General features: G+C 35.0%; 1 pseudogene; it reads right to left on the reverse strand.

Moving 5' to 3' along the window:
• Positions 1-30,571: 30,571 nt before the first annotated feature.
• Positions 30,572-55,414, reverse strand: LOC114699822 (annotated as a pseudogene).
• Positions 55,415-72,089: the final 16,675 nt, after the last annotated feature.

Raw genomic sequence — 72,089 nt, forward strand, 5'->3', positions numbered from 1 at the left:
ATTGGGCTTCTGTGCAAACGTTAAATTTGAGGAGATTCAAGGAAGCTATAGAGTCATATGGTATGTGACACACACTCCATATGTGAAGCAATGTTAAAGTTGTGGTCAACTTGTAATAGAATTATCCTTCAAGACTGGCAAGATTTGGTTATAGCTGTCCTAGAATCTGGTTCATAGTTACAGTGGAGGACCTGATGGAAAGATGATGCTGAGACAATTGAACAACAATGTAGGGCTGGAGCTATGGAAATTTCCCAAGATCAACTTCTTGGAGAAGGCAGTTATACTGATATACAAAGACAATCTTTTTATGATGACCACACCCTAATTTTATGCCAAATGACAGCCTTGAATGTTTGGGACAGAATTGAAGAAGTAGGAAAGAAAACTGAGTCATTTACAAAAGTTATACAGGGCCCAAAAGAAACTTTCACAGATTTCTTACAAAGGCTGTCTTCAGCAGTAAATACAATAATACCAAATTCATAAGCTACCCATATAATAATTGAATCTCTTGCTTTTGAAAATGTTAAAACACAGTGCAAAAGGATAATACCATTAAAGACAAGATCAGCACCCTTGAAGGAATGGATCCAAGATACAATTAATATTGAATCTCATGACCATGATAATACTTGGATAGGAAAGGTGATTCCCAGAAGTTTGAAGAAAAATAGTAATGTCAGATATTTCAAATGTGGCAAACAAAGTCACCTAAAGAGGGACTGTATACAGGACATTCCTAGAAAAATATTTTCTCAAGGAATAATCCCAACAGACCACCCCTCCTTTCTGAAATATGTAGAAGGTGTGGGGAAGGGAAACATTGGACTAATGAATGTAGAACAACAAGGGACAGACAAGGGAATCCTTTGCCTTTGTTGTCAGGAAACTCTCTGAAGGGAGTTTTCAGACACTTCCTGCCATTTTGGAGAAAACACCTTTCCAGAGCAATTAAAGAACTCAATGCCTATTGTTAAAAAAAATCATACTGCTCTGGATGATAGAACAGCTTTAACAATAAATCAAAATTGATAAAGATGAGATCTAGAACCTCTCCAAATTTAGGGTTAGGGAAGGGTTTTGTTTTCGTCTTTCAGGAAAATTAAAACAACCACTTTGAGAAATTTAAAGACCTGTGGACAAATAAATATCCAAAGAAAAAGGAAGAACTACCCAGAAAAAAAACTATCAAGAGAAGTAATAATCTGACCCAATGCTGTGGGGTCTTGCCCCACCGGGAACTTAGGTCATCTCTGAAGAGGTGGCCTGGAACCAAGGACAGGTAAGTGCACCTCCTCTTTCCTGAAGACAATCAGAAGCAGTGGGAAGTCAAGTCAAGCAAAAACTCATTTATTGTTAGGCAGTAAACCTTTTTTATAACAAACACCTCAGAACCCTAGAAGGGGGTAAAGGAACCAACCAATCATTTTAAAGGTCACCCTATACTCATTTTCTTGTTTACAAGTTGTTTATGCACTGACATCATCTCCTTATCTTTGTATTTTATCTCAGTGTAAACAGCTTGAGCTAACTTCCTTCAGCACCATTTGTATCTCATCTCTGTATAAACAACTTAAGCTAACTTCCTCTCAGCACCATCTTTGTATCTATTCTCAGCAAATGGCATCATTTGTGTCTAATCTCTGCATAAACAACTTGAGCTAACTTCCTCTTTGTACCTCATGTATGACCCACAGGATGCTTTCTTTGAAGTTTCCAAAAGATGATGTGACCCCACAAGGATGACTCCATCAGGATGATGATAATACCACTAAACTGATAAACACCACCCAAAGATTGGCTTTGGACTATAAACTGCTCAGGACAATTTTGAGATAGCCAGCTGAGATGATCCAGCCTCACAGATTACTCAAGCAAAGACTTGAGACAAGCCCTGAACTTTTGCATTATGCAGAGACTGGACAACAAATGATGCAGCTACTTCTCCAAGGACTTGACAATTAACCCTTTTTTTTTTTTATTTTTATTTTCAGGATCCCCTAAAGATGCCGTTGCCCACAGACAGCAGTAGGTAATTTTAGGAACATGACACCCACATTCCCAAAAGGTGGGATGTATAGTTTTTGGTTATTCAGTGGGGTATGAATAATTGTCATTGTTTGGGATGGTTGGATACAAGTTGTTGATTTTTAATATCAAGAAAAAAGCTAAATGAAGGAGATTAGATTCAGGGTTCTTGTTTGAAAATAAAAGGAAAGAAAAGAAGATATAGATATGATAACATAAAAGGTAGATTGTTGAATATATTCTAAAAATCATATTGAAATGATGGATAAAGGGTAGATTATTGAATCTACTATGAAAAAAAATGAGGATATAAATATGATAAAAAGATAGATTATTGTATCTATTTTTAGAAAGCAGCTACTAGTTTTAAATAATTTACATTGGATTGGATTTTTGTATATTTTATATACAAATTATGTATATTGATACAATTTGAGATTGATTTTGTTAAAACATACTATACATATATTTCTAATCTTGTCCAAGGCATTGTATCTATACAGCTCACTTAACAATATAATGTAAATTGATAGTCCTTGAAAGTTATTGTTACCAACTATTTAAGATAATAAGGAAATGCAGGTTAGTAGTTAGTCATTACAATTAAACTTGTAGTGATGTAAGGTATGTTTTCAAGGTCAACCAGAGATATATTTTAGATACACAGATCATCTTCAGACACTTTAGTGATCTAAAGAATATGGCATTTAAGATGTTTTAATACATAGATGTCTTTCTTTTTTAAGACAATGAGACATGTTTGCTCCTGGCAGCACCATTCTTCTTCAGAGAAGATGATGGGCACTGAAAAAACTCTTAATAGAGTTTACTTTCTTTGTGGCAAAAGTTAGCCACTGGGCAATAAAATGCTTTTGGATCAACTACTGACAGAATGCTATCCAAAATGGACAAGCAGGACACAAAAGAAAGGAATGCTGATCCTTGCCAAGACAAGGTAGGAAGGGCCTATAAAAAATCCTGATTCACAGATGAATCTGTCAGATATGCTAAGTCTGTAGGCAGCAGATGGATGCCCCAATGTTGCAGAAGAGCCTTTGAGTGACTGTCCAGGCAGCCAGCTGTTTCTGTCATTTCTCACATTTTTGGAAGTCACTTGTTTGCACTTCCTGTTTACTTAGTTAATATTATTTCCTTCTCAGGTGTCTGAGGGAGTTGAAAATTAGATGGTTATAATTTTACTTGTTAAGAAATTCAGAAAAGAAACTCACTAAAAAGGTGTAAAGTATATACATTTGAAAGACATCAAAGCATAGTTTTTGGTTGGTAATGCAAATTAAGATAGAAGGCGAACTAGAGACAATCCTTTGGATTCACATAGATAGGATAGATAAATAATGGAGTATTTTCTCTGAATTTGTCAAATGCAAATGGACTAGAAATTGTTGGTGTATTTATTGCCTGTTTATATCGTATATAGTTATTGTAAAAATTGTATATTTTTTTCTTATATTAGTTACAACCTATTTTTTTATGTTAGACAAAATAGGGGAAAATGTGGTGACATTTTATTTATGCTTTAACAAATAAAGCTTGTTTGAAAATAAGAAGAGCTAGCCACTAGTTAACCATAGAGGTCTGTACAGACAGATAGGAAGTGGTAGAGCTGGGCAGAGACAGGAAGTGATAAGGTGGAGAGAGGAGATCACTCTCTCTTGAGACTGAGGATTTTAAAGTTATGAGCATGGCTGGCTTTTTCTGTTTCTCTGATCTTTCAGCTTTCACCTCAATATCTGGCTCTGGGATTTTTCTTAATAAGATCATTTAGCAATTCATGTTATAACCTATTCTCCATCTGAGTAGAAATAATGTTAAAGAGAGTTATCTGAGGGCATTTCACAGATTATAGCAGCTGGAATTTGATTTTATAATTTTTGTTGTATAATTAGAAAACAAGTTTATGGTTTCATAATATTCATAAATTAATATCATTAATATCTGAATAGTGTACCATTCTTTATCTTAAAACTTTATAAAATTCTAGAAAATTTATAATATTGTTTTTTGTGATTTATAAAGCACTAAGAATAATTCTAAGGATATTCTAGAAATGCCAATGAGCATTATACACAATGTCTGGGGTTTCTTAAACTGATTACTGAATTTGAATTGAGGAAATATAACTTGATTTTTTAAATTTATTTTCTTTATTTATCTTTCCTTTTTCACACTTTCTTGAGGAAGATAAATAAAAATTAAATATATATGTTTTATCTCCTGCTAATGAAGTATAATCATAATATATATATATTATGCTAAATTAAAAATGTATATTGAATAGTTTCTTGTCAACTAACACCATGAAAGAGAAAACAAAATTTATCGTTATTATTACCATGTCTTTGACTAAGCTTAAATATTTTGTTCAAATTGGGTATTTTTGAATAAATATTTAGACAACTATATATGTAATAGTTTCATATAAGCTTCTAGCTTAATGCATAATAAGCTGGTGTTTAAATAGCTAAGTCATATAATGAACATCTTTTACAATACTTATATGATGCTTTGATTTCATCCATTGAACAATTAGCTCAATTTAAAATAAAGAAATTTTATCAGATGAGCAACATTGATTTGCAGTGAAATGGCTCCTTGAATTTAAAAAATTACATCTAGTGGAAATTAAGGCTAAACAACCATGTATCCATGTTCAATTTTAAATCCATACTGTGTTTATTGTTCATTTATGTGTTGTTCTGTGAACCAATTAAGAGAATGCTACACATCTTCCCATTTCAAGTTCAAAGGGCATCAAAATGTAGTCAGTTGCAGTCATGAATTAATTATTGCTACTTTTTAATGCATAAAGAACCTATGTCAAATTCTGTAACATTGATCTTACAATCAGTGCCATAGCATGTTGCATTAAAGTACCAGATGTTGTCAATTTGCAGTTTAAATTACACTCAGATCTAAGATATAACTCAGAGTTATGCAGAAAATGTGCATTCTTAACCGATAAATATGAAATGAAAAATAGGAGTAAGGAGTAAGTAATTATAAGGGTAATTATAAGGGTCATTACATAATTTCAAATAAAGTTGATTATTTTAAAAATAATTCTAACATTTTTGTTATTGTGTTAAGGCTTGGTAGCCTTGCCTATCTTTAAATCAAGGAAAGGGCTTAGTCCTAAAGCAACTTGATATACCATGTTTTTGTTTTTTGTTTTTTTCATTTTAATCCATGGGAGGCCTGCCCATTTCTGAACAGAAAATTAGGAGAAGTGGATTAGAGGGGAAAGATGGGAGGTGAGGGGAGACAATTAGTGGGCAGGAGGGAGGGAAAACTGTGGTCAGAATGTAAAATAAAGGAATAAATTCAATAATAAAAATATAAATTTATTTCTATACTATCTATATTTAAAGCTCAACCTTTACAATTTTAATGCTTGTATAGACTTGATCTAAGAGACTTTGCCTATAAGATAGCACCGAGATATAAAGGTGGCAAAAAAAGAAACATTTTTAATAGATACAAGATTGGTTATATATTTAAAACCTAAAAGCAGGGTGGAAAATTTTGGCTTACACAGTAAAAGTATTAGAATATTTTAATGGCCACACAAAACTGGGAACTTATATCTTCATTCTCAGAACTCCAGAGGTAATAGAAACCTGAATAGAACTACCTAGTGAAATCCAGTTTGAAATAAATAAACATAAAACAATTCAAAAGTAGGTTATTAAGGAAAAGCCACTAAAAAAGCTATATTTGCAGTTTAGGAGTAGAAATTTTAGAGCATTATTTTATGTGAAAGAATTATGTTCTATAAACCAAAACATGTTATTCTGAGACAGTATGTATCACTTTACATAGACTTTTGCTTCTAAACATCAGGAACCTTGCTTCTCATGACAATTTTAAATGAAAACTTCTTTGAAAGTAAAATATAGAAATTTACTTGCGTTTACAGCCAGTCTTCCTCAACCATTACACAATTATGACCTGCTCTGACTATAATAATAAAAAAAAAAAAAAAAAAAAGCTACTCACAGTCTCCATTATGAGGGCCCACAGAGACTCCATAGTGAGGCCTTATTCCATCTTGACTCAAGGTCAGAGAGTCTGAGCTTGTTTTGCCCTGCAAGGCTGCATAACAGGATGTGTTGCCAAAGGCGTGGTTATCAGGTGTCTTGAGTACTAAGGAGGGTTTACATTTGTTTGTACTTTGAACCATGATGTCCTTGAAAGGGGGAGGGTTTTTGCCCCTGTTTGCTTTGTGTATAAAAAGGCTGTGAATTATAAACTCAGGGTGACTATGGTATTGACCCAGAGATCTCCCAATGCTATTCTGTGTTTCTTTCTTTTCCTTTATATCTACATCTCTATTTTTCATACCTGTTATTTCTCAATCCACACTCCCTTACACAAAGGGCTGTCTGAAGTTCGGACTGAACTCGACACTCAATTAGTATATTTATGCATCCATACCTACTTTTAGATCTGTACTTGTCACCTTGTGTCCATGGCTACATCTCTCTACATCTATGAGTGTATATACATTTCGAGCCATTACTCAAGCAACTTTTTTTTCTATTCATATTTTAGAAGAAGACATATTTGACACATTTTAAAGAAGCTCCCTTTGCTTGTCAAAGGAACTGAACATATTCAACTCTTTGAAACGAAGTGCTTCACAAATGATTTTGAACTGGTAGTTCACAGAATTATGTTTCCTAAATTGCTGTCACTGTATTATTCTGTTGAGAAAAGTTGAGTATGGTGACTATCATAAACTTCTTGGGCTATAACATTCACCAAGAATACTGTGGTATTTGAGAACTATATCTTGAGTTGGTTGTACTACAGAAACACATTACATGCCTGCAATTCTTCTGCAGATTGATCTGGAAAATTCTATTGTCCAGAGTGATAGTCATTGTCCACTCCTGAAAATATCAGTAAATGAGAAATCAGAAATAGCCTCAAGTTATTGTTAAAAAATGTAAGTTCCCTAGGACTGCAGAATGATTGCAGAGACCTTCTTAACACTATTGGCTTTCCCCCTGTCAAGACACTATGTAGTGTAAGGTATTATTAGTGTGTGACAGTCTGATAATGTCAAGTATTTTTGTGTAAATTTAAGACCATGAAATTTCATTTTATGACAGACCTACTTCATTATAATATATAGTCATCTCTTACCATGAAAATCACTCATTTCTCCTTTAAGATATTTAGAATGGGTGCTCCCACTTTTTCTTATCGCTCTAAAATAATGCCATGTGGAAAGAGGTACCCTCTTTGGGCATGCTTGCCTGGGGAATGTGTGCAATATAGTTTTTATGTGTCATCTGTTATCAGCAAACTTCCTCAGTAAGTGAAGCACTAAGTAGAAGCGGGAAAGTTGAACATAATACTCACGACTATCTGGGAAAAAAAAAGCTCACTGACTATGGTCATGATGCGCTAGGTTGTGGGAATCATCTAGTATAGGCAGGACCCTATGCTTGAAAAAACTGACAGAGAAATCCATTAGTCTGAGAAAAGTAATTGTACATGTTTTGGGTGAAGTGCTCTACTTTTCAATTTTATGATAATCCTTTGAATTTATATTGACAATTATTTTTAAATGAAGTGAAAATTCAATCCATTTCCTCAGTGTCTCACTAAGAAACATTTCAGCTTTACACTGTAACATCTTATATATTGTAACAGCTTATACATTGTACCATCTTATGTTCATCAATTTGAATGGAAATCTGGCCCGCTTGTTAACTTATAAAAATAAGTCATTGCTCATAACAGATGGAAATATACTAATTCAAGGGGCAGAAAATAGTACATGAGCAACTATTAAAATAAGCTGAGTAGTTTTACTATAAATATTTTTCCTAAAATAAAGTCAGGATAAATAATAGACAAAAATTAAAAACAAACAAACAATAGGATTTGAAAAGCCATGCACATTTCTTCCATTTTCTTCTGTATAGGTTATTATCATTTTCATGCGTTGTATCTGTGTGTGGAACCCCCAGAGACCACCAAGGAGCCGGTTTCCAATGCTAGCACACAAGGGTTTTTCATTGTCAGATTCGAACCTAGGCCACCAACCTATGCTCCAATGCAGCAGATAGAGGAAGATTCAGTGGCCATAGGCCCAGGAGTAGAGAGTTTTTATAGGGAAAAATCACAATAAAAATCACAAGCTGGGATTGGCAACTTGGAATGAGGTAGAAGGGGTATGGGGCAAGGTGATTTTTTTGAAACTATTGGTCCAGACTTTGGGCACGAACCCACATTTTGAAACCATTGGTTTAGACTTTTTGGCAAGGAACCACAACTTGCTGAGTAGGATTATCTGGGCTGCTCAGCAAGATTATCTAGATATCTCCAAGGGCCATAAATCGCAGACAGGATGTATGTAGGTGTATCTGGATCCTGTTAAACTTTACTGCCCTGTATATGTTCAAGTTCTCATGGCACACTGCTGAAATTCTTCATGGAACTGAGTACAACAGGTGGTCTAAGATGGTGGCCCTTTCCCTAAGATGGAGCCTGTAAAGATAAGTCTAGACCTCCACACATGTGGTTATTATCACTTGCATGCTATATTTAGTTTTAAAAAATGCATAAATTGGGATGGTTAGAGAAATAATGGATGGTTATTGAGCTGGCCAATATGGGAAGTTACAATTTAAAGCAATTTTCAATTAACTTAAGTAAAACTACAAAGAGATAAATTGAATGGATCAAAAGATATACATATATTAATTCTTCACTTAAAGAACAGTGCCATAGCTGAGATTTTGGTCTCTTGTTATCATGCATCACAGTATGCAAACGGAGTAATGGTAGAGGCGCAGAAAAAAAAGAATGACATTTATGTGTGCAGTGAATTGGTTAATAATTCATTTCCTTCATTAACCTCATTTAGCACTTGAAGAAAGTGCATATACACGTTGGCTGAAGATAAAGTAAATTTGCATGCAAACAAAAAGACTCTGAAGCACAATTACAAGCCAAGTGTAATCCCATCCCTTTCTCCCTCTCCGCTTTACTTTGTGTCAATGACATTATCACACTAACACAGTTTACTCATTTACTTTGGTGGCTGTATCTCCTACCGACCTATATTATGTTCTATAAAAAGGCAGAGGTTTTTTGTCCATTTTATTTGCTTCCCTATCTCCAGTATTGAAAGCAGTTTTTTTTTTTTTGTTACACAATATGAACTGAGTATAAATTTACTGAGCATATGATTGAGCAGAATACTTTCTACAATTTATTTCCTTCTCTAGAAATACTGCAAGATGCATGACTCTCATCAATTACCAGTATGATAATTAGGTACAAGCAGGGTTAATGATATAAAATCCTAAGCTGTTTCTTGTGGTTGACTGCAACAGGTGTCCTTTCTCAATGGATTATAGTTGAGATAATCAAGACACCACCAAATCACATGATAGGCAACTACGTTGGTGAAGTACATCAAAAGGAATTCAGGCCCCAAAGGACTAGAATGTCAATCCCTATTAACTTGCCCCTTGTTCATTTGTTTGCTGGGTTGGTTCAGTTTACTCCTTAAAAAGATGCTTCATTTCTGTTTGTAAAGCATCATATTACCCATAGATCAATATTCAACATAGAAAGAAATCCTGTATGTTCTTTCTACTTATTCATTCTTGATGCAGGGAGAACATCATTTTGAACTCAGTCAACCATTTCCTTTCCCCCCCTCAGGATTTCTGAATCATTTTTTCATAATCTAGGATCCAGCTTTGTTGCAACAAACAAGAGTGGATGTATAAATGGTCCTTTGTTGTCTGCAGAAACACAGTCTGTGCATGAACATTGCCAGAAACCCTCTTGTTTGGGGGACATAGTATCTAAATTGGAATACTTTGATTTCTTTTTGTCACTAATAGATGAAACTGTGAAATTAACTAGACAATAGTTTTACCCAACTACAAATTAAACAGAGAGCACATCAGGTCTCATGAGATAAGTATGAAGGTGACTCACTGTAATGCACTGTAAACATTTAAGAAGAAACAATTAAAAACTTGTCCCTACACTTCACAGTATGCTATAATCAGTTTTTTGTTGCTTTCCTGCTTTTATATTCTATTTGCTGTGTTTTAGCCAAGATTATGTGTAATTAAGGTATGTCATATATGTTTTCCTTATTATAAAATCCTTCAAATGTTTGAAAGAACATTAAACTTTGAAAAATGCTATTGTCATTTTGATACAAATTCTATGCATTGTTTTTTTTTTTCTTTAGTAAGTAAAGCTCATGATTCAAATAGTGTTCTGAAACATCTGTTTGAAGAGTGAACTGTAGAGAAGGTACAGAGTAGAAGTTTAATTATCACTAGATAGAAGGTTGCATCAGGTTTGGGTATGTCAGGTCAGACAAATCATTCTAAAGAGTTATCTTGTCTATGGGAAACAATTGAAAGACAAGGATGATCTCAGAAACGTTTTACATAAGCTAGCCCCATGATACAAATGAGTTAAGAATATTGAGTAGATGAAAGAAGAAAGACATTGCTAGAGTGTAGTGAGCATGGTCTTCACAAAAGAGAGTGATAAGTGATTCTTGATAGAGAACTTAGGGCTAGAACATACAAAATATTATGATTTAAATGTTTGTAAGTTTAAATCTAGACAATTTTACACACTAATCTTGCTAATGGACTATGGTTATTTGGATATAATTATAATTCTTTGGTCACATGGATGGAGATTGGTGTTACTTAGAGTAGGTACTTAGAAATCCTGGCCAAATCAGAACTTTTGCTTTTAATGTACAATATAACATTGCCCACAATAGTCCAGAATGAAACACATGAAAGGAAAACAACAATAACATAAATGAACCAACCAAACAGTTGGGTCAAATATGTTCAAATAGTTCCCATGGTACTCATTAAGCAGTACTTCTTAAGACATACATTCAAGAGAGACACTTAGGAGATGGTAGATAGATATAGAAGTAGATTGACAGATAAATCTGACATATTCAGTAAACTGATCTTTAAGAAGAATAAGAAAAAGAGGTTTTCGGACTGCACGCTGCTGCATGGAAGCATAGACCCACTGCTTCCCAGAGTCAGTGACGAGCATGGATCCCCCAGAGCTGGTGGTAAATACAGTTCTGCCATGTTAAAAACCTGAGTTGGAAGAGCCAGTAGCCAAAGCTGCCATTTCAGTCCTAGTCATACTGCAGTTTAAAGCAAAAGATTCACGATAAATCAGATTCAGATGAAATAAAACTCTAAATGGTTTACAATGTGTATGAAAATATACATAGGCTTGGAAGAGAGAGGAAAAGGAATATAGACAGTTATGTAAAGAAATGGAAAGTTAAAAAAATAGTCTTTAAAGAGAAAGCAAAAGTAATATAAAACATAACCCACGTAAAGATGGAAATCACATAGAGAGTCTGGATTATATTGTCTTTGGGATTGTTAACTGCAAAGAGACATTTAATTCTGAAGGCTATTAAGTTAAAACAATATGTATATGTTAAAGGTATCTTGACTTCAAAATTTGGATCTAAGCATATGTTGCTTTGGAAAGGAGGTTCTGCTTTTGTTTCCACAGAATATGAAAACCTGTGGGTTGCTTCCATGCTAATATGGATGGATCAACCTAGACGCTCTGAAAGGTCTCCAATGACAGCCATGGCCCAGATGATCCAATATCCAAAACAGTTGCCAGGCAACAGGCTCAGAATATACAACATTCACAGACTACTGAATTCAGGACTTGACCATAATTATTAACTTTCTCGGGATCCCCATTAAATTGCCAGCACCCTCATCCAGCAGGAAGAAGTATGAGAACCTAGACCCAAATTCCCCAAATATTGTTTATAAATGTTTATTTTTATTTACAGGGGGTTGATTATAAATGTAATCTCTTTCTAAAGAATAAAGGGGGAGCCAGGCGATGGTGGCTCACACCTTTAATCACAGCACTCGGGAGGCAGAACCAGGCAGATCTCTGTGAGTTTGAGGCCAGTGTGATCTACACAGTGAGATCCAGGACAGGCACCAAAACTACACAGAAAAACCCTTTCTCGAAAAAAAAACAAAATGAAACAAAAGAATAAAAGGAGATATAGATATGATACGATAAAGAGTAACAATTTGTTTAAAATGTTTTACATTGCTATAGATTTTACTTTATTGATACAAATTTAAAGTTAATTTTGTTATAATTTACATAAATTTCTACTCTTGTTTAATGTATTGTTTGTTCAACTTATTTAAAATTATAATGTATGATTAAGAAATACAGATTAATATTTAATCATCTATGATAGTCAAATTTATAGTCATGTTAGTTTAGTTTTCTAGGTATACATAGATATATTTCAGATAGATAGGTAATCTTCAAACACTTCAAAGACCCTCAGAATATGGCATTTAAAATGTTTTAAACACTTGAACTTTCTGGACAGTGTGACTCATCTGCTTCTGGAAGGACCGATTTACTTCAGAGAGGAGATGGGCATTGAGGACTTTCCATGTGGAGTTTATTTTCTTCTTGGCAAAGACAGCCATTTTGGCAAGAAACTGTTCTTGTCTAAACTGCTTGACAAAATGTATTGACTGGACATGCAGGACCCATAAGAAATGTGACTACTGAACTTTGCAAGGTGAGATGGTCCTTCAGGTTCCTGCTTCACAGAGAAACTGCCAGATATTCTACAGGACACAGAGAGAAGCAACTGAGAGACTCTAGGCCTGGAGGCTGAAGAATAGTGTTGGGTCCTTGTAGCATGAATCTTAAAAGTTCTTATTAATAAAATCAAACCCAAGACCAGTTGTTATTGGGGTCAATGCTGGTAGATCAGAGAGACAGAACAAGCCACAGCTACCTCACCTTGCCGGATCCTCAGCTGGTGGCCTCTGAGTCTTCATCCAGAATGGGTCTCAGCTGAATTGCTGCTCAAAAGCCTGAATGCTTAACCAGCCAAATGCTTCTAGTTTCTGGTCCTCATGCCTTATATACCTTTCTGCTTTCAACCACCACTCCCTGGGATTAAAGGCTTGCTTTCTGGGATTAAAGGCATGATGAGTCACCATGCCTGTCTGTATCCTTGAACACACAGATTTCTGCCTCTGGAATGCTAGGATTAAAGGTGTGTGCTACCACTGCCTATCCTCTATGTTTAATATTGTGGCTGTTCCATCTCTGACTCAGCTAAGTTTATTAGGGTGCACAATATTTCAGGGAACACAATACCGCCATAGGTCCTGGCACCCGCTCCTTGGGTAGCTGCTAACTTGCTTGCTGACCTTTACCAGATGTCCTCCCTATGTCGATTTCCTGCCAGCTTGCTTCTGCAAAAACAGCTATCCACAGGATCCTTGTTCTGTGTACCCATCTCAGTTGAGTAAACAAGTTAGGGCTTGGGTTAGTGAACTTTTGCCCTCATGGGTTTTTCTACTGTGCTGTTAGCCTGTATTTAAGGCCTCTCCGTTCCTTCAATAAATGGCATTCTCTTGAGACAATGACCTGCTGTCTTGTCTTTATTTAATCCTCAGCCCTTCCCTTGGACATGGTGAATGAGTTCTAGGGCACTACAGAATGGATGCCCTGTATTGCAGAAAAACTTTGAGTGCCTGTCCAGGCAGCCAGCTGTCTCTGTCATTCTAGATTTTTGGAAGTTGCTTGCAATGCTCTTCCTGTTTACTTAGGTAATATTATATCCTTCTGAGGTATTTGATGTAGTTGAGGACCTGATAGTTATATTTTTCCTTGGTTATAATAAAAGACAAAATATATATGAAACTTTAGACTCACAAATATAGGATAGATAGGATATTTCCTTTAATTTTACAAAATACAAATAGACTAGATATTGGAACTGTAATTCTTGCTTGATATATGTAATTTTATTAAGTTAAAGTTAAAACCTTCCCTTTGTTTAGACAGAAAAGGGGATGTGATGGGGGAATGGGTATCTGAATGCTGTGAAATTATGTTGCTCTGATTGGTTGATACATAAAGTCATTTGGCCTACGGCAAGGCAGTTTAGAGGCAGATGAAAAATCCAAACAGATAGACAAAAAGAAAAAGGGAAGGAAAAGCAGATGACAGCCACCACTAAAGGAACAATATGCCAACAGACCAGTAGGCCACAGCCATGTGGCAACTTATAGATTAATAGAAATGGGTAAATTTAAGATATAAGCGCTAGCTAGCAAGAAGCCTGCCATGGCCATAGATTAAAAATAATATAAGCCTGTGTGTGTTTATTTGGGACCAAACGACTACAGGATATGGGTGGGAGAGATTCTGCAGGACTAGAGAAAACTTCTGGCTAGAGAGAGAGGAAAGAAAGAGAGAGAGACTATTTAACACACTAAGTCCATTTAATGTTGCTCCTATATATGTGTAATTGTGGCTGAACAACTATAATTAGATGAAACGATTAGGGAGTTTGGTCCTGGAGAAAACTGATTTTTCATTTTTCAGCAGTCATCGGTTGCCTGTAGCTTTGCAGCTTGTGGTGGGGTTTTGTGATATCTACTCCATTTATATTTGTACATCAAATGGTGCTATCATTATGGGTGTCTTATTTAGTGAACAATACAGTTGAGATTTCAAAAGTATAGCGTCCTTGTTGTAGCTAGCTTCAAGACTCTGTGTCCCAGCGGACATCCTGGTCTCTTGGTTCTTTTAATCTTTCTCGCCCTTCTTTCACAATCTATCCTGAGCTTTAGGTCTAGAAATTGTGTTAATATGTGTCTATCGGGGCTGGGAATCCTGCTGTTACTTATTCTCTGTATTTTAGAAGTTTTGGTGTCTGCTATAATCTCTAATTGTTTAGGGAGCACTTTCGATGATTAAGAGCTACATTTGTCTGTATGTATAAGAATACACATTTAAAATAGAATTAGAAACTATGTTAGTTTTTATTTAGAAAATAGCAGTAGAAAGTTAATCTCTCAGTACATGAGTTCTTCAGCCACCAAGAGTTAGCTAGGTGTCCTGTTCACTATACTATTGTTGTGATGATAGACCATGACCAGAAAAATTCATATAAAAGAAAGCATTTAATTCAGGCTTGTGGACACTGAGAGGTTCAGTCTTTTATTTGGATAGTGAGAAGCATGGCAGCTGGTACTGGAGAAATAGCCGAAAGTTCTACATCCAGATCTGTAGACAGCAGAAAGAGAGAGACACTGAGTCTGACTTGGGCTTTTAAAACCTCAAAGTCCACCTCCGTGACATACTTCCTCCAACAAGGTCAAACCTTCTCCTGTAAGGTTATTTCTTCTATTTTTTCTCAAGTAGTACCACTCCCTGATGACTAAGTACTTAAATATATGTGACTATGGGGGACTTTCCTAATCAAACCACCACACTAGGTTTACAATATCACACATGACTTAAAAAGACCCTATAGTCTCCTAATGTGAAAATCAGTTCCTTTGTTCCACATCTAGCATCTTCCTATGAGTGAGTACATACCATATTGTCTTTCTGAGTCTGGGTTACCTCACTCAGGATGATTTTTTCTAGATCCACCCATTTGTCTGCAAACCTCATGATGCCATTGTTTTTCTCTGCTGAGTAGTATTCCATTGTGTATATGTGCCACAATTTATTAATCCATTCTTCAGTTGAAGAGCATCTAGGTTGTTTCCAGGTTTTGACTATTACAAACAATGCTGATATGAACATAGCTGAGCAAGCAAGTGCTCTTGTGGAATGATTGAGCATTTCTTGGGTATATGACCAGGAGTGGTATAGCTGGATCTTGGGGCAGATTGATTCCCAATTTTCTAAGAAAGCGCCATATTGATTTCCAGAGTGGTTGTACAAGCTTGCATTCCCACCAGCAGTGGAGGAGAGTTCCCCTAGTTCCACATCCTCTCCAGCATAAAGTGTCTTCAGTGTTTTTGATCTTACATCACCAGTGAGGCTACCTGGAAAACAGGACCCCAAGAAAGACACGGAGAAATGGATGAGATCTACATGAACAGCCTGGACATGAGTGGGAGCAATGAAGGGCGAGGGTCAAGGGAAAGAGAGCGGGAGATCCTAGCTGGATCAAGAAAAGAGAGGGAGAACAAGGAATAGGCGACCATGGTAAATGAAGACCACATGAGAAAAGGAAGAAACAAAGAGCTAAAGAGGCCCACAGAAATCCACAAAGATACCCCCACAAAAGACTGCTGGCAATGGTCGAGAGACAGCCGGGACTGACCTACTCTGGTGATGGATGGCCAAACACCCTAATAGTTGTGCCATAAACCCCATCCAAGGACTGAGGAATCTGGATGCAGACGTCCACGCTAGTGTGATGCTGGATTCTAATTAGTGAGAGAGGGTGTATATGTTGCTTCTTCCAGGTTCCCCAAGCCCACAGTCCCAAATCACATATAAATACACTCAGACGCATATACTTATAAACTGTATGGCACGCAGCTTCTTGTAACTGTTCTTTAATTACCCATTCTATAATCTATACTTGCACGTGGCTGGTGTTAGAGTCTACATGCTGCTTATCCTGGCAGTGCTGCAGTGTCTCTCTAGCTTCTGTTAGAATTTCTCTTCTGTACTAATCCTGCCTGGACTACTTTGCCTCGTCACTGGCATCAGTGTTTTTTATATAGAATGATATCACAGATGTATATGAGCGAGAATTGTTGAAACGAAGGTTGGATAAAGCACAGGGACAAATAACCAAATGAATGGAAACACAAGAACTATGAACCAAAGGCTGAGGGCCCCCAACTGGATCAGGCCCTCTGAATAGGTGAGACAGTCGATTGGCTTGATCTGTTTGGGAGGCATCTAGGCAGTGGTACCAGGTCCTGGGCTCATTGCATGAGTTAACTGTTTGAAACCTGGGACTTATGCAGGGATGCTTGGCTCAATCTGGGAGGAGGGGACTGGACCTGCCTGGACTGAGTCTATCAGGTCGATCCCAGTCCTCGGGGAGACCTTGATCTGGAGGAGGTGGGAATGGGGGGTGGGCTGGAGGGAAAGCGAGGGGGGCAGGAAGGGAGAGAACAAGGGAATCTGTGGCTATTATGTAGAACTGAATAATATTGTAAAATAAATAAAAAAAATATGATAATTAAAAAAAGAACTAGAAATATCTATTCTTAAATAAAATCTAGCTAATAAAAAAAAATCAGTTCCCAAAGAAAATTCTCCTTAATTTTTCAGTGTGCTTATTGTAACCTAGGTCCAACCTGTCATTTTGATAACAAATGAAGATTTTAAAAAGCTGTGCCTATTAAGGAACTTTCAGCTCAATGGAAGTAAAAAGAAGAGAATCTAAGTAAGAGACTGCTTGATATAACTGCCATAGTGGTCTAGGGCATTTTCTTTTCATTAAGAATGACTGAAATTTCAGATGCAATAAAATGAAATATTGCCAATAAAATATACCAGTGTGGTAACTAGCATATAGTAAACTGTAAAAACCTGATATTCATCAAGGTTTTCAGCATTCAAACCTTTATATCATTCCTAGAATGTAACGTGCATGCACATTGTAATGTGAAATTAATTAATAGATTATGGAAGTAGATGACAGAGGTTTTATGTTCAACCACGATGCAGTGTTTACTATTGTGTAAAATACATCGCTCTCAGAATCCACAGCCTTGTTTCAGTTTTGATTTTAGTTGTACTATGTATATCTTACAACATATACTTACATTTGAAGTTCACATTAAAATCCCTCCTGTTGTTGTTTCCTATACTACTTGTTATTTAGGTGTGCATTTCCACAGAAAATGTAACAAATATAAAATGCCTTTGACAAAGAAATCTCCAGCTTCATTTAATGTTTGCCTTCTTGTATTATATTTAATCTAAGCAAATTGAAAGGAACAATTTCTTTCTTAATACCCGACAAAGCCTAGCTAATCTAAATTCTTTTGTATTTTATCAAATACAATGTTAGTCCATGTTTGTTCTGCTCTTTTCAAATTATGAGACTCAACCTTGTAGTACAACATGTGCATTACCAGATGTAAAACACATTTTCTGATCCAAATGTTTTTATTTAAATTCTTGTTGAAATACAAGCCATAGGTAAAAATGATAATTCTGGATGCTTTTTTGCCCTTTATTTTGTGAGTTCTTTTATGAATGTGTGCTCTCATAGTTTTTATATTTATATTATTTTGATTTACATGTGAAAATGATTCCATTATAAAAATTATCTTTGAAATTGAATTTTATGCAAGCATGCATCCCTCTTTAGTTCTTGAAAGAAATGTAAAAAATATAATAATATAATTGGATAAAAATAGAAGAGCATTTAGTATTTACCTGATTCTATACCACAATGTCTCTGAATGGACCAACAATTATCAATAACCCACATGGATACAACATTTACATACTTAGAACATCCATTTTTTTACTTTCTGATAGGGCTGAATATTTGGTTGCTAAAATAATCTGTACAAGATTCCTTGATTCTTTTTTTTTGCCTCCAAGTTGTCAGCATTGTTTCAAATTATATATTATTTTGAAATTCCACTTATTTATGAATGAAACTAGAGGTTGATAATATTAGTCCACAGGCATGATAACCCCTGAGCTCTACGGAGCATACCTGCATAAAGCAAGCACTGCTCTATTTTAAACTTTTAATATTTTTTGTTTTCTCCTTAGTTCCTCCAAAATGTATTTATTTATGGCCATAACCATAATATGTGACTATTTCTACAAATTAATATTATCTTCCTGGTTAACTTAGCATATTTTGGTCTCCACTTTCTCCATATCATTTGAAATCAATCCTTTGTCATGGAAATAATATCTAGAGGACAGCGTAGATTACCAAGTTAAAATAATAAATTTTCCCTTACCTTTCCTTTAAAAATATGGTTTTGCATGACGTTTAAAGACCTCTTATGAATTAAGCATGGTTTATCACTTACAAATTATTTCATAGTATTTCTACATTATCACATGATCACCTGAGGTTTTCCAATGGGTCTATCATGAAGAGCACAATGCACTTCTTCACTCAGAAGGAACTTCTTTGAAATCTTCTAGCCTCTTTCCTGACCTAGCCATTTTCTTCTTCTGACTGGGATTAGTCATCTAAGGAACAGACAGGCATATAATAGTATAAGTTATGTAAGTTTATAGAAACAGTAATTCATATTATGTCTTGAGTTTTCAGCTTAAGGTGAATGGTGTCGTCACAACATCAGTGGTAAGAATTTTATTTACCCACCAGTTACATGGTGACTCTGAGTACTTTTTGATATATGAAATTATTGATGCATGTGTGCTATTCCAAAACCAGTGCCATATGAGTCTAAACATGGTACTCTGGCTTTCATATCCAGACATCTGTTCCCAGGGTGTCAATCCTAGAAGGTAAGGCACTTGAGATATGTATGAAAATGAACATCAGGCTCTCATAAATTGAATGAATGTCTTCTTGAAATTTCTGATGGAGTTTGTCAGACTGCTTGCCCTTCATCTATATATAATCAAACTCTATAAAAAATATGCCCTCATTAGACATTATATCAGCTGGTAGCTGGATCTTAAAATTCCCAGCCTCTAATCTAAGCAATAAGTTTTTGTTGTTTATTAATTTTCTAGTCTAGGATATTTTGTAATAGCACCCTGTTGTGAGATAATTTTTTGTATGCTGTCAAAATGTGTCTCTGCCTAAGGTGACTTCTGATTGTCTTAATAAAAAACTGAATGGGCATTAGCTAGGCAGGAGAGGAGAGGTGGGACTTCTGGACAGAGAGAGGAACTGGGAGGAGGAATCTAGGAACAAAGATTTTGCTAGCAGACTCAGAGAAACTTGGACATGCCATGGTGAGGAAAGTTAAAGGGCCACATGACAGAACATAGGTTAAAAATATGGGTTAATTAAGTTATAAGAGCTAGTTGGAAATAAGCCCAAGCCAAAGGCTAAGTTTCATAATCAATAATAACTCTCAGTGTCATTATTTGTGATCTGGCAGTTCCGAAAGAAAGCCAAACAGCACCCCATAAAGCATTAGACATATTATAATTATTGTGATATTTACTTTCATAATTTATGAAAAGTATTTTATTGGTGATTTTTATAGTTTCATTTATGCTATGACAGTTCTGGTGACTATCCAGATATGGAAATTATAATTTATTTATTTATTTATTTATTTATTTATTTATTTATTTATTTGTGAGATAGACTCTTGCATTCAAAATTATTAAGTAACGGCTTATGACCCAGAAATTCTGATCATCCTGTGTACTGCCCAAGTGCAGAGATTGCAGGTATGAGCCATTATGTTTAATTCATTCAGTACTGAGGGTAGGACCCATGACTGTGTTCATGCTAGGCAAGTACTCTACTAATTGAGCTACACTCTAGTACTCTGAAGTTATTAAGATTTTTTTTACTCTACAAAAATGTGAGAGTGAAGATAACCTACAATATTTTGATTGTATACATTCAGCCAACACGTTTTGTATATCAGCTCTATCACAGAGAAATTAAACTCATTTAATTCACATCACTCATTTTCTTTATCCTACTGTTTAGTCACATATGAGAAACTATATGCTGCTTACTGGGTGCTTTGTGAATGCTTATTTTCATTATTATATCTTCTAACTAAAAATTTAGATGCCTGTTTCGTTTATTCATAAGCACATATAATGTTATAAAATTAATCATATTTACTATTTAGAAAAAATATAAATTTTATGTGATTTCTATTAATTTCAACAAAACTTTAATGTATCAAATTTTAATGGTTCTAATGCCTCTAGACCAAAGCACAGTGTGTGGTTGTTGCACAGTATTGATGTATGCGAGGTACATAAAGATTGTAATTTTAAAGTCTTGTAATTCCAGGTTTGGTTAGTGCTATATTGCTTTGTGCTGGCAGAGAAGACTTAAATTTGTGATAGTAAATAGAAAATAATACCACATTTGTACAGTGGAAACAGTAGTTTAGACTTTGTATTGAACAAAACTTGGAAGAAGTTGAATGTAAGACTCAAATTTCAGAAATGGACTGCAAACTTTCTTGGTGGGCAAAGGCAGTTTCCCTAAGAAGCAAGACAGAAGAGAAATCCCCCTGCCTATGCTTACTTAAATAATGCTAGGATAATGACATGTGCCACCTTATTGGGGACTTACATTATTCTGAAATAACGGTAACTTGATTTGGATAAAAGTTGAAGAAAATGATCATATGATTGAAATATTGAAAATGCTTTCTGTTCATTTGATTTGGTATAAATTAATCTCTGTACTTACCTAGCTACCTAGCATGTAACCTTTGGAAAGCTGTAGAAACTTTGTAGATTTTAGTTGTGTCTTCTGTATAAACAATGATAAAACTGACATTTACTTCCTAGACTTCTTATGAATATTCAATTAACTAATAGATATAAATGGCGTAAATGCAAATATCAAGGAGATGATTATGGGGATGATGATTATAAAGCACGGAGTGATTTAAAAAATGTCAGCTAGACATAAAAGGTGAGAAAGAATCAGGATTCCAATGTGGTTACATGATTGTACGGCACATAGGAAAGAAGAGAATAAATTAAATAAAATCCAGCTGGGTGCAGTGATTCTGTGTCTTTAGTGGTATCAACACTCTGGAGAAAATGGCAGGTGAATCTATGTGAGTTTTAGGTAAGTCTCTTATAAAGGTGATATTCCAGACCAGTGCAACAGAGTGTGATCATATCTCAAAAGTTTGTTTTCAATAAATATATATTTTAACTTTATGGATGTCTTAACAATAGTAATAAGTTGGTCATTGAAAATGTGTGAGTAGAGATAAAACAGCTATTTTGATATGAGAAATATAAAAGCAAAACCATTCAGTCTGTATGAGAAAAAAATAAAGATTGTGTTGTAGAAGAGAAGAGAATCATAGCTGTTTAATGTATAGAGGGATAAAAAGAACATTATAATTAACGAGATAAAGAAAAGAAGAAATGGAATGAAAGTAGATAGTCACAGAAGAAAGGTATACCCCAGGAACAAATTTTCAAGAGTGCCCATGTGCCCATATTTCAACAGTTTCCCTACAAGCTATTATAAGTTACACAGATCCAATATATTTTTAACTTGATTTGTGGTACCAAAACATTCTTTAATATATTTTTCATCAGAATTTGCTATAAAATTTTGATAGTTATTTTGCTGGATAAATCTTACTATTTCTGGAATATTTGGATGTTTAGCTGATTGTTGAGTTAATTTGAAATCATGATTTTTAGACATAGAAACAACTGAAGCAAATTATATTTCCATTTTAAACCCTGGCATCTACTTGGCTTAGCAAGTGAATATCACACTAGATCTGTAGATGTTTTAAAAGTCATCTAGATTTCTGTACAGTCATGTAATCTCCAGTTAACAACCAAGCAGAATGAAAATTTCTCTCTCCAGTACCCATACATTAGATCTAGTGTAACAAGTGCCACAGAGCATGAAATGAAAACATACCCTCTCTTAAAATGTAGTAAGTTATAACATCCCGAATAAGCAAGGAAGACTTGGTGAAACTTCTGTGTCCAGTGCTCTTAAGAGGTTACCTGAGTTATGAATGATTGTACAAGCCTGTAATCTTGGCTTCTTGAAAAGTTGATGTAAGAGAAACACAACTTTGAATTCCATATGGGTCACACAGTGTTTACTGCCAGCCTTTAGCTGGACCCTATTTAGCAGGACCCTATTTAAAATGAAGAGTTAAAAGGGGTTAAGGAGTCAGGCAGTGGTGGCACACGACTTTAATCCCAGCACTCCGGATGCAGAGGCAGGCAGATCTCTGAGTTCAAGGCCAGCCTGGACTACAGAGTGAGTTCCAGGAAAGGGTCCAAAGCTACATAGAGAAACTCTGTCTCAAAAAAACCAATAAAAGGGAGTTGTGGGGTAATTAAGAAATGACTCAGTTATGAAGTGCTTCCGCAACATATACAAACCTCGCTGGGGTGGAGGGAGAGAGAGACAGACAGAGAGGAACAGAGACAGAGATAGACAGAGAGACAGACAATAGAGGACAGGAGGATGATGAGAGAAAGTGAGGGAGAGGAAGAATGGATATAAGTGGGACATATTGAGAGGGACGATATGGGAGAGGCAGAATTAGAGAAAAAAGGGACATAAGGAAAGGATGGGTAATACTCAGGTTGTCTAATTTGGACTAGTGAGATGGATGCAAGCATATATTCACCACAACCTCTTCACAGGACTAGACAGTGAGGCTTCGTGGCAATTTCAGTGAGTCTTACTTGGGGGTAAATTTTCTCACACAATGAGGTTGTGGAGGAGTGGTTCTGGATGAGCTTGCCTTACATTCACACTCAGGGCTCTAGGAGAGCCATGGAGAAGGTATTAGTACTCTTAAAGTCTAGACTTGACATTAATGTAGAAATGCATCTGCTAGGTTATGTTGGTCAAAGAAGAAAATCTAAAGCTTTCAAGGAATGAAGAGATTGGCAATTTAACTCTATTTCTCATTAAGGGGAATAGCATCAGACTTAATAATATATGTAATCAATCACTCCTAGATAAAAATAAGGAATATTTATTTCTCTATAATATTATAAAATGTACAATAAACCTGTTATTCTCCAGTAAATCTATAGAAAATAACACATTTTTAAAGTGCTGTATAGAAAAAAATTAAGTAATAATTTATAAGGAGCATCCGCAGTAGAGCAGATCAGTTCATGATTAAATATTCTTTCTCAAAAATATGGATTGAGTTATTGGTTTATGAACTTTCTTATAATGTTAACACAGTGTATTGTACTGCTTCTGGTACTTCATTTATGTGTTCTAAATCTAAGGAGATAGATAAAGTAAGATTTCCACTCAATACTACATAAAAGACTAACATGATTAATTTTAGGAAAGTGCTTATTATCCAGTTTTATCAGAAGTAAATTTTCACTGACATTCTGCACTAACATTTTTAAATAAGAGGAAATGATCACATACCAGCTTATAAGTTCACAGATTTACATGACTGCCCAACCAATGGAAACGTTTGAATAATGATGAATTAATAAGTAAGAAGTAGAGATACAATAGTTATAAAGGAACTGTGGATTTGACATGTATAATGGATTAGCTATTAATTTTTCTTCTTATATATGTTGTTCTAATAAGATTTGTCAGGCTGCTGTTCAATTTATCTTTCTGTGCATCTCTCTTACAGATGACAGATCACTGACTATTATGAGCCAAATTTTCAGATAAAATGAAAAGGCTTGCTTCACCAGTAGCTATGAAGGAAAGACATTTGTATGATTACATCTATGACTCTTATGACCTTATATACACATTTTAAAAAAAATAATCATGGACTGTGGAGGTTTGGCTAAGAATGGCCCTTAGAGACTCATACATTTGAATGCTTAGTTACCAGGGAGTAGAACCTTTTGAAAGTATTCGAGTGGTTAAGAGGTGTAGTCTTCTTGGAGGAAGTGTGTCACTGGGGGTGGCTTTGAGGATTCAAAAGCCCATGCTAGCCCCAATCCCCCACCACCACCACTTTCTCATTCTCCCTACAGATCAGAATGTAGCTTCCACCTATTCCTACATCACGATTTCTACCTGCTCCCATGCTTCCTGACCTGATGGTAATGTACTAAACCTCTGAAACTATAAGTAAGAACACCATTAAATGATTTCTTTTATAAATTTTGCCTCGGTCTTTGTCTCTCTTCATAGGAATAGTCAAGAAACTAAGACAACATTTTCGATATGACGTTAACAGCTCATGTGTAAAATATATTATTTCTACTTCTTTCTCTTCATTTTATAGACATCCTAAAGACATAATATGGCTTAAGTCAATTGTTCAGTCAGTATCACCAAAGTTTATGCCCCTATCAATCACCGAATTTTGGTTTAGATATTATCCTATATTATCCCTTATTTTCTTTCTCAAATAGACATAAAATCCCTACATCCATTTTTGGAAAAATAAGTCATCCTACTTTGAATTGTAATCTTTGACTTCCAGGCAACAATAAATATCCAGAAAATATTCCTAGACTTTTTTCTGAGTTGTTCACTGTCCACTATACATGAACAATAAAATGTATTGTGAACTTACTTACACATGTAAGCACACACACACACACACACACACATACACACACACACACATGCACAAACATGCATGCTCATGCACACATACAAATACATAAAAATTCAAATAAAAAATAAAGAGTTCTACACAAATTTTATATAACAAAAAAAATCAAAATTATTTTTCTGTATTTATTAGAGTGTATTCCATCATTGATTCAGAGAGGTTCTAAGATACATGATGAACAAACAAGTGGTAAAGTCAGTAAGGAATAAAAGTTAAAGTACAATCATATAATCTCTTGATAACATATTTATTTGTTTAATAATTTCAGATATTGTCAAAGAATTTTCACAGTGACATGATGGAAAACCAATAGTATTTAAAACAAAATAACCTTGGAGCTGATACCAAAATTTACTTTGGTAAGACTTTTGTTTTAAATTTCTGTATCAACAAGTTAATAATGCTAATTACTATATTTCCTTGAAATAAACCACCTCTCAAAAACCAGTATTTAGAATATGAAATGAATACATTCCACATTTATGAATTAATTTTTCTCAAGGCTCAGGTATAGAAATAATTAATTTAAATTACTGTCTTTTTATTATGAGAAATGAAATTTTAAGAATAATGTCCCATGCACCAGGGAAATAAGATGCCAACCATAGGACAGTCTACAAGGGCTTTAGAAATATTTACTGTAGTACTGAAGGTCAGTGTATATCTTCTGGATTGAGCATATAGGCTCCTCCATGAGCTTGATTATGTACCTCAGTTGGGAGCACCTTTAAAAAATACATATTCCATAGTCAGGTGGTGGCAGTGCACATGTTTAATTCCAACACTCTGAAGCACAGGTAAGAAGATCTCTGAATTCAAAGGCCAGCTTGATATATAAAGTGAGTTCCTGGAAAACCATGGCTACACAGAGAAAGCGTGTGCGCACGCTTTAATCAGACTCGGAGCAGAGCAGGCGATCTCTGTGATTCGAGCAGCTGGTACAAGTGAGCTCCAGGAAAGCGCAAAGCTACACAGAGAAACCCTATTTAAAAAAAAAAAAAAAAAAAAAAAAAAAAAAAAAAAACACAAGCAAACAACAAAAACAAAAGCAAAACAAGATAAGAAATTAAAATGCAGATTGTTTATCTATCATCCAGAACTCCATGTAACAGAACTGTGAGATTGATGTTAGAAGAGAATTGGAAACACAGTTGTTATTTTCAGACTGTGAGTGCTTTAATTTTATGATCATTCAAAACCTAGAGCTGCTAAGGAAAGCATGGTTTCTAATTGTGAAACTGTTTTCTATATGAAACCTGAATTAGACCTAATCTGATAGATGAAAACCAGGTAACTAAAAGCCACATATGCAAAATATTAATGAGAGAGAAAAATAGCTCAATTTTATTTAGTTCCTAATATATGCTACATACTGTGATGAGAGTTAATATTGGTTATTCAAATTTCTCAACTAAATAAAAGCTCTGTAATTCTTATTGTCATGATTGCCACTATTCCCCGAGTGGAAAACAGTGAGAACTAAAGTGTTGAGGTGAAAATTCTTATTTATGATACCAGAATGAGAAAAGGTGGAATGTGATCTTTTAGCAGAGAGTTTTCCTGTGTCCCACAGGTCCATAGCCACTCAGATCCAAATGAACACACAGAGGCTTATATTAATTATGAACCATATGGCCTTCTGGCTCAGGCTTCTCACTAGCTAGATCTTACATCTTAAATTAACCCATTTCTATAAATCCATACTTTGCCATGTGGCTCATGCTGATCACTATCTTTACATCTTGCTTCTCATGGTAGCAGCTAGCAGTGTCTCCTCTGTTCTGTCTTTTTCCTTTCTTCTCTCTAGTTTGAATGTCCTACCTAACCCTATTCTGCCTCACCATTGGCCAAACAGCTTTATTTATCAACCGGTTAAAGCAACATATTTTCACAGCATACAAAAAGACATCCCCCCATCATTATTTCAGCCTAGGAAATCTAAATTCAGACTTTTTATTCTTAACCACAAAACTGAGCTAGGTATCCCTAAAAGGTTTCAGAATGTGGAAATGGATTGAATTTTTGGCAGACCACATTTATCTGTAATGAAGACCACCACTGGAGCAAATAGCCCTGCTGGGTTAAGAAGATTATACCTAGGTAATGGGAAGATTCCTAGTGAAGCCATGTACTCCAAAGATAAGAGTAGAGTTAGATATGTATTTATTGGACTGCCTTTGAGAATCTTTCAAGCAAATGTTTAATGTACGTTTGGTGATTTGCAAAAGAATTATTTGCAGTAGCTCTTTGCAGTATATTGAATTCTTTCAAAGTACCATGTGGTTTGTATTACTGAATGAAAATTATGATTACACTTTGTATATTCAACTGTGTAGTGAGGTGTTTTTAATCTTGATTTTCTGTTGGAGCAAAAAACTTACATCTGCATTTATAATGCTCATAAAGCCACGAGGCAGTAGTCAGGAGAAAAGGGAATGACAAAGATATCTTCATGTATGTTTCCACAAAGGTCACCTGAAATAGAAATTTGTCAGGTAATTTTCCACACATACTTCTCCTCATTTCTTTTTCTTTTTGAAAAATGGTTAATGTAATATTACATCCCTAATCATAGTAGGTAATATTGTCATAAGACAGCTTTTTGGAACCACTGAAGAACTCTGATTGTCAGAGTAATAGAGAAGGTCTATACATGAATTATTCAAAGGATTGTATAATCAGTACAGCATTCAAATTAAACCCCAGAATGTGCAAATTAGGCAATTATTCATAAAAATTATTAACATTTTAATTTTTCAGAGCTCAATGTGACATTTTGCAGAACTTCACTTAAATATAGTGTGGAGCACACAATTAGGGACATTGTTTTGTACTTCATAATGGTAAATTTGTATGAGTTCTTTACAGTTCTACAAATGATATTGTGGGGAGGAGGGGTAAATAAAATCACTGGCGTTCCTGCAGATATGAGCCTGTGTCTGATCAGTCAAATGTGTCAGTGATAATCAGCCAAATGTTCTTGCAAGCTGAACTCAGTCACTTTCAAGTTTATTTAATGCTGTTCCAATTCTTTTCCCTTATAGAGGTAGAAAATCTACAAGACACTACTCCACATTCCATGCATATAATGTACAAGCACTGCATTTTGCCTATAGTGGACATTTAAGTGAAATGAATGATTGATTGTAAAATATCACTGTTTTACATGCAGATGATAGGAGGACTGTGATTCCTTCTAAAATATCAGGGGAAATTTTTTTTCCCTTTAGTTTGCACCATCTAGAGATGATTTACTTTCCAGAGGTAATGTCTCCTTGCTCCATCTCCTCTCTCTCTGGGAACTCCTCTGTGGTCCCATTTCTACTTCCTTCTACCTTTGGAATGGTTTCCACTTTACATAATCAATGTGATTAGACTGAGTCGACTCATGTAGCAAAGCATAGTCTTCTCATTTCAACTTTATTAAGTAAGTCCCATGGAATACCATTTGCCATAAAATCTAGGTAATGTTGTATCTGCAAGATTGTCATTTGGCTTTTTACAAATTTTAAGAAGTGGGAGCTTTAGTGTAATTTTAATAGTTAATATGGGCAGTAAAGAATGTTGCAGAGAAGTTAAACAATAGATTCTTTCTCTCTTTTCTTTTAATTTTTACAAGATGCTACATTAGTCTAATTAGCAACTTTTCGAAATATGAAGTAGAGTAAGTTAATATAAGAACAAAGATGAGTGAATACAGCTGGGAGGCATGAGTGGAAAGAGCTAATAAACACTAAAAGGGATGTCTAAAAAATAGACTCTACGGTGCTCTGCAAACAAAACTTAAAACAAAACAAAACAAAAAACCTTACAGTTAGACACAAATGAAAGTAAAGAACAAGTCAGAACAAAAATATTAAGAACAACAGAAACAAAGGGATATTTAATCTACTCTGATGATGTAGAATCTTATTGACTGATGCTCTGCTGGAATCCGAGCCCCATGGCTCCTCTGGTTGCCTTGAATTAGCACACCATCCTTGGATGAAATGGACTAGAAACTTTTAAGGCTTAGAATCTTCCAAAGCAAATCAGTATCTCATAAGGCAAAAACCAAAACTGATCAACATAATGAACAACTAGCTGTGAGGCAAATAGAATTATTTTTACCCTTTCAAAATGTGGGCACATGTAGGTAGATTTCAATGCTTAAACTAAATGCCCAAAGTCACCTTTTCATTTCATTACAGTTTTAAAGCACATGATATTTTATGTATTTTTATTCTTACCTTAATTTTCTTTACTGTTGACACTATGTATTTCTGTTTGATTACTAGTAAATACCATTGGGGGAAAACACATTAGATGCTTTACCTTTAACATAAGCCACATTTATTTCTTAACAATCCTGCATAAAAAGATTTTGAAATGTGCTAATAACTAGGGAAGTTACATAAGGTGGAGAAGACAGCTTAATTCTGAATATATATATTCATGAAACACAAACCGGGGGAAAAGATTCTATAGTCAGCAGAAGAAGACTAACAACTGCAACTTCAACCATACATTTTAGTGCAAGACCATCTCATGGAAGATGTATTATTTGTTTCTCTAGTGTGGAAATGGATGTAGTTGCACCAATTTGAAACAGTGATGAAAAATTAGAGAAAGTTGATGAAAGCACACAGAACAGTTTCATTGCTCATGAGATATTCAAACAGAGGAAGCAACATTAATATTAGTATTAAAGTCCAAAGGCATTATGATACAATTGGACAGAAACTTAATTTCTATTTGAATAAAGATATCTGTCATATATGACTGTTACTTATTGACATAAATATTAACATTGGATTTATTCTTGCTGAAATGGAAAAATTTTAGGTAGATATAAAGCAAACTCATATCAATCTTGTATGTTTATTCATAGTATTTTCTTATTTAAAAATAAATGTCTGATGGGTGGTGTTGGTGCATGCCTTTAATCCCAGTACTAGAGAGGCAGAGCCAGGCAGATCTCTGTGAATTCGAGGCCAGCCTGGTCTACAAAACAAGGTCCAGGGCAGCCAGAGCTACACAGAGAAACCCTGTCTCAAAAAATGTCAAGCAAAATATAAGGTAAGGGAAAATATTTTATTTAATAATAGTTATGTATGTAAGTTTTTCCCCAATGGTTTTAAATAGTCTTTTGTTACAAATTAAGATATTACAATGAGTCTTTTTTGTTTTTTTGTTTGCTTGTTTGTTTGTTTCATTTGTGGAAGACTTTTATAAAATATCATTTCAGTGTAACATCCAACCTCCAGACGCGTCTGCTAAGACTCTGTTATGCTGGAGGTGGTGGTTGGGGCATGATGGATGTGCAGACTTCCCATCCTTATGTTCTGGGATAAGGTTGGTGGGCAAGATCTTCTCTCTAGCTAGCGCTATACTCACCTGGAACATCAGAGGCTTTTTTCTTTTCTTTCTTTCATTTTTTTTTTTTTTTAGGTTGATCTGGCCACTTGGTCCCAAGGAAGAATGCTCTTTACTTTGTTGCTCAGCACATCTTGTCTAAGTTGCACATGGTGCAGTGCCATGACATTGTAGTAATTAACAGATCTCTCCTGTGGATCATCACACCAATCACAGACACCATGGACTTAACCGTCATCAGCAGAACTTCTCAGACACCACAAATGTGCATCCTTTGGCTCCACTCTCCGCCTTGGAACACCATAGAAGACCCTTCACATTGGCATCACTCCTGGAGTTTTGCAATGTAGAGACTCCATTTGGGCATGACACACTTCCTCTTATGGCAATCTTTTCCACATACAACTCTTTGCTGCCCTCAAGGGAAACAAACCTCTTCCAGAGGAGTAGTTCTCTGATCCACCCACCCTTATCACCAAGAACATTCTGTGTACTGGTGGCTGAGATAATGATTTCTGTTCTGGACAGTGTAATTTGGACTTCAACTCCACAATAGCCATCTTCAAGAGTACAAGTTTCCTTTAGGCTGAGCACAGCCCCAAGATACCCTTGCAGATTTGTGAAAAGACAAAGTTTGTTGCTGATGGCATGTTCAAAGCTGGGCTGAATGGATTTCTAGCTCTGGCTTAACTTCTTGAAGGAACTTACATAAGTGTTGATGATATCATAAATTTTCATATAATATGAAAAGATAATTATATTTCATTTTCTTCTAAAGATTTAACTTGGCAGTGGGAAAGATTTCTGCACTGAAATGCAAGATTAAAATAATTAAAGCAGCCCATAAAACTTAACGATTTTTGAAAGATCTTTTTTCGCAAGTATGTAATTTAAACTATAATTTTCTTTTAAAAGTCATTATCACCATAACTAATCTAAACTGTCTGATAACATTGAACAGTGGGCAAGTTATGTTTTGGAAAACTTGAAACTATAAGTAAAACAAAATTATATTCTAGATACAAACAAAATATATACTGCCCATAAAAAACTATACACTTAAAAAGCCATTTCACATAAATAATAGCTCCTCTTTTGTTTCTTTGTTTTTACATTTCTTTATCCACCATACCAACCTAGGAAAAAAAATAATGTATGTAAGAGGTTATTTGATGCAAAGAAAAGAATGTTTATTTTTTAAGTAGAAATGAGAATTAATTACCAATATACCTCATTCTTAAAAAAAACCATGAACAAGCTAGCTTGTCTGCCTAAGTTTCCATTTGAGTAAAATTTCTCATAAAAGCTTGGCTATTTTGTTGGTTGGTTGGTTGATTGGTTTGAGCTGGAAAGATGGCTGAGCATTCAAGAATACTTCCTGCTCTTCCAGAGAATCTGAGTTTGTTTTCCACATACATAGAAGCCTAAAACAGTTCTGTAGCTCCAATTCTAGGGACTCACACACACTCTTCTGATGTTTGCAGACCACAGGCACACCCATGATGCACATGCATACATACAGGCACAACACTGATACACACAAAATCAAAATAAGTAAATATTTGAAAAATTATTTTTGAAGTCATATGTTGTCATTTATGTGAACTAAAATCACAAAAGTACTTTTAGATATCCTAATTGTACAAATGCAAAATATGCCATGTCTTACAAATATAACCCGAGGATGAAATATTATAAGAAGACTTGTTTTCAATCAATACAATCATACTGTCCCCGTATTGATCTATGATTTGCCATTTACTAAATAAAAGAACTTGAATAACTCTTGAAAATTTTTGAAACGAATATGTAAAATGAACATATTCTTAGATGGTTTACAGTTTTGTGAAAGGTTAGTGAAATCTGTTAGAAGCAATAAAGCACCTTATACAAGGTAAGAATTTCATATTCATTACCTTTTAGCCTGTTACTGTATTAAATTTATAAAAGTAATATTTTTTAGCAGTTTTCAACATCACAGTTCAAACAAATTAAATGAAATAAAAATAAATGAAAGCAAAACATGGTAAACCAGTGAGTTTTGTGTGTTGTTTTCTAAAATGTGATTTCTCATCTCCTTTGCTAAATTTTTAATATTTTTTTTCTTCAGAAAATGAAAATGGTTTGGAATGTGAGAGTAAATATTTTCTATTTTATCTGAGGATTTCGGAGTGAGTAACCAAGGGAAAGCTGGTTTTCTCCTCTTGGTTTGTCCTAGGAATCATCAATAAGAAGTACTGGGAGAAAAGAGGAGTTGTTAAATAATAAAGACCACCATATTGTTTACATTTGTTGCCTTTATAATGGGTTTACAGATACAGATAGTCCATGGAATAATGTGCAACTTAATAAAGGCTTTATTTGTATGTCATATATGCATAGACCCATTGGCCCGGGCAAATCTAGTATTTGCTTTACCCTCATGAAATAGAGATGCTATGGTATTTCACAGAAATGCTGTTTTCTAAGGGGCTTCTCTAAACTCTCTCTGAACAGCTTAACATTTCTTGCACTTTGTAAAGGAAGCATCTATCGGATGCATTTCCCTTTCCTTTTAGAATCACTATGAGTCTCATCCATGTCTAACTACCACAGTCTAGTCATTAAATGTTTCCTCGTTCATAAACATGTTGTAAATTCTTAATATAGAACAGCAAATAATACTCTCCATTTTGGAAATTCTGTAGTCATAAGGAAACATGGCCTAGATATGAGTGGATAAAAAAAGAACTCCTAGCAGGCCTTTTTATGAAATATCTATGAAGCAAATTTGATGAAATAACTCAATATTTCATATTAATCACAAGTTAACCTGTGACAGAGAAGTCTGCACACAGCCTGCTCAATCAGTGCACCTGGCTTCCCTAAGAATAGCCTGTCTGCTCAGAAGGAGTTATAAACTAGGTCAGTTGGGAGGGGCACATAGAGACACAGTGGCCACCACACAGCTAGGCTTGCTGTCAGGCAGAGACATCTGTGGGTCTCTGTGAAAATTCTGGAAAATTCAATGTGATTTTTGTACCAAACAGTCAAATAAATAGTCTTTTTGCATATGTATTGTCTCTGAAGGAAGTTCACTATGAGTGGCCCAGTTGTCAATGGGCAGTTCTCTATGTGCAAAATAGAGAGGACCATGTATTATTTTATAAATAAAAAGAACAAGATCCCCTAAGACTAGGATGATACTAAAATTTTGAGGCATTTGTATTTTCCAAGAAAGATTGATCCAAAGCAAAATTATGACTGACAGAATAGTGATTCTGAATCTTGCAAGTAAAATTATATAGAGACGAAATTATCATGTATTGTAAAATGATCCTTAGATATTAGTGTTGAATTATTCTGTGTCTGGTTTAGAAATAATTTCAAATGTATGGATTTGAAATTACCGTCTTTAAAGAAAATTCTTGGATTTGGGGGGTGTTGCTTTAAATAATCTGATATACAAATGGAAATTGTGACAATGTCACAATTGTTAGTAACTGATAAAGAATAGTATGGCTTTTAAAGTTCGGACTTAAAATAACATATGGCATGCATAAATTAGGCCCATTTTGATTGAGGTGGGGAATTGAAATATAAAAATGTCAAATAGAAAAATATATAGTATGAATTAATTAACCTGATGTAGTTTGCTATGTAAGATATACAATGAATATCAAATTAAATATTCCCCTTCTTCAACTGACACAGGAGAAAGGTGATCAGGAAATCTCAGGCAAGACAGGAGAACACCATAGTTCTATAATTATCTCACAGAAGCCCTTGCCAAGAAAACCTATTTTGGCAAAGAACATAATCTTTGAACAATTGACATTCAGATAAATGCTTACTAGATGGTTAAATATACATCATATGCAGTCTGTTAGGAATGAGAATTCATAACCAGGCAGAAGTCACTGCTCCATTCTGAGACAGGTATGACATTTCCTCATGAATATGTGAATCCTCAATGAATCACATTCATGGTAGTTTTCAGATGGTTATTGGAAGAATACTTGTTCATTAAAAAGAAGAAACTAATTTCTTTTCTTTTTTAATTTTCAGAGATGGGAACAGCAGCAGATAACATTAAATATTTGGCTGTGAGGGGTGTCTTAAAGATAGGGTTACCCACAAAGCAGGCTTTAAAGAGTATATCAGTGAGTATTTTAAGGACATTTCTTTGTATTTATGCCAGTGTAGAGGAAAGGATGAGAGGCATAGATTCTATGTCAATATTTGCCTTATCTTTGATCAAATTCCTAAGAGCGCGGTACTGGGCTCACAGGATTGAGTGATCATGTCCTTACCTTGACAAGTACTTAGTTGTTGGTTTTCTCAAGAGAAGGGTGACTATTAAGACAATCCCTGAAGGGTTGTCAATGCTCAAAGAATCTTGACAGGATGTCTTCACTGTTAAGAAACTGTGTAGGCATAGCTATATTACTATATTTCTACTCATAGTTTCAAAGTAACTGGCCAGGGAACAGATCATCTGGCTTCTGATGGTACTCATTTCCTTGGGCAAATATTTAAAGAGAACATTAAGCAAGGTAATATCCATCACCTTCAACTTATTTTCTTCTGTCAGCCTCACTGATTCACTAGGGGATGGGTCCCAGATACTCAGACATTTGATAACTAATAACCAATCCTTTCATTGACCAGTTCTAGGAACATTGTCACTCATGATGCAAGGTACACAAGTGAGTAACAAAAGTTGCTCAAATAGTCTATCTAGGAGTCATTCATTTTTTTTTCTGCTAACTCCCAATTTCCCATAAGATTGTGACTCATTTTCTGCCATCTGACTTTCAGACACAAGAGGAAAATGGCAGACAAGGCATTATTGTTTAAGTGAATGTCTAACATGTTCCATGGATGAAGTTTGTCTCTTTGACGATGGATGCTTCTTACCACTGAAAGTTCAAATTTGTGTAAATGTCACAGGGATTTCTGAGATATGGCAAAACAGAAAATACAAAAACGAAATCAAAAAGTGTTTTTCTTGTTTCTGTTGTGTTTCCCCAACTTAGGTATTCTTAGCTAGAACATAAAATCATAAGTAATTAATTACATCAAAGTACATATTGAATCTAGACTATGGTCCAACATCTTTTGTTAAAAGGTACTCTAATCCAGTACAAGGTTTTGGAATAATTTTACCTACATGGTAAATATTTGGTAAGCTCCTATTTAGTTTTATAAGCTATGCCTTCAAGTCAGACAATTTGTTGTCATCCCCTTCCCCAATTGTGTATCTCCACATAGAGGGTAAATTAACAGTTCTTCCTGAATGGAAAGAACATAATGGGGCCAATTTTCCATGAAAGAACTGTATGGTCTCTGTATTTGTCTAAATTGTGTTAAATTACATGAGATAGTAAACTCAAGAAGGTATCAAAATATCCCTTCCTTGAGGAAGAAGAGGTTCATGACACTCTTAATAAATAAATATAATTCCAATTCACAGATTTATGAAACTGAATAGTCTACTGCTCCAGGTTCTGTATGCTGTAAACACTTACTTCCTGAGAGGAGGAAGACTCCTTGTTGGAGCTGCCTAGAAATTATACAGGGTATTCTACAAATGTGGTTTCTAGAGCTTGGCACAAACCTATAGGGAGAAGAGGAACTCAGATCACTAGTTTCCGAATCAACTAAATAACTTAGTTTCTAAATCTACTAAGATTAGAGTGGTCTTATTAATTAAAAAAAAGAAAAAACCCAGAGCCAGCTGTTGAGGTGAAGACTGAAAGATTAGAGAAACAGAACAAGCCAGCCATGTTTTTACCTCTATGAAATCTTCAATCTCAAGAGAGAGCGTGTTCCTGTTTCCTCATGCCTTATATACATTTTGTTGTCCTGCCATATTACTTCCTGAGATTAAAGACATGTGTCCTTCCCAAGCAAAGACTTGAGATTTCAAGTGCTGGGATTAAAGGTGTGTGTGCTACTATGCCTGGCTCTGTTCCCAGTTTGGCCTTGAACTCACATAGACATGGATGGGTCTCTGCCTCCTGAATGCTATGATTAAAGGCATGTCCTGCCACTGCCTGACCTCTATGTTTAATATAGTGGCTGTCTCTGTCCCCTGATCCCCAAGCAAGTTTATTAGGGTACCCAATATACAACCACAATCCTGCTTTATTATAAAACTGGTAAGACTTCCATCAATCTGAAATAGTTCAGAAAGACAATTTGTAATGTAGCCAAAGCTGAAGGCTATCTAAAACTAACCAAGATTCTCAAAGATGAAGACAGTACATTGTCAACTACATTATGTCAACTAAAGAGACTATCAAATTAATACAATGGCTAGAAGTAGGTGTGAGTGTTTCAAGAAATGAAATAATTTGTTCTCTATTTAAGGTGGGAGACGTAAGAGCAGAATTGGAGATTAGCATAGGTGAAAGAGACTGAAGAACAACAGAAACTAGAGATTTTCCAGAAAAAGTAAATCCTTAAACAGAAGGATTATTTAGAGTGGTAGAAGACAGTATGGGAAGTAGCTTTTTTTGTATTCAGACATTTGAGAATTGAGGGACTTTCCACCTTCTAACTCTTTGGCTCAAGGAACATAAAGCTATGTTGCAATTAAGAAAGGTAGAATTTAGGGTTGTGAGAAGACAGGAGGGTATCTTAGAACCAACCCTAGGGAGAAACAAGATCAAGGACTCAGTTGAGGCTGCTAAGATATGAATTCACAGTGGAACTAATTACCAGATGGTATGATTACTTCCTACAGTGTGTGTATCTGGGATAAACATTGAGAAGGATGATGAGATTGAGAGCACAGAAAAAGAAGAAAAGAAGCTTAGACCAAAGGCAAGGTAAAGATCAATTTGTTTAATAATGAATTCATATGTATATACAATAATTACATAAGTTATTTGGATTTAAAATTGTTACTTTTGTCTTGAACTTTTTTTTTTTTTTTTTTTTGTTTTTCGAGACAGGGTTTCTCTATGTAGCTTTGCGCTTCTGAACTCACTTGTAGCCAGGCTGCTCGAACTCACAGAGATCGCCTGCTCTGCTCAAGTGCTGGGATTAAAGGCGTGCGCCACCACCGCCCGGCATGTCTTGAACATTTTTAACAAAATCATAGACCCTCTAAATGATGAATCATTTTCCTTATTGTGGAACTAGTTTGAGTTCATATAATCTAAAGTAAGATGAATACCACAGAGATAAGAGAGAGCCTGATATCCTGTATTTAGCCACACAAACTGCCAATGATCCAACTGCTCTTTGTCCTTGCATGTAGAACTTTGAATATTAAAAGAGGACTGAGTGAACACTGAGTATCTTCAATAGGTGGGGTGTCCATTACTTTTGATTTACCTAATGCAATGAGAATAGTTACATATTTCTGTTTATAGTTTATAAATACAATGCCATGGTGGCCTATTGATTATAGAGGAAATAATAAATAAAATTTTCTTTTGCATGCTACAATGTATGTAGGCCTGGTTCATAAATGTGAAAGTATAATGGAATATATACATATATATATATATATATACATATATATATATATATATATATGTGTGTGTGTGTGTGTGTGTGTGTGTGTGTACAGGAAGTATAACATTTTCCTCATCATTTGGGAAATATACATATCACAATATAAAGAATTAGCATGAAATGTATATTTAAGACAGTATTTTACATATGTCAAGATGAAATAAGATTTATGTAGTAAAAATGAATGTAATAAGTTCACAAAGTATCTGTCTATATGAATAAATCTTATGATTATTTTATGCTGGGGGATGTCTTTCTGTATGCTGTGAATATATGTTGTTCCAACTGGTTAATAAATAAGCTGCTTTGGCCTATGGGAAGGCAGCATAGAGTCAGGTGGGAAATTCAAGGAGAGAGACAGGAAAGAGAAAGGTGGAGCCTGGGGAGAGATGCCAGCCTGCCACCCAAGGAACAACACATGCCAGCAAACCAGTAAGCCACAGAACACGTGGCAAAACATAGACTAATAGAAATGGGTTAATTTAAGATATAAGATCTTGCTAGCAAGAGGCCTACCATAGACCATACAGTTGGTAATTAATATTAAACATCTGAATGATTATTTTATAAGCAGCTGAAGGACCGCAGGGCCAGGCAGGAGAGAAGGAACATGGGAACATGGGACCGGGCAAGATCAGAGAAACCTTTTGACTACAATTTTATTATTTATAAATTAGAAGTGTATTTTAAGAAGGAAATAAATTGATAATGAGAAATGCATTTAATTACAGTTTGCTCAAACTATGCCCATAGCCATCTAATAGGAAGTCCTATGACAAATTCTAGAACAATTTCAAAATAGGCTTGATAGAAGAGGACTTAGGACTCTTGGTGCTTTTATTTTATGAACAGATTTTTCTTGCCACGTGTTTGTTTTGTAGTCAAATATTGGCCAAAGAAGATGGACTCTCAAAAATTTTCCATCTTGAAAAAGAAAAAAGTGTCCTTTATACCTGTAATATTCCTTCATGTTCCAGATCTAGCAAGACTATCCCTACCTAAATCCATTCCTTGGGTAATGCAGAGTAAAAATCTATTGTGTCATTTCTTTGAAGATCAGTGTCAACCTGGAATTCTGCATTCCTGTTGAATATACTAACTTTGCCAGTAAATGAAAGGTAATAGTTTGATAGCTGAGGAAATGTGGACCATTACTCTGTTTAGGATAAACTTTCCTATCCCCAGGCTTCCAGGGGCTGTCATAGTTCCTGAAGTGCTAGAAGCATTTGAATTTTAAGACATGTCTTAGGAATAAGAAACTAAAATTCAATGAAAAACATATTGTTGCAGATACTTTATTAATTTTTTTTCAATTCTGTCCTATAAACTTGAACAATGAAGTAGTAAGAAAAATCCATGACACATAAGATGGACCTGTAGTTTCACTACGGGAATGATTTAGAAAAAGATCCAGGATTCAGTCTCTAACACTACATAAATGAGCTGTGATGATGAACACCTGGAATCTTAGCATGTCTGAGGAGAAAGCAGGAAGTTCAAGGTATTCTTTGTCTAGGTAGTAAGCACACAGGCAGCCTAGGGAATATGAAACACTATCTCATTATCAATATATACATTTCAATAAGATATAAGGAAGCATACAATTTTTAGAAAACAATATTTTCAATATTTAATAGTATATGATAAATATGAGTAAACCAATGTTAACTATTTCTAAGCTTTTGCTATATTCTTCTTATTTTATAACTATTATATGAAAAGTCTTAGTTACCTTTGTTTCTACAGCTTCTAAAAGAAGAAATACAAAATTGTGATGTAATAAAACTCCTTAATCTTTGAAAGCTGTCACGACCTTTTTGAAAATTATACAGTTAATATTACTGGAATCTCATACTGAACTTTTCTTGCTTCCTTTCATCTTTATGATCTCTTTAAAGAATCCAGGCATTACACAAGGAATTAAGTGCAACAAATAGAGTTTATTATAAGGCAAATTGTAGTAACCTCAGGAAAAAGAAGATTGGGCAACAACCAAAATGCTTATTGTGAAAAAACCTGAATTATGTTGAGGAGGGCTAACATTATATATTGGCTAGGCAGTTTGTGTCAGGTACCCCTCAAAGTAAATAGTTTTATTATTGTCTTTAGATGGAAACAGGAAATATCCTTCTTTCTTAGGTCCAGAACGTCTTCTCCAAGCTTTTTCTGAGAAGAAACAGGAAATATCCTTCTTCGTCAGGTCCAGAATGCCTTCTTCTAACTTCTTCCTAGAAGTTGCACATGAGAGTTGATACTGAAACTCCCCTCTTTCCATTAACTACTTTTGTGAATAGCTTTAGAATTGAAACAATAGATTGTCATGGTGAAGATGGGTTATACACATTGGGCTATTTTACATCATTATGTTAGATGAGTTTGATTTAGCTACCTCTTCAGTGGAGCCAGAGTTACAATAGCCTTGATGATGTCTCTGCTGAGATCCATTCATGAGAAGCTACTTTTCCCTAGTTAAAAAACCAACCAACCAACCAAACAAACAAACAAAAACAAAAACAAACAAATCTAAACTAATTTCTGTCTCTGATCCTCTTAGAAAGCTAACATTCTAAGACATCTGATACATAAAAGTTAATTAAACTAAGAATGTTAATCCCATGTCTAGGAGCCAAGCCTCAGAAATAACGACTCACCCTAAACTACAAGAAAGAAAGCCCATTTCTTTCCAGCCACTAATGGAGCCAAGTGGAGCAGCTATGCTAAGGTCTACCCAGTTGTCTAAATTTAAGACTTAGAAAAATGTATTTCCTTTTTTTGTTCTTTGTCCTTCCTAACTTCCCTTTTCCTTCGCCCTGTTGCTCCTTTTTCTTCTTCTTCAAACGGAACAAGATAACTTTACTAAAGTCGAGGGACAGGACAGACCATCGAGGAATATACTGTCATCTCCACCTCTTCACCACTCCCAAATTTGTGTGGAAGCTTTTGCTTTAGCTTGTGGTATTTGGTGTTTGTTCTGTTTTTGTTTTTTGTTTTTTGTTTTTTTTTTGGCTTCTTTTCTATCTCTTTCTTTTTGATCTTTACCTTCCTTTGCTACTGGGTTGCAAATGACATGATTTCCCTATGACAAAACATAAACTAAATATATTCTTCAAAGTTCTAATAAAATTATCTTTGAGATTTCTTCTAAATTATTTTTTTCTATTAACAAAACTAAGAACTCAATGAAGTGACCCAGATTTCCCTGATATCATTATGCCATACTTTCCCATTTGGGGTAACCCAAAGTTCTGAAAACAGTGGGGTGAAAATTGATAATGACCACCAAAACATTATGTAGGGCAGAGTAGACTCCAGGAGTGAGAGTGAACAACTGTCAACAGGACCATTGTGAGAGTTTATAATTTTAAGGAGATTTTGTACTATTTCTTAAAGTTCCAAGATCATACAGCACTTCCGAAGAGCATCTCCTCTGTAAGTTATTGACAGGCCCTTTTGTAATAACTGTTGAGAGAAGGGAAACTGTCTTTAGTCTTTACCCAAAAGCCTCTGAGCTAGGTGATTATTTTCCAGAACTTCTGGATTGTTTAGAATGTTAGTTCCTTCCCAAGGATTAGAGATTGACTTATCTATTTTTTTTTTCTGATCAGTAAAAGAAATACTGCCACTTTGGTTTCTGATTGTTGAAGGTGCTCAGTATGAGGGTGTGGCCAAACACAGTGATCTTTGACTAACTGATATTTAACCAACTCTATCATTTACTTACTCAGATGACTTGAGTAGTTTAGTAATTATACACAGGGGGGATTTAAATTCATTCTGACTTGAATCAATTATGCTATTGAATAAAGAAAGCAAGACCTGTATTTTTAAATTAATAGAGTACCTTCTAAGAGTTACCATTGGTCCTTCGAATAATACCAATATACAACTTAACCTTTTTCCTACTAAGTTACTAATTCTGTGACATCAAAATGGACATTTATTTCTTTGTCTCCTATATGCATTAGTGAATATGACACACAATGGATACTCCAATATCACTTTAGAATATACTAGAAAATGAAAAAATATCATGCTACCAGAAGAAAAAAAAAGTTTGTTGGGGAAGAAATACATAGGCAACTTTGTATCATTAAAGATTTGCTTGAGTTATATGGGAAGAGGGTAAAGAAAGCACCTTGTAAACAACCTGGTTAATTTTATTAAAGGGAAAATGTGCAGTTAACTTCATTCATTCATTATTCCTGGAAAATTTGGCAGCCTAGAGTAACTGAACATTTTGCCCAAGGTCACACAGTGAGTAAGAATACCATAAGCGATGTCATAGCTGCTAGACAGAAGACTCCATGCTCTTAACTGAATGGGCCAGTAGAGAGATCACAGAGCTGTTAATCAGGAAACCGAGTTGTTCTGCCTAATTCTCTAACTAATTTACAAAGGCCCCAGGCAAGCTAGTCATTAACTCTTGCTTTAATTTCTTTCTCATATATTGTTAAAGGGCTATCTTACCTGCTACCTAGGGCTAAGGAGACGCAAAAGTCACAAATTAAGCTAGGATAGTATTACATGTGTTGATGCTATTGTTACTGCAGTATGTCTCAGCACTGGAATACCTCCCTGGTCATAAATAACTGAGCTATTTAGTATCTTAAAGATAACATGACTGCATAAGACCTCCTAATTCCAAATGAAAAAAAAAAAAACAAAAAAAAAAAAACTAGAGGCACATTTTAAAACTATTTAAATGTAAAGTGCTTCAAGAATCCACTTTCCAGATTTGTAAGAGTCCTGGCATTCGTCACCAACCACAAACAGGCCAGTACATGATGCTGTTGGAGTTGGTAAGTTTTTAGCTGCTTTACCAATTCTGCCTTCCCAAACCTTATTTTAATTTGATTGTACAACAGATTATAACATTTTCTCCTAAGCCAGGATAGTTTTATTCATAGGGACCATCCTCATTTACATAAGCCTTCAAATGTTAGGGCAGCATTGAAGGCCCATTCAGGAGAAGATGCTGTTCCTAGTCAAAAGAATGGACTCTACTGCCAGGTAGAGACATTCCTTGGTCTCTTCCAGTATGAGTTAGTAAATTGGGCAGCTCAATCAACTGAGCAAGGGACCATCATCCAGAAAAGTGGGTTCAAACAAAGCCATAGTAAAGAGACACAGGGATGTGTCTTCAATGAGATGATGTACTTTTCCTTCCCCAAATTCCTGCCCACACTGCAGTTCCTAGTAGTAGTCATTAGGTTCTCTTGTGTTTGTCAAACCTTTGAGTCTACTTAGAAAGAGATAGCCTCTCTCCTTTTATTGTTATTATTGTTTCTCCCTTTTCTTCTGTCTCCTTCTGATGCTTGGAAGATCCTAAATAAGCTTTCTCTGCAATTTGGGCAAATTTCCATTCTTTGTTTAAAGCTCTTTTCCATTATGTGGCTTCAATTCCAGGATGTGGCAAGTCGGATTACCTCAAGCAACAATGCTGTTTTTTTTTTTCTCTTTTCTCTCCTCCTTCTCTAGACAGATGCCTAGATTTACAGCTTGCTTGCCTTAGGATTTTTCTCTTAAACTCTAACAAAATTATCAGCAAGTTTCCATTTGAATCTGTTCTTAAATTCTTATATTAATGAGACTAAGAAGCCCAAGAGGGATCCAATTTCCTCGATATCATATGGTAACTCCAGTGGGACCCCAGATTTCTTGTAACAGAAACATCAACATAATTTTTCTCCTTCCCAGAAAATTCTTCATACTGTGTATGGATTATTCATATTGAATGAAAAATGAGAGCATGACTGCTCCAAGGTATAGTTGAGGAGAAGATGAAACCTAACACATACTCACTAGAAAAATACTATTATCCACTCACTGTAAATATTGCCATTAACAGCTCTCCTCTTGTGCCATTTACTCAAGATATTTTGGTGAGTATTTTTTTTTGTCTTTCAGAATATATACTAAATGTGTAAAGTTGCCTTTCTGTGTTACATAGTCAGAAAAGAATCTGACAGCTTTAAATGTAAAATCACACTAATAAAACAGTATATTTCAGTAGTATAATAATGCTAGTATTTATTTCTAATTTGATAACATTTCTCTTTATTTTCTAGATATATCAAGCCAGTTTTCCTGTGGATAAAAATATTAAAACCATCAGACCTCTTTAAGAAGTATCCTTCTTATTGGAAAATAAACCCTTTTCTTATAACATCACTGAAAGACCTAAATGTGGACTGGAAGGAGTTGGAGCCAGGAGCCTATTGATAGGATTTAATCTAAGCATGCACATGGTCATTATGATTCAGGAATGAGAAGGTCACACCAACAATAAATCTTGTAGAGTCAAACTAAGTGTCCAAACAGTGAGTGTATCATAAAGTGACCAGCAAAATTGGTTTTGAAGGGTAAGAATTTCATGTCATACAATGAATTATACGATATTTAATATCTACTCAAACACCCATACATCTACATGTTTAATGTTAAAAATGAAATGAGAGGAGATTATATAGTCCCAACTTGTATAAACTCTCCATTAGAACGAGAATTGCTACAACCTAATACAACCTGGGCTTGAATGATGATCCCTAAGGGCATCTATCACTCTATTCATTGTTGGATGACAATTATGTTTATCTATAAATCAGATCTCCACTTGGTGTAATCTAAGGAAATGATTATAATCACCACTAACGGCTATTTATAATGTATAAAGGGGAAGGGAACCCATATATCACAGACCTAGGAGGAAACTATGCAGCCGCTTTGTTTCTGTTGCTTTACTTGTTTGTTTTTAAAGGACAACGGATGACTGCTGATGGTGGTGCATCCTTATTCAGCATCTGTTGCATTTCCTTCTGCTCTTAGTCAATATGTCAGCTATTTGAGAATGCACATCTAACATAATCACCTAAGCTTTCATCCTTGCTTGACCTAAAACACTGTTAAACTTGTTTGTAGTGTATTAACCTGAAAAGGCAGTTTTATAAAATGTTATATACTGATAGTCTAAACAATATCGTATCTTTTCATAATTCTAGGTACTACATAGAACAATGTTAACCCGGGGTTCTGATGAAGTCACTCTTTCTAGATTGTAAATGCCTCTTCACTGTGTCTTAAATGGCCTTCCATCCATGTATGTACATGTGAGGGAACACTATGTAAGCCTGTTTTTCTCCTCCTAAAGAAACCAGTTCTATCAGATTATGGTTTCTCATTTCCTTTTTAAATTTACTCATAGATGGACTTATATCAAAATATAGTCAAGGAATCATTGAGATGCCTGGGTGGGGGAGGTTAAGAACTTTGGAAATTCTTGCAGAGCACTAACGTTTGATTCTCAGCACCCATATGATAGCTAACTGTAGTCTCTAACTCCAGTACCAGGGATCCGATTCTGACCTCTGGGACTCTGCATGCCTGGGATGCACTTACACACATGCAGGCAAAATACCCATAAACAGAAATATAAATAAATTATTAAAAATATAATCAAGTTGAGGATTAAGGCTTGGCTATAAATGGAGGATGTGATGCATTTCAGTACAGAGGAATAAGATTTCCTGGTGCTCTGTTTTCTTTTTTTCCATTTCCATTCCGCTGGAGTGATTTTATTTCTGATGATTATAAAATTGGCAATGCAGCAGGTAAATTTGAAGTGTTATTTAAGAGGAACAAGAAGTTAAAAATAATAATAAAATGATATGTTAACTTCAGTTCAATTGAGTCATAATTAACCTCTCAATTGAAGCACTTACTTTTTGAATGCTTAAGACTTCAAAGAGGCAGATATAAAGGTACTGCAAACAGGAGACAGCTCTTATGGGAGGCCAGTTAGGTTAGTAAAGAAAGGCAGCTCCCACTGTTCTTAACTATGATGACCACTCATAAGAGAAACATAGAAATAGATATATTTCAGTGTACCTTCTACATTCAGTGGAAGAGGATTCAAAACCTGAAAGGTGTCTTCAGCAATTTACTCCATTATGCTATAAGGCTAATTATTTCAGCTTGAGAGGTTAGAATGAAACATTTAGTTTGTCATTTCCTCAATGCGTCAATTTTTTTTTTTTACTGTGCCATGGCTACCTTCCTTAGAAATGATATCAAATCAGATAATGTGTAAGTGCCTATAGAATTTTATTAGTCTTTGATTACATTTCTGATAAACACAGGAGGGCATGAAAGGCAAGCCTACATTCTGAGTAATTTATTGTTTGAATGAGGAAAACATTTTTGTCCTCTATGTAATGGAAGTGATTCAGTGTAATCCTATTGGCATTAGATTGTTTGTTAATATCGAAAAGTAATAATAATAATGTTACATTGGAGACCATCTTTTGGTGTATTATTATCATACTGGGCACAGCATTAAAGTCATCTGTAAAGTCTGTAATATGGCAAAGTTTCTGCATTTCACCCATACTGGTTGCTCCACCAATGCATTGAAATATTGGAATGACTAGAGAAGAGGATGAGTGGCAGTCCATAGAAGGGAAGACTGTTTTTGCAATGGAGTAGTGAACCCCATCTGTAATGAGTGCTATCTGATATGAATTCTTTATAAAATACATCTTTTTTCCCTATAGTATAGTCCAGTTTAAAGTACAGCCACATATAAACTACCTATGCCCATACCCACCATGCTTCTAATGTGCCTTTCCAAATTTCAGACCTTTTAATAAAACTGTTATTGATCACAATCCTATTATTTGTATGGTGTATTACAAATCAGTCTGTCTATTGGGAATGGGTTTTCTTCTTATCAGATCCCAGTTATAATGGTTGTCATAAGGTTTCCTATGGTGCCCACACTTTTATTAGAAACTCTTGTCTGGCTAATTCACACAATATGTTTCTTATTTTGTAAGCAGTGTGGGAATCCCCCATGAACTTACTGATGTGTGTTATGGGATTTGTAGAGATGTGTGAGAGAATGAAGACAGGATGTTCTGGAGCATGAACCGTGTGATACACAAAAATGACTTCACAGAAATTGTTAACTCACTTTCACATATTTCACTTCTGTTAATTGTGTAATACTTCAATGCCCAATACTTTTATTTCATGATCTGTCATTTTATTAGTTACTTTTCTCATAGCTGTAACCAATGCCTGTGGAAGCAACTTCAGGGAAAAAAACATTCTTTGGTTTAGAGTATAAAATGGACCACTGTGTTCTGGAAGGTAGGATGTACTTATTCTATGGTAGTGGGAACATATGGCTGGGACTCTTCACTTTTTGTGGGCCAGGAGAGAGGGGAAGCTTGTGTTGAATTAGAGACAGGTTGTAACTCAGTGCCTACTCACTGTGACCCACTATCTCATACTCTATGCCATCTCATCAAAATGTCTCAACCTCCAAAGCAGGTCCATCAGTTAAGTGCCAAGATTCAAACTCAGGAGTATGTGTGCAATATTTCAGATTCAAACCACAACAGTCTTGGTCCCTACAGCCTCATGGCCATCTCATGATGAAAAATGCTTCTACTCCAAACTCACAAATTCTTAGAGTTTTAATCAGTCCCAACAACATTTAAAAGTTTAAGGTCTTAAATCTCTTCTGAGACTAAAGACAGAGTTCTAACTGCGAGTCCTTGCAACACTAAAAGTCAACTGCCATGGTATAAACACACACACACACACACAAAAAAAAAAAAATCAAAAACCTTTTCTAAAATATTCCTGATTGTCTTATATGAGCTAGGAACCAGTGCTATGTTACTCTCTGCTTATGTATTCATCTTCTTTCTTATTTTGTCTTTTAAAAACTTTCCTTTAAAATGAAACTTTTTTTCAGGTGAGTTTGAATCTTGCATATATACCCAGATGCTTGTGTTGGCTTTGATCTTGACACCTAGGTGCCTTTTCTGTTGTTCCAGAGCTGAGTGAAGATTTTCCAAGCATCTTTCAGTTTCAGTCATGTCTTCAGGTATCAATCTTAGGCAGGAGTACTCCTTTATGTTGTATGAAAAGGAAAGAACAAGATCACAAATCAGTAACCAGATATCCCTTCTGGCATTGTTGCCTCTGGCCAAGGCAGAAGTAAAAATATTTCTGATGTCTGCCTAAGGAAATGAGTGAGTACTTCTTGTTTTCTGGATCTTTACTCTAAAGCTGACTGTTTTGACCTCTTGTTTTCATTTTGATGTTCCTAGGGGTTGTATAACCCCTGGAGTTAAGCCCTACAAAGAGGTCCTTAGTGTGTTGCAGGCATGCCATTGATGGTGACTGCGAGGCTCTTGTGCTTTTCTCTTCCCTTTGATTCCCGGCCCATGAAGTGAATTGTTGTCCCTTGTCATATAGCTCTACAATCTGTTGCCTTGCCACAGCCACAGCCCACTGAAAACAACCAGTCTTGTTTTGGGCTCTCGAAATCTTGGAGCTAACAGAAAGTTGACTAAGATGTATATGTTAAAGTGTTCATGGATCGGCTGGGCAGCGGTGGTGCATGCTTTTAATCCCAGCACTCGGGAGGCAGCAACCAGGTGGACCTCTGTGAGTTTGAGGCCAGCCTGGTCTACAGGGTGAGATCCAAGAAAGGCACCAAAACTAAACAGAGAAACCCTGTCTCGAAAATAAACAAACAAAAAAATAGTGTTCAGGAATCAAAGGAGAAAGCTTTCCAGGTCAAAAGTAAACAATATGAATGACAGAACAAAAAGGTAGCTTTTAGAATATGATACAAAATATAAAATAAGATCTCAGTCCCTACTAATAAAAAAAAAAATTGAATACACAGTTAAGAAGGAGGCATAAGAAAAACTTGTGTGAAAGACTTCTAAGATATTTGTTTCCATAACAATGCCCTAAATGTGATGGAATATAATTTCCACCCACTTTAGTTCTGGGTACACAGAGGATTCCAGGTAACTTGTGCTATTCAGAAATGACAGGGTGTAATTGATACCTTGAAGAAATCTAAGTAAGGAATGCTGCATCAGCCATACGGTCAAGGTCAGTATCAGCAGGGCTAAGCCAGAGTGATTAGATATACTAGATATGATGTGAAAAAAATGGCATTTTACATCTCTAATTTTCCTCTCCAAGACACTGCATTACAGTAATCATCATGAAGAAGCCTTGGGGCAAAAGCCAATTGAGGGACATTTTACAAAATGCCTGCGTAGTACTTCTCAGATGCTGTCAAATTTCATCTGAAACAAGAAACTTTCACAGGGCTAGGAAAGCAGAGATATGGAATCTATACATAATGTTATAGATTTGATGGAATCCTGCAAGCACAAAAGGGGTTAACTATTTTTAAAAAATTGAAAATATAGGCATAGTTAATAACAATAAATAAATACATTAAAACCCATATATCTCACACGTTTATGACATAAATGATAGGAATGACTAAATATGTGAGTTGGTACTTATGGAATTGTCTGGTCCTTTCATGATTTCTATTCATTATAAATATCACATTATTTTCCTAAATAAAATACAATTTTATTTAAAATAAATAATATTCTGGGAGAACTTTTGGACACATAAATGAGGTGACAAGAATTTTATTAGGAGTTATGGAATTATGTCAGTCTAAAATCCGTAGTCCACAAGGTGCCACCTGCTTCTATTCAATTGCTGTTCCACACTGAAATTCAGCACCAAAGCCATTCTTGTAAGTTAGGAATCTCTCAATTTGATTTTCAGAGGACATCCTACCATGACTTCGTATATTCAAACTTTCTTCACAGGCATATATTTGATATACTTCACTTTCAAAAGATTTGTAAGCAAATCTGTGGATTTTCTCTGCATAAGAAGTCTCTGTAGAAGGGAAACATAGCCAGAAGAAGAAAAAACAATAATAAAAACAATGATTGAATCAATTATCTAATATATCTTTCAATCACCGTTGCAGAAAATTTATGAGATTTGCCATATTTTCCTGTTCTGGATAAAGGGTGCAACACAAGTCTAATTAAAATATTCTATTTCAGAAATAGCTCTGCAGTTAATAGTACTTGCTACTCTTTCATAGGACCCACATTCAGGCCCTAACATCCAAGTTAGGCAGTTCACAACTACCTGTAACTCTACCTTTTTGACCTCTGTAGGCACCAGCACTCAAATGCTCAATCACCTGCCTCCACACACTAATATACATAAAATTTAAAATAATAAAAGTACATCCTGCCGATATGGTGGCACCCATTTTAACTCCAACAATTAGGAAACAAAGGTGGGTAGGTTTCTCTGAGTTTGAGTTCTGCTTAGTCTACATAGTGAGTCCCAGTCTGCTAGAAATACATAGTGAGTCTCTCTCTCTCTCTCTCTCTCTCTCTCTCTCTCTCTCTCTCTCTCTCTCTCTCTCTCTCATGTATTTGTGTTTAATACAGTAAATCTTTTTTTTTTTAATAAAAACATATTCTATTCCTTTATCTAGCTGCTTCTGTGGTCCCATTTTGCTCTAATGGTTTACTCCATGTTTATACTGTGGTCTGAAGAACTTGTGAACCGGTGGTCAGAAAGGGTAGAATATTTCAACAGACAAACTATGAGGAACCCTGTCCTGAGATCATGACTTTCTGTGTCTCTCAAAAATGACAGGCAAGCTACACCCATAATATCTCTGCATTTTAACTACTTAAATAATCTGAACCAAGACAACACTAATGGACATGACAACATAGGATGGGAAAATCTCACCATGACCAACCTTGACAGAGAACTGTTGGAAACTGATGAATACTGACAAATGGATAACTAGTTTCTACTAGGAGTAAGTCCTCTAACAGGTTATCTAATACAAAGTGGTCAGCTCTGAAAGGGTAAACACATAAGCAACACTTAATGGACTCCTCAGGTTGTATTTATATATGCACAAAAGACATGCAGCAATAACAAAAAAAGAGAAAAAGAAAAAGAGGTTAACAATGTGAATACCCCACGGAAGGAGTTAGATGGAGAAAAGGGAAAAAGATGTGATGTAATTTCATTTTAATTAAAACTAAAACTATATAAAAAGAAAAGATAGTCTATTCATTTAACACAGTAATGAACATATCTCTATTAGCTTCAATGATAAAATTTGGAGGTAACTATGGAGTCAACAACAAGAACCTATAGTACAAGATAAGAAGAGATAAGATAAAGATGAGTTTTAGTTCAATTTTGTCCAAGGTTAGCCTTGTCTTCACTTATTCACTGCAAAGGAACTAGTTAATTCTTGATTTTTACATTGGCTTCATTAACTAATAACTAAATTGATATAAATTCTTAAAATGTGTGTTTCTTCACTTTTTTCTTGCCAACCAGAGGTCCTAATACAACACAGACTGAATAACGTCTGAATTAAGTGCTGAGGAAAATATGACTATATGTGTCTGGGAAACTTTCCATCCTTCCCAAGAAGTAGAAAAGAACAGCATTTGTTCATCTTATTTAGAAAATATAACAAGAATTTAAGTGATTGCATCATTAGAAAACTGAGTAAATCCATCTCAACATATGTAGGTGTTTATCACAGCTTACTGTAATATCCTAACAGAAGGGGAATTTTGGAAAATGGCATATTGTCTTAAAGTTGAAAGAGATCCTTGACAAAAGAGTGATGATTGCTTAAGTCCAATAGTAAAATAAAATAAAATAAAATTGTAATAGTTCTGAAACATTGAACAAGAGAGGTAAAACAGTACAGTATTAAAATCATAAAATGCCTTCTTTATATTAATTAAATGTCAAACTTTTCATGTAACATTAACCAGGGGACACATTACACCTAACTTTGGCTTTCAAGGAACAGCTTGAATTGATTCTGAATAAGATTCTGCGGTCAATTGTTTAAATTAAAACCTTTGAAAATAATCTTATCACTACCATTTGGCTACAAACAGAATGACCCCATTCTCCTTCCAGGATGTAGTTTCTTAGACACTAGTAAGTTGCTCCCGGAATTGCAGAATTGCTAGTTTTATCATATGCATACAAGATAAGAAATTGTAATTGAGAAGTGTATTTCATTCTTGCGATTTACTCTTAAAAGTATACAATGTATTAAGTAGAAGTATTTAGATTTGGAAACTGGTATAAAATTGAAAATGTATATTAATTTCTCCATGCAAGTTAATTCATTTTATGATTAGTGGTGGGCCAAAGTTCAATGTTAAGGTTTATATAACAGAAATTTGACCTTGTAATTAGGACTTCAATAGATTATATGATACTTGATATTTGTGGGAACCCAGCTGGGAGATTGGCTCCCACTTTTTACCCCAGGGTACTCTTGAGGAGTAAGGAATTAGAGATTTAGATATAAAGACAGGGGAGAGTAACAATTGAAACACAGGATAGCTTTGGGAGGGCCTGAGTCCTCATCCACTGGCCCCTCCTGTCTCTTCTAAAGGGCCTTTTATAGGAATGCCCAGGGATGGAGCAAAAGACCTCCCCCTAGCTCAGCCAAATTCAGACTCTTCCAATCACCTAGAAACCATGTACATTGTCCAGCAATCTCCTAATGCAGATATGCTGGGTAAAGCAAGCTCAAATCTCACCAGGAAATCTTTGTGAGCCTCCACAGATCATATGAACCACTTTCATTTATCTGTAAGATGCCAAAATATAGAGCAGTAAAATGTAGTTTAAGTATATTGAACTAAAATTATATAAAGACTAACAGTAAATAATTAATAAAGCAAGAACTGAAAATACAGGTGAAAATTTAGCTCAGAGGTAATAAGAAAATTATATTCGACAAAATGTGGAAGGATAGGATTCTTTCCATGTATTTGATAACTGCTGAAAATTAAGCAATAAATAAATAGCAATAGAAATAATGTTTAAATAGTAGTCTAGGGTTAGTAAAAAAAAAAAAAGTACTTCAGATTCATGATAAAATGTACTGCAGTGAACGGCATTAAGCACTCCATCCAAAAGAGTTAGTAGATTTCAAAAGCAGATAGAAGTAAATAGCATTTGATTGCTAAAATACCTTTCTTTATGCTCACACTATCTTACACTGAAGCTGGAAGATTTTTTTTGTCCTGGCCAGCCTGGGTCAGGACAAATCTCTCCCACTCGCATCCCCCAAGTAAGCACACAGAGGCTTATATTAATTATAACTGCTTGGCCATTAGCTCAGACTTACTACTAGCTAGCTCTTGTATTTTAAATTAGCCCATAACTATTAATCTATGTATCACCACATGTTCCATGGCTTTACCTGCGTCCCATTACATGTTGCTCTTTGGGCAGCTCACTGGTGTCTCCCCTCTCTGCCCACCTTCTTCCTATCTCTCTCTTTGAATTTCCTACCTGCCTCTAAGCTGCCTTGCCATAGGCCAAATGGCTTTATTTATTAACCAGTCAGAGCAAAACATATTCACAGCATACAGAAAGACATTCGCCCATCACTTCCCCTTTTCTGTCTAAACAAAAGGAAGGTTTTAACTTTAACCTATTAAAATTGCATACAATAAAACAGTTATCAAGCAAGAGTTACAGTTATAATATCTAGTCTATTTGTATTTTGTAAAGTTAAAGAAAATATTTTCTGTCTATCCTATATTTTGAGTCTAAAGCTTCATATCTAATTTATCTTTTATCATTACTAAGGAAAATTATAATTATAACTATCTAGTCTTCAACTATATCAAAGACCCCAGAAGGATATAACATTACCTAAGTAAACAGGAAATGCATTGCAAGCAACATCCAAAATTCTGGAAATAACAGAAACACTTGCCTGCCTGAACAGTTACCCAAATTTCCTTTGTAACATTGGGGCATCCATCTTCAGCCCATAGGCCTAGTCTCTCAGTCATTTTTTTCTCTGTGTCCTGTAGAATGTCTGGCAGTTTTCTCTGTGAAGCAGGAATCTGAAGGACCATCTCGCCTTGCAAAGTTCAGTGATCACCTTTCTGTGGGTCCTGCATGTCCAGTTGATATAACATTTTGTCAATCAGTCAAGGCAAGAACAGTTTCTTGCCCAAATGGCTATTTTTGCTAAGAAGAAGATAAACTCCACATAAAGTGTCTTTGATGCCCATCTTTCTCTTTGAAATAAATTGGTGCTACCAGAAGCAGACATGCCTCACTGTCCAGAAAGTGTAAGTTTTTAAAACATTTTAAATGCTATATTCTGTAGGTCTTTGAAGTGTTTGAAGATTACCTACCTAATTGAAATATATCTATGTATACCTAGAAAACTTAACTAACATGACTATAAGTTTGATTATCATAGATGACTAATTATTAATCTGTATTTCTCAACTATTATACACTACAATTTTAAATGAGTTGCACAAAATACTTTAAATAAGAGTAGAAATATACATACAGTATAATAAAATTAACTTTAAATTTATTTCAGAACCTAAAATCTATAGCAATATTAAATGTTTATCTTATATTTCTATATTATATCCCCTTTCTTCTTTTAGAAATAGATTGACTATGATCAATAACAATTTGTAACCAATAACTTAAATAAAGACAAATATCCATAATCCATTTGGGGGGAATGTGGGCATAGTTTTTTAGGCTACTTCTTGCTGACAGAGAGTGCTGGTAATCTTTTGGGGACATAAATTAAATCTTAGAATTATGGTTCAATCCTAACTGGAATATTCTGTGAGGCTGTGTTCTCTGAGCCAGTTGCCTTGAAGTTGATTTTGGATGTTGGATGATCTGGGCCATGGTGTCATTGGAGACCTTTCAGGGGCTCTTGGCATGTCAAACATATTAGCCTGGAAGCAATCCACAGGTTCTCAACTTCTGTGGAAACAAAAGCAAAACCTCTTTTCCAAAGCAACGTATCCTTAGACACAAATTTTGATATCAAGATAATCTTTAAAGTATATATATTGATTTAACTCAGCAGCTTTTACAATCAAATGCCTCTCTGCAGTTAAAAATCCCAAAGACAATATAATCCAGACTCTCTGTGTAATATCCATCTTTACATCGCTTATTTTTTATATTACCTATACTATTTCTTTATATAACTCTTTGTATTCATTTTCTTCTCTCTTCCAAGCTCACATACATTTTTATACACTCTGTAAACCATTTAAAGTCTTATTCCATCTGGAGCTGACTCATTATGAATATATTGCTTTAAACTGCAGTGGTCAGTACTGAAGCAGCCAACTTGGCTGCTGACTCCACCCATCTCAGCCTTTCAACAAGGTGGAGATAATTCACCACCCGCTCTGGGGGCCATGCTGTCTGCTGACTCTGGGAGGCAGTGGGTCTATGCTTCTATCAAAGCTGTGTGTAACCCAGAAACCTTTTCTTTCTTTCTTTCCTTTTTTTTGGGGGGGGGGGCGCTGGGCTAGCAAAGGCTAAATCCTCCAGACACCACAATGTGCAGCTTGGAGACACCTCTGTTTACTGAGGTGAGAATCCACAACCATGCCACTTAGCTCATGGCGGCTGGAGGCCAGCTCCAGCTCACAGGCAGTTCTCAGGAGACGAATTTGCACTGCTGCTGGCATGAGACTGTGAGACTAGGAAACCCAGTGAGGCCCTGTTTTTGTGCATTCAGAATCTTTAAACTTTCTTAGGTCGGTCTATATGGCTCCATGCCGGACCGTGAGCACCATTACACAAATTTTAAAATTCTGACACATTTTCCCTCTAAGGCAAACAAATTATTGTAGGGATAAGAGATAACTGTTCTTCCTTTACTGTGCATTTAGGAAGGGCTTTCTGCTGCCCCTGCCTAACACCTATAGTGCTAGTTAGGGCAGTGAGGCTCCACAGATGAGGAAATGAATGGCCTACCAGAGGTAACCTCTGCAATTAGGAAATCTGCAGAGATCAATTAAGGCTGGGTTATAAATGGAAAAGAGTTACTTGTGTCTGTATTTTTGCTGCCCGGAATTGAACTTCAGAGAGATCACTTCAGGTAGGAACCAATGACCTGCAAAAATGTACTTGAGGCTAAAACTGCCTTGACTGGTCATGATAATCTTCTCAGTCATAACTCTTTGATTTAGCCCCCCATTGAGAATCACACTGGCTCAAATACTAGAGACTTTGCTAGGAAAATGATTCAATAAATTAAAAATGAAAGTAATACCTTCACTTAAAAAAAGATGAAAGAAGTGTGAGGGCACATTAAAAAGGCATGTGATGAGAGGTATTTTAACTTTATTAGCAGACAAGAAATGGGCTGGATAATTTTAAATGGATACAATGATTTCTAAGATGCAAAGAGTAATGATTCTGTTTTTATTTCTCTCCATTTAAGAAAATAAGTTACTCTATACTTAGAACACCTGGTAACATTGCAAAGTCCTCTTGTGTATATTATTGTCAGAATACTGTTATTTCATAGCTAGTGAATGAAAGCTCTATCCCAAGTGAATCATTTATACAAAGCCCTAAGTCTTACGTGAATTTATGATGAGAACACATTCTTCCTTCATATAACCTAATATCTCACGTTGTGCTAATAACTTATTTGCAATTAATTAAGCTTTTGTAACATGATAGTAGGAAATGACAGTTAATCTTAAATAAATTTGTTTCATTTGGTGGTTGCAAAAGTCTGCTGAACCCTTGAATACTTTTTCTCACAAAGAAGTGTTCTAGAACTTGTTCCTTTCAGAATGACAACATTTCTTCTGATTGGAATTTTTCTATAACCCCAACTATTAGTTACTTTTCTGTAACTGTGATAAACTGTCAGGACCAAAGTCAACTCAAGGAAGAAAGAAATTATTTGAACTTATAATTTCAGAGGAGGAGAACAGAATGGCAGTGGAGGCATGGCAAGCAGGGACCAGGAAGGAAGCAGTAACAGCTTCAGCTGCAAGTGCAAACAGCAGACAGTAAGTTGACAATGAGATGTGGCTAAAGACTCTCCAAGGCGCCCCCAGTGATATGCTTCCTTTAGTAAAGCTGACCATTCTGATGTTTTACAAACCATGTGTTCCCACATTGGAGTCTAAAACACTCCTTATGTAAATATTTAGTGTACTTCATGACATAAATATTTTCTTCAGTTTTGAAAACCAAGAACCCAAGTCTTATGCCTAGTGAATCCGTATAGAATCCCATGACTTGAAAAACATGATGTTGTAAAGTATTCTTTTTTTTTTTTTAATCCATGACCAAAGAAATACAGAGATTTCCATTTCAGTGCTTTAGAAACTGGATTTTTTCTAAAAACATAGCAGAAGGAAGAATTCCTAAACTATAGGGAGGTCCATGAGGATGATTGAACATTTAATTATGATACAAGACTATGTCTTGGGTCCCTCATGTAAGGTTAAGCAAATCTCAACAATTTGTAAATTAAAAATAGGTTCACTTTGTAACCTGGCCTCAACTGACTTAGGTCTAATATAAAAATATACCGCCTTTTATATGTTTAAATAAGAGTTTCTCTATTTTGCAAAAACAAACATATTTGTCTACTGCAAATTTATATGCTAGAGATTTCAGAGGGCCATCCAAACAAGATCACCTATTTAGGAGGTGGGGATTTGGATATGACACTATGTGCCAGATCAACTAATTGTGAACATGAACATAGTTATGAAGAAAAATAAATGCTGTCATATATGGATATTGGTAGAATATATTTCTTATGTTAATTTCAAGAGTTGATGAATAGATTGTAATATTTAAGTTGCACAGAGTCACATCTTAAATGCTTCCATGTATCTCTGCACCACCCCTCATTCACAGTAGTACAAATATCATTATCTGTTATAAATTCCATTCCAAATATATCATCTGTCAATGCAGAACATATTTTTAAATGAATCTCCATTTATACATGCAAGTTTTTCTCTTTCTTATATCCGTATGCAATGGTTAATGATATATGTGTGTGAGCTTGCATGCAAAGTAGGGAAGCAAAGAGAAAAATATTACTTATATTTATTTTCTATTTAGCTTCTCAGAAGTAAAGCTTCCTTAAATAAAATATGTTACCTTTTACTGATTTCATGGTAATTTCCTCCTTTGTAGGCAGGCAGATATTTCTTTAAAATACCTTCAATTATCATTTTTAAAAATAATCCTGAATAATGTAAAAACTGCTGTGTTCTGGTGCTATTTATGTGTGATGTGATTTTTCTGAATAATCCCTTTCTTCTTTTTTTATTAGTTACCCTTTCTTTATCTACTTATCACAAACATACAAACATAAGCACAGATTCCTCATAAATGATGTGAACTTTTCAAAATTTATAATTGATAAATATGCCTTTTAAAAATAAATGTTATGGTAATATGAAATGCCATTAGTTCTGCAGTAAGAATAAAGTTAAACAAGGCTTATTTATATAATTTATATTGGGAATTTCAGAAACTATTTACCATTTTGAAAGCAAGTTGAAACCAAAATTGAGTGAGTCCAGTATTTGTTATCTATGTTTATAATCTCAATAAATGTCTTGTCATCTAAGTATTTATTGTCATTAAAATTAATATTGATATGTATATTTAGTTTTTATATGCAATGAAAATGAAGAATTATGTTCTTCAATCTATTTAATTGTTTAAATCTCTAGTTTTCCTATTATGTATATGGTTTTCTTGTATGTGTGTACATACATATGTTTGTGTATAGTGATGATAATGTCAACATCACTATTGGATTCACTTATTCATTTAGTGCTGGCACATTTAACTCGAGACCTCTTGAATGTTAGGTAAGCATTCTCCAAGCTACTGAATTACTAGAAGTCACAGTGGATCAAAAGTCCTATTCTAGAAAAATAACTTGCAAAATTACAAAAAGGATCACTCCTATTCACCCATTGCTCACCTGTCCCTTCATATAAATAAGCAAGAAATAAATATGGAAAATCTAATAGATTTTTGGGATTTTTTTACTATCACATATACAATAGTTATGCATTCATATATCTGTATATATAATGCTGTTAAAAATCTGATATATACTCATTACTTAGCAAAAGTACCCACTAAATCTGAGATAATCTTCTTTGCTCCTTCTCTGCCCTGATGTGAGCCATGCACTCTTGTTCTCCCTAACAAAATTAGACCAGAAACTCTGAAACCTTAAGCAAAGTACAGCTTTTTTCCCATTAGGATGGTTTTGTTGGGCGTTATAACATAACATAGCTGCCTAACAAAAAAATCACTAAATCAATGGCTTCTCATTTTAAGTCTATCCAATCAAAACAGTCACAGAAGCAATACACATTACATTGCAGCAAATAGTAAATAGTAAAGGAAATAAAGATACAGAGTAAAGGAAAAACAAGGAAAAAAATCACTGTCCTAAAAATTAGAATGATATTATAAATAATAAACCGTGCTATTAAGGATCTGAGAAAACTAGAATATAGGATGTTACAATCACAGAGCAATGTATCATGTATTGTTAAACACTTTCAGTACTGTATTTGACAAAGTTTGCTGTGTGGCCAATTGTACGCAAGATTAAGGTGAAGTAGATATGAAAGCCATTGGAACTGATCAGGTCAGGATCTTCAAGAGATTTATTAGAGTATAGAAACACCTCGTTTTGAAACTCAGTATGGAATGGAGTGGAATAAGGTCTGAGTTTTGATTAGATTCTTAGTTCATAGCATATAGAGCAAATGGGATAAATTTTTTGATCCTTACTGGGAAGTTTAGAAGAAAACAGCAGCTGTCATATATGGACTATAAATAGGATGACCTATATCAACTAAAAAAAGAATGAAAATATTCCATTTAGAACTGAATGTTCTAAAGTCTCTCACTCTCAGCAATTTTATAATGATTACTCTTTGTAATCAACTTTACAATGATTACTCTAAATTATCCCCTTAATGGGATTTAAAATCACCACAAAAAGCAAGTCTCTCGTCTTATTGGCGAAAAATTAACTAGATTAAGTGGGTTCAGGTGAAAGACTCACTATAAATGTGAGTGGTACAATTTCCTGAGCTGGGGTACCAGCCTACTTCAAAGAGATAGTGAGCTGAGCACAATATTCATGTCTCCCAGGTTCCCAATAGTGGCTGCAGTAGGACCAGAATCCTTAAGTTCCTGCAACCATAATTGATTATATGCTCAAACTATTATGCAAAATAAACATTTCCTTCCTCAACTGCTTTTTTAATGATTTTGTCACAACAAAAATGAGACAAATAACTAATACATCTAATATTTGGATTTAGGCTTCTAAATATTAACAGATGATATGCTTTAATGTGTCTATGAGCTCATGTATGAGATCAGCTTGTTAATTTTATAATGAAAACAAATCATTTGAAAGAGAACCTCTTATTAATTTCCTATAAAGTTAATAAAGGAACTAATTAAAATAAAAATACCTTTATTATGATCCAAAATGTTTACATTTTGTATTATAGTTGAAGTGGTGACCTCTTAGCTTCTTGTTCAGCATATCAAAAAAATTCAAATGTGCATACTTACATTAGTCCTTTCTAAAATATTTGGAAAGCTGTGTTGTGTATTTTATTTGTGATCATCTGAAACTAGTTTTATTCTCCAGCATGCATAGCCTTGCCTAATAGAGCTCATTAATAATGTTTGAATGTCCCTTACTCTTTTGTAATTGTCACTTAATGAGGAAATTCCAAATTATTTACAGGGGTTTTGGTATTCTCCCATAACATGTGTGCTTAACTTAGTCTTCAACTCAATCTTATATTTAGTTCCTCTTAATCAACTCCTAGACTTATTAGTTGAATTGATAATAGAAATTAAATTAAATACTGATTTATCATTCTTTTTGCTATTTTTACTATTCAATATCAGAACCTTATATGTATAAGCCAATGCCCCATCACTTACCAACACACTCACTACTTACCAAACAGACTTTTAATTGTGAATTTGGAATGCTAATTTTACATATTTGTTTACAATGTCTGACCATCTTTCTTTACAATATTTTAATAAATCCCAATATATTATCTTTACTTTATTGTATTTTAATATTTTCCTTTCCTGTATTTTTGTAGATCCTTAAATACTGAAAAAGTTTACTTCATTGCATATTCCAATTTTTTGTAATGTATTTCTCATCATCAAAAATGAATAGAAAATAAAAAATGATTAAGACGCACTAAATGTGATAATACACACCTACAATCCTAACACACTGGAAGCTGAGGCAGTATGATTTCAGATTTGAGACAAAGGCAAGACAGTTTCTAAGAGACAGCAACAATAATAACAAATACAAAAGAAGACACCAGATCACATGTAACAGAACATTTTTTTTCTATAAACCAAAAATCTCCATTGATTAGGAGTATATTGATAAATATATTGTTTTGAATTATGAAGTTTAGTGTGGCCTTTAGAAGTGACACCGTTGAAGGCAGACAATTCTGAAGTTTAACTCTGGGGTTTTCAATCTTTATTTGTGAACATAGAATCTCTGAGCTAACTCTTCCAATTATATTCTTGTCAATAAAACATGGACCATAAGGTATATCTCATTGGGTTTCTGAAATGATTTTATTTAATAATGAGATGCAGTAATGGAACATATGCCTGTTAACAACACAAATGTTTAATTAATCTTTGCAGTTGATACTTGTACTGCATGAATTCAAATGCAATGTTTCCTCTTTTAATTATGAATAATTTGAGTATAATCTCACAAACATGTTGAAACTTGTTTAGGGTACTTCTAAAGTATTTATCCTTACGTTATCCCTTATTTTATATGTTAATTCTTAGAGTCATCATTTTTGTACAACTCCAGTCTTTTCCTGTATTTGTTTTTTTTTTTTTTGTTTTGTTTTTTTTTGCAAAAATATTTATAAGGAAACTCATTAGTTCCTTTCCACATGTCATTTTCCGACTAACTACCAGTGGGAAATTCACATATTGTTATAACTGGACAGTTCATTTCAGTATATCTTGTGGGTAGTATTTTACCTGGATTCACATAGAAAGTGCACCTGGGTACGCAGAAACACAAATCACTCTCTAGAATTTTACTATGCGGTGATTGATCACACATGTTTTGTACAAAGTTTTTATTTTATGCAAATACTTTGTGTTATTTTTCCACTTTAAGTGTTTATTTTTTTGGATATTGCTATCATTTTGTTTCATATGCTTTCTTGATAGGCTTTCAAATTCTATGCAAGTAACATTTCATTAAAAGAAAACGTGACCCTATCAAACGCAGTGACTGAGAAAGTCCAGTTTTCCATTGTACTGTACTAAAATGAGAAAATGTTTTCTGAGCAGCTAACAGACTTAACATAAAAGTTCACTGTGGCTCAGCAGGGTCCTTTTCCATGTTGTGATTTTTTTGCATCTTATAGCAAAACTTCTGTTTGCTTGTGTGAAGGAGGGACTACTGGAGGATCATGTTTCAGCTGGTAATTGCTTCACTCACAGGCTTTGGGCCAGAAATCATCAAATGTTGCACTCAACCTAACCACAGGAGGCTAGCTATGTGAAGGGAGCACACGGGCGCTCGCCTACTAAGGTTTGTCTCAGCAGCAGAAATAGCCATCCCATTTATGTTTGCTTCCTCCTTCTACTTTTGTTTGGTAAGGTTTTTTTTTTTTTTTTTACCAAGATCAGGACTCCATTTCATTTATTTCCCCAAATCTGTTGTAAGGTTCCATTTCATTTATTATTTCCCAAATCTGTTGTAAGGTTCAAATTATATATATATATATAATTTTCTCCTGTTCTGTAATGTAGTGAACAAAGCAATTGATTTTGTCATGGTAAATCTTTCTATGACTTCTTTTCCAAGCACATTAACATATCACTAGATTTGTTGGGTTTTTTTTTCTGATATTTTGCTTAGGAATTTTGTATCGTTCTTTTAACAAGATAATGAGGTTGATATTTTACATCAAGTGACAGCCTGTAAGATTTTAATATCAAAGTTATGTAGACTCAGAATAAGATTTTTCTGTTATTTTCTTCTGTACCTGGTAGAGCTGGAACAACTAGGTATTATGCTGTTCCTTTTTTTTTTCATTTTTTCATTTTTTGAGATAGGGTTTCTCTGTGTAGCTTTTGGAGCCTGTCCTGGAACTCACTGTAGGAGTTTGTAGACCAGGCTGGTCCCTGAACCCACAGAGATTCACCTGCCTCTGCCTCCCAACTGCTAGGATTCAAGACATGTGCCACCACTGCCCAGCCTGTGCTGTTCCTTTAAATGTGGAATCCTTGACTATCATAATTAAATCATCTGGGAGAAGAACTTAATATCAAATTGTGCTTTTAAAGCAGACAGCAGATTCTTCCTATGTTTCATTAATCTACGTTTAGTAACAGGGTTTTTCAGCCACTGCAGCCATTGTATTCCATGTCTTTTATTCTAAGTTGGATTTAATATGCTTCTGTGTCTGAAATGAGTTGGGAACGTAAGGTGTTTGTTCTTATTGTTACCGGAACCAGCTGTGCTGTTTTGTGTTCCAGACAATCTTTTCAGTAAGATCCTTTAGTTTTCATACAATTCTTTGTTTCACACTTGTTTTTTTTTATTTCCTGTGTATTTAGGGTTCATATTTACCTTTTTTGTTGCTTTTGACTTAATTTGTAATTCCACTTTAATACTTTTCATTTATTGTTAGACATTGGTGTTTTTGATGTGCAGTTAAAATGAAGGCAGAGCTTTATATTAATTTTAAAATATTTTGTATAATATCTATTGTCCTTTAAATAGTTTGTATTTCCCTCTTTAATCATTATTTTACTTGTTTCCTATCATTCTTTAGACTGAAGAAGAATTGGAAAGCTTTAATGGAATGGAAATTGACCAAGGGATTCAAATAGTAATAAAAATTAATACCATGTTAAGTACTTTCCTAGCAACTCAGAAGTTTAATTTCTGTTTATCACTTAGTAATTACTATCTCACTCTTATTTTTCCTATGAAATTATATTTCAAACTCATAGGTATTGACCACGGCTGCCTCTGTTGCCATCATTTTCCTGCCATACCTCTTCTGCATGTTCTGAGCTCACCTGCTGACCTACTATGATAATGTTCCCAAGCAGAGAATAAAAACTACTAAAGTCCTTCTGACTCAGTACTCATCTTGGCAGCAGCTGTGGTCAGTGACTCTTGCAGGAAACGATAGTTCCCTCTGATGCAGGATTCACCTTTGCAAGCAGCTGTGGTCAAAGTATCTCTCACAGGAGCTTCAGATACTTTTATTTGTTTCATAGAAAAACAAAATGTCACTCACTAAAACAGGCTTAACCTTAGCAATGCTTATCCTGAAGAGCTGGGCCCTCCTGTGTGTCTCATGATCACGTACATGATTCAATTTATATGACATAATGTATAGACGATCCATTATATATAATGTTGATTATCCACTGCCTAGAATTTCAGGGAGTGAGAGAGTCTGGACTGAGAGGGGGAATCAGACATATACAATATTTCTAAAGGAATGTGAACTCCACTTTTCTGTAAGTAACATCATGACTACTATGCTGTTATGATAACTTAATTGTTTACTTGCCCCAAATCTAGAAACACCTGTGGTGTGGTCTCTGAGAATGTCTGTGAGTGATTATCTTGAATAACTGAGGTTGGAACAATTGCCCACTGTGGGTGGCAACATTACCTGAACTGTGTAAGAGTAGAGATAGTGAGCTGAGCACTAGCTTGCATTAACTGCTTTCTGCTCCTGTTGTGGGTATTTGGGGACTGGTTGTTTCAAGTTTCTGTCTCTTTTACTTTCCTTCAATGATGGACTGTTACCTAGAACTGTGAGCCAAGGAGACTCTTCCTTAAGTTTTTTTAGTGAAGGAAGTTTATCACAGCAACAAAAAAAGGAAACTAAGAATCATATTCTTCTCATATTCTCATACACATGCGCACACACATGCACACACACACACACACACACACACACACACACACACACAAAGGCTCATGAGTTTACTTGTTTTTGTCTTCTTAATGTATTTTGAAACATATGCTATTGCTATGAATTGATAACTCATGGTTGTATTGGCCTTTGCATAGAGGATACTACTAAGAACATAGCTGCTGTTTGTGTATTATGAATTAACCTTTTAAAGAAATTAAAGAAGGGAATTGTACTGTATAATTTGATGTAGTTAATATGCAAGAATGTAGCAAACAATTGAAAACCTTTATACTCAATACTCACTTAAGCTGGGCTGGGCAGCGGTGGCACATGCATTTAATTCCAGCAATCGGGAGGCAGAGACAGGTGGAGCTCTGTGCATTCAAGGCCAGCCTGGTCTACAGAGCAAGATCCAGGACAGGCACCAAAACTACACAGAGAAACCTCGTCTCAAAACACCAAAAAAAAAAAAAGGAAAAAACCTTACTTAATTTGGCATGTTAGTTTGACACTAAATAAAATATTTCTTAGAGACATGAGTAGAAAACCTTTTTGTTATTTTCTAGAACATAATTTTTATTTAATAATGTATTAAATTCTTTAATTTTTGCTAATTTAAGATATAATTAATATTAGACATTCATTCTATGAGAGATTTAATCAATATAAAGATTTTATATTTTTAATAAAAACTAAAGCAAGATAAATACCACAAATGTTTTATCAAAAATGTATATATGCAATATATTTAATTTTAATTTACAAAAGGAATTATATTATACAAAATTAAAAACTAACTCATGTATACTTAAGTAAAAATAATGATCATATTTATAATGATAATAAATATATATGCAACATAGGTTTCGGATAATATGATGTAGTTAATTATTAAATTATAGGCATATGTTGATATCATTCAGATCAATTACTGATAAAGAAACATTTTAAATTCTAACCTTTTAAGAAGTTGTTCTGGAAGTAATAATTTTTTGTGTTTATGTTTATTTAATTCATTAACTAAAGATGAATGTTTGAGAAAACTACTCAGCATTTTCTATCAATAGATTTTGCTATATTATGTCTATTTATTATTTTTTAACAACTCAAATTACTAAATAGCACATCTTCTATCTCAATATTTTTATTGATGTTATGCAGAAATTGAAGTTGTTTCCACACATGAACTATAAAAATATCACCTGTTTTCTGGTCAGTTAATTGAACTAGTAATTGTTATTGGACATGTGGTATGGATATTTTTTGCTTAAAAGAATTCCCCAGTGAAGCTTCTGGTAGAGTTATCAGCAGGAAGTTAACAACTGGGGTGTTGTTGAGAAGAATGTCATAAAACTTCTGTGTCTACTGCCAGATGGAGAAACAGATATGTGTATAACACAATCAAAAATAACTACACAATCCTAAAGCTTGTCAGGGTCATAATCTACAAAGTCATGGTTTGAAAAAAATCATGTTTTTCCAGCCAACATACTCTTTAAAATCATGGGTTTTGATTTTTTACTTTAAATTACTTTTTAATTCAAGTGGTACATTTGGAGCTATCACTCGGTCATATACACTTGATATTTTTATATTGTATGAAAAATAACTGGTAACTCAGAGAAAGAGGCTAGGACTGAATGCTTCTATTTTACCCCCAAAATACAATTCAATAAAAACTGAAATGATTAAATTCATTGTTTACTTGCTAATGTCACAAAATGTGACAATAAAGTTTATTGTGAATTATGTATTTTTTCCTACATGTACATGCACACACATGCATACACGCAGTTAATTTATAACTATTACATTAGACATTGGCACCACACTCATACATAAATGCTGATATATGGAAACATATAAATAAAGAAGAAAATAATCCTTTCATAAGAAATGAGTTTCCAAAAATCAAAATGACATTAATTTTTAGTAGTTTTGGTTCAACAGACAAATAATTCATAATTATAAGTAGTATGTAAGTTTAATGACATGTCATCAAAACACGTGAAGCAAAAGGTAGAGTATCAAAGAAAGAAGGCAGGTCTACAATAACAGTTGTCTACTTGATACAACACCTCAGGAAGCAATAGAGCATCCATTAATTGAATAAATAAGGGAAAAAGGGACTTAAACTACACAATAAAATGATAAGGACTTGAGGATGCTCCTCAAGCCCTGTAGTAAAAACACAGACATTTTGTAGATTTGTGAGTGAGTATGAACATTTCTTTAGGATAGAACATATCCTAAGCCACACATTATTTTTTAAATAGACTTATTTCTTATTTTATCTATGAATCCCATGTCTGTATGCATATCTGTGCACCATGTACATGCCTGGTGCCCATGGAGGCCTAATGAAGTCATCAGATCCCCTGGAACAGGAGTTGAAATTGGCTGTGAACTGAATCTATGATCTCTGCAAGAGCTCCATGTCCTCCTAGCTTCTGAACCATATGCCCATCCCCCAAAACTGTTCTTTAATACATGTCAACATAGACAAATAAATTACTTTCTCTGATACTAGAGGTAGAAAAGCAAAAATCATTTACAAATTCAAATTGGGGGGAAGTGAGATAAATTATAAAAACAACTGATCATATTTTAAAACAAGGAATCAATATAGTAGAAAAATCACACAGCAGGTTTTTAAAATGATATAAATCAATAAACTATAATATAAAAAGCACCAAAAATTGAGCTCTCTAAAAACAATGTTAAGAATTTATTGATATATTTATACTAAACATCAAGAAATATTTAAAATCAACCAATGAATATTACAACAATATAAATAAGAACTAACTATGAAAATAGCAGATTAATTCCAAACCCATGAGATAAAGGGAAATAATAAACATTAAAATGGAGTAAACAGAGCCTACTCATACTATATCCAATCTCCATGTTTTACTCAGGCCACTCATCCTCTGTCTAGATCCATTCTGGTAAATCCCGTAGCAGCCTGAAACCCCCACAATGCCAAGGCCTACCACAGGTCACACATCCATTGCTTCCAATAAGTCTGGTTAGTCTTGACTTCACCCTTCTCAATTTCCAGGCTCTGTCCAGATTGTACATTCTATGCACAGGCCCAGACTGACCATCCCTGTCTATGTTGTTCCTGAGGCTTGTCCTTGACTGCACATCATTTACACTGTCCTAGACACATTAGTGAATAAGACTCTGGCCCACACACTACTACTGAATCACACCATGAGGACACTTGTTCAATTCTGTTCATGACAACATTATTTGAAATAGCCAAAACCTGGGAAAAAAACCCTATATGCCCCTCAAACAAAGAATGGATAAAGAAAATGTGGCACAATTACATATTGGAATATTCTGCATTGGTTATATATATATATATATATATATAATATATATATAATATATATATATATATATATATATATAATATATATATATATATATACATATAACATCATGAAATTTGTAGGCAAATGGATGGAACTAGAAAAAAATCATCCTGAGTGAGAGAACCCAGACCTAGAAGGACAAACATGGTGTGTACTCACTCATAAGTGGATATTAGACACAAAGCTAAGGATAACAGAGAAGCTAGGTAAATAGGAGGACCCTAGGAGGGACATGAATAGATCACCCTAGGAAGGCAAAAGGCTAAGATCTCCTGGATAAACTGGGAGGCAGGAGTAAAGGGGAGGATATGGGGGTTGGGAGCATCAGGGATCAAGATGGCTGACTTTGGGGAGGAACAGAGAGGGAGAGCAATGATAGAGATATCTTAGCTGAGTAAGCCATTATGAGGTTAGGGAGAAAACTGGTGCTAGGGAAATCCCCAGAAACCCACAAGGATGTCCAAAGCTAAGACTCCTAGCAACTGTGGAGAGGGTGTCTGAACTAGCCTTCTTCTGTACTCAGATTGGTAACTACCCTAATTGTCATCATAGAACCTACACTCAGTGACTAATGGAGGCAGATGCAGAGATCCATAGTCAAGCATTTGGCCGAGCTACTCAAGTTCAATTGGAGAGAGGGATGAAGATCATGATGGAAAAAAATCACAGAAACAACTTATTCAAGCTAGTGAGAGCTCATGAACTCTGGACTGACAGCTGGGGATCCTGCATGAGACCAAACTTGGTCCTCTGAATGTAGGTGATAATTGTGTGGCTTGATCTGTTTGTGCGGCACCTGGCAATTTGACCAGGACCTGTCCTAGATACATGAACTGGCTTTTTAGAGTCCATTACCTGTGATGGGATGCCTTACTCAACCTTGATGCTGAAAGAAAGGGCTTAGTCCTGCCCCAACTTGGTATACCAACTAGTGTTGACTATCCATTGGAGGCCTTACTCCTATGAGGAATGAATGGCAGGTTGTGGGGAGGGGTGTGGGAGGAAAGAAGGGGGCAACAGGACAAGGGGAGAGAGGGGGAACAGTGTGGTTGATATGTAAAATGAAAAGAAATTTATTAAAAGAAAGAAAAATCACATGTAAGTGAAAATCCATCAAAATAACAGCTGATTTCTCAATTGAAACATTAAAAGCTAGAAGTTGGAACAAAATACCCATGTTCTAAAATATCACAGATGCCTAGCAAGATTATTGCACCCGGCTAAACTGTCTATGATAGCTGAGAAGAAATACAATTTTTCCATGATATAAAGAAGCTAAAAGAATACATTTCCCCAAAACAATCCTACTGAGAATACTGGAGGCAATTCTCTAGACAGAAGAGAGTGATAAGCATGGCTAAGAGACTGTAGAGGAAACACACACACACACACACACACACAAGCGCACACGCATGCACACACACACGCACACACACATAAGCTGTGCTGACAGAAACACAGAATACAACAAAGAAGACAAACAGCAAAAACAGCATTGGAATGGCAACAATCAATATACTCCCTAGATAATATATTGAAATAATGATGGCTTCCACTTCCCAATCAAAAGACAGAGGTTAGCTGAATGGATTAAAAAAGAAAATATGTCTTTCTGCTCTCTAACAGACATTCATCTGTGCTTTAAACACAGGCACCAGTTTAAAGTGAAAGTATAGAAAAAGAATTCCAAACAAATGGGAACAGGAAGCAGTTAGCTGTAACTACCTTAATAGCTAAGAAACTACACATTAAACTGAAACAAGAGAAAAAGCAAATCCATTCCTCATAATCACACAAATCAGAGTTTAGCACATTACCAAGTGCTAAACTGATCAAAGAGAAATCAGTAAAAAAATAAAATTATTTTGGAATAAATAAGAATAAAAATTCAACACATAAAAACTCTGATACACATTAAAATGCAATCCTGAGAAGAAATTTTCTCTCAGCACCTATGTAATTTTAGTTAAGCAAACTAATATGATTCTCTGTGATTTTTCAAACACCCTTAATATTATTTACTTCTCTCCCACACCCTCAAAGTTAGTCTTCCTTCCTGCTATCCACATGAAGCCCACACCCAGTTCTTTTTCAGTTTCTGCTTCATCACATCTATGATGTCCTTCTTTAGATATCTATCTCCACTCAAAGGAACTAGTTTACATCCCTGACTTCTGCAGTTTCTCCAGGTTATATACTCACTTCTAAAAGTTCAGATATAAAATAAGAGAGAACATGTGGTATTTGTCTTTTATTGTCTAAGTTACTTCACTCAAAATAATATTTTTTTGTTTCATCCATTTACTTGAAAATTTTATGATTTCACTTTTCCTTACAGCTGAGTATAATTCCATTGATTAGACACTATGTTTTTGTTATCCACTTATTTGTTGAAGGACATTTAGATTGTTTCCATTTTCTGACTATTGTGAACAGAGAGGAAACAGACATTGCAGACAAGATATCTAGGGAGTAGTCTATTCAGTCCTTTGAGCATAGAGCCAAGAGTGATATAGCTAGGTCATATGGCTGATTTATTTTCAGTTTTTGATTATTTTTCACACCAATTTCCAGGGAAGCTGTACTCATTTACAGTTCACAACATTGAATGAGGGTTCCTGCCTTGATGCATCTTTTCCAGTATTTGCCGTCTATTCGTGTTTATAATTTTGCCATCCAAACTGGGATAAGATGAAATCTCATTTTAATTTGTATTTGCTAAATTTCTCAGAGTGTTGAATATTTTTTTGTGGATAGACATGTTTATTTCTATATATATAAATATTTTTTAATACAGGTAAGTGTAGCGCTCTTCCCTCAGCAAAGAACCTTTCTTTTGCAGCAGATAGGAGAACACTACAGGAACCCAGAACTAGTCAAAATGAAGGAGTGAACTGACCATGGGCTCACCAGAAATAATTGGTAGATCTATAACACTATCCTTAAGACGTAGTGCTCACTCTCTCTATCAAGACCTCTTCCTCATTGCTCTCCCACTCCGGCCCTGTTCCAGCTCAACCATCCCACTGGTGGAAACTCATGAACTTTGGACAATAGCTGTGAACCTACATGAGATTGAACTGAGCCCTCTGCATGGGTGAGAGAGTTATGTAGTTTGGTTTGTTTGAGGGTCCCCTGACAGTGGCATCAAGATCTATCCCTGGTGCATGAACTGACTTTTTGGAGCCCTTTGTCTATGGTGGGATACCTTGCACAGCCTTGATGCAGGGGGAGGGGCTTGGACCTGCTTCAGCTGAATGTTCAGGACTTTGTTGACTCCCCATGGGAGGCCATACCTTTTCAGAGGAGGGGATAGAGAGTGGGCTGGGGGTGAAGACTGGGAAAGGGAGCAGGAGAAGGAATGAGGGAGGATCTGTGGCTGGTATGTGGAATGAATAAAAATTTATTAATAAAAAAAAGAAGACATAATGCTCAGGGAACATCTTAGAAAAGGGAGCTGAAAGATTATAACATAGGAAGAGTGGGAAGTCAGCTGCATGACTGTGTCTCTTAGTTATTACAGGGACAGTGCAGTCATGAAAATAAGAAAAATGGTTATCTACCTACACAAGGCCTGAACAGTGACACCAATTGACATGTCAATGTAGGTGGGAAAATTTCATAATGCCCACTCATAGATGAAGAGCTATAGCCAATTAATGACTATTAAAAGACGGAGAGTCAGTTGTTTCCAAAGATTGGCCACCTAAATTATTAGGTAGTACCAGGTGATCAGCCCAAAGCGCGCGCGCGCGCGCGCACACACACACACACACACACACACACACACACGCAAAAAGAAAATAGACTCAGTAGGTTGAATTTATGTGTATGTGTACACACCCCCCACCCACCCACACATGTAATAATTATAACTAAAAGTTAAATCCATTAATTTGAAAGGGGTTCAGGGGACATGAGCTAGTTGGAGAGAGGGGGAAAAGAGGTTGGAATAATGTAAATATAGGACTCACAGA

Source organism: Peromyscus leucopus, chromosome 17 (genome assembly GCF_004664715.2).
Source record: "Peromyscus leucopus breed LL Stock chromosome 17, UCI_PerLeu_2.1, whole genome shotgun sequence".
NCBI lineage: Eukaryota > Metazoa > Chordata > Mammalia > Rodentia > Cricetidae > Peromyscus > Peromyscus leucopus.